General features: G+C 36.7%; 2 protein-coding genes across 2 annotated transcripts in view; one reads left to right on the top strand and one right to left on the bottom strand.

Moving 5' to 3' along the window:
- nfu1 (NFU1 iron-sulfur cluster scaffold homolog (S. cerevisiae)) overlaps nt 1–1,217 on the top strand; it is a 5,070-nt gene extending 3,853 nt beyond the window's left edge. The window contains exons 7-8 of the mRNA XM_042762832.1: nt 78–252; nt 431–1,217. Coding sequence (XP_042618766.1) covers nt 78–252; nt 431–472 — 217 coding nt within the window. The 3' untranslated portion in view covers nt 473–1,217. The remainder of the gene's footprint in view (nt 1–77; nt 253–430) is intronic.
- A 21,040-nt stretch (nt 1,218–22,257) lies between these two features.
- On the bottom strand, nt 22,258–71,545 carry LOC109078382 (opsin-5-like). Its single transcript, XM_042762828.1, has 7 exons — nt 71,213–71,545; nt 33,503–33,590; nt 32,203–32,365; nt 31,431–31,558; nt 28,078–28,216; nt 25,860–26,055; nt 22,258–25,470 (listed from the first exon to the last, which is right to left on the bottom strand). Exons 2-7 carry the CDS (start codon nt 33,588–33,590, stop codon nt 24,973–24,975), a joined length of 1,212 nt encoding a protein of 403 aa, XP_042618762.1. The 5' UTR covers nt 71,213–71,545; the 3' UTR covers nt 22,258–24,972.
- Between the last annotated feature and the right edge of the window lie 544 nt (nt 71,546–72,089).

Genomic DNA, 72,089 nt, shown 5'->3' with positions numbered 1-72,089 from the left:
GAGCGAAGGTCTTACGGGTTTGGAACGACATGAGGGTGAGGAATTAATGACAGACTGTATCTACATGTGTACTTCAGGCCCACAGTGCAGGAGGATGGCGGGGACGTGTTGTATCGGGGGTTCGAGGATGGCATTGTAAAGCTGAAGCTGCAGGGTTCCTGCACCAGCTGTCCCAGCTCCATCATCACGCTGAAGAGCGGCATCCAAAACATGCTGCAGTTCTATGTTCCCGAGGTGGAAGGAGTCGAGCAGGTGAGGAGTTGAGAGCGGATAGTCCACTCAAAAATGAGAGAGAGCGAATGATGCCAGAATTCTCATTTATGGGTAAACTAATTTTCTTACAACAATGTCCCCGTATGGTTTTGTGAGAAGATTCACTCAGCTGTACGTTATGTTTCTGAGTTAATATCATGTGCCTTTACTCTTGTAGGTGAAGGAAGAGGACGTGGATGTTGAAAAGGAAGTCCAGTGATATGAGTTGACTTCATTCTTTCTTTCTAATAAATTACCTAGCACCCTTCTTTCCCATCGATGTCCAATCATGTAGTTTAGCAGAGACTACTCAGTTACACAGCAGTAAGGAAAATGGACAAATCCGTGTCCTCACACTCCTTTAAACACGTACTGTATGTATTAGCTACAGACATTGATATTAAATCAAGTGTGCAGCAAATGTTTTTTAGATATAGTTTTTTGGATAGACAGCGTTTGGTTGGTGCTGAAACAGGTTTGGGGTTGGTCGCCGATAATATTTTATAGATTATCACTCGTTGCACTGGTTAAAACAAAAGGCAGAATTTCATGTATTTGTGAATAAGTTATATGCAATATGCATTTTCCCAGACACATGTAAATATTATCTTAAGAAATCGATTGTTTTCATGCTTAATGGGATTTCAGGAATCCTGATTGCATCATGGGTCATTCTACATTTATTTAAAAAAAAAAATTAATTATTATTATCCAAAGAAGAGAGAATGTTCTTTTTTCAGACTCACGAAGCTGAGTTCCTCCTCATTCATTTCAGTTGTACACAATATTGAAAGCATCCTCACCTTCTCAATCAGAAAACAGCAATAAAAACGACGTGACATACAGTAACAAGGCTCAAGTGAGAGAAGCTGACATGATATTATTAGTTGTGTTTTTGTATCACCAGCAGAGGGCGCTACAGAACTAAATAAACAGCTGCAATAAAATCACTGGTCATTCAGAAACTGGTTCATTTTCTCTCTTCAGAACCAGCATGTCTTATGATGCTGACTAATCACCGTCTTCATTACTGTCATTTACATCCATGTACTGCACCTATAAAGAAAACACTGGCTGCTCACAGAGTGAAAGGTCTGTTTCATAAATATTCATAATTAGCCTATTGCTGTTAAACATTTGTTAAAAATCATGTAAAAGGCTATCCATTGGCAGCTTCATGCTGACTTGATCTGGTACAAGATGATATGTACCCAATATATAATTCAAAATTTAACAAATAAATGATTCAAAAATTTTATATAAAATGTATACATGGTTTAAATGTATTTTGGCCCAAAAACTAAATTCAGTCGTATATTGCTGTGCGGATAACATCTGCTTCAATATGTGAGATCAATCACAGATAACATATAATATCACCATTACATTATACATCCATAATACAATAACAATATGAAAACACACACTGCTTGTGAATTACATTTTAAATTTCAATAAACCATAAATGTTCACATATTTGTATTATGTAGGGTGAAAGAACTGTTAACAGTCATATTTTTGTTTTAAACTAGAGTTTTATAGTTTGAGAAATGAAATCTGCATGTTTCTGTCATTTCTCAAGAAGGTATCATAGGATGTAATTGCAATTGAACATTTTTAACCCAGATCATGTGGTTATATTTTGATGATGGATTTTATTTAACATACAGTTTAATAAAATTGTTTAAAAATAAAAAAGAATTTATAAGAAAAGGTTGACATTGTGTTTGATACAACTTTTCAAAGCTTCAGAATACTTAAAATATGACACTTTTATTTTGATCAGTGAGGGCCAAAACTAGTTTTTAAGTCCGTGGGGTCCAAAGCAACAGAACACTGTACCCAAATGACTTTCACCGTAAGGACCAAAAATAATAATAATAAATAAAGTTTATTTTTCAATCATTCATTCATTTTTCATCTTCTCGTGTTCCGCAAAAGAAAGAAAGTTATACAGAGTAAGAACGACATGCTGTAATTTTTTTCAACACTTATTTATTTATTTATTGATTTTATTGTCTTGGAGTTTTGTCAACAAATTGATTTTGTAAATTGTGGGCTGAAGTGCCAATGCCATACAACAAGACGCAGAACACATCTGTTGTAAATCTTGGTATAAGGTTGCAATTAATGCTGTTCTATAACAGAGATGGTCATCACAAAAATACTGCAAAAGTTAATACAATCCAGTCAAACTGCATGGGAACAGGATCAGAAAAGGACAACAAACACTCCAAATGCTGGAGTGTTGCCCAGTGGTTCCGAATTATGTTTTTAATCGATTGAAAAGTCTTAATTTAAATGAAATATCAACAACGAAAAATGAAATATCAACTTAATTTAAATGAAATATACCTCTATTTTCTCTTCTTGTCACTTTCTTCCTTCCTACCATGATAAAGGCATAAATGCAAAAAAAAAAAAAGTATATATACATTGTATAAAACTATAGAAAATCTTATATTTATTTTTAACAAACATGAAAAAGGTCTGCACTTTAAATAAATGCCATTTTAAAATGGTTGTTTAATTCATATAGGGGAAGTTATATATCACAGATATTTAATCTCAAATCTTTCTTCAAAGTGCAGTTTTTTTTTTTTTTGGTTTTGTTATAGATAATTGTCTGCATTCGCTGGGAAAGTGAAAAAAAATCAAATAAACAAAAATAAAATACTGTATATAAATATATAAAAAGTGGAGAACAGAACCAAATGAAGATAAAATAACTTAATCATGTACTGCATATAAATTGTGGAGAACAGAACCAAATGAAGATAAATTATGACATTTCTTTAAAAGTTTATAATTTATTTCCATATATGAACAAAAGCTCATAACTAACTTTATGTACAGGCAGATGTGTTTGGTCATTGTCTTATGTTTTGGTGTGTTTAAGCATCTCACATCAGAAAAAAAAGAAAAAATACACCTTGTTTCTATGCTGCGTCAAGTAAACATCAAGTGGCCATCTAGAGAGGACATGTTATTTGCGATCATTAAATTATATATTAGAGATGCACCGCTTGCTATTTTCTTGGCTGATTCCGATTTCGTTTTTTTGTAAGTGTGACCTGCCGATACAGATTTTCACCGATTCCTATTTTCTTCCAAGAACTCTAATAGACAGCACATACAAACAAAAATATACTTTTTTCTTCCTTCACAGAAACAACCACTTCATACACACCCTCAACAAACACATTCAGAACGTGCAAGTCTGGTCTCCCCCTCCAGCATAGTCAAAAGCATCTGTTTCACTTGGTCTTTAACTTCTGCTGAAATGTAGCGATTCTTGTACCTTTTGCATAAACAGAGACAAGAAGGATTGGGCAACTGTAGAAACTCTAGTAAAACATAAAGCATATCTATTAACCTATAGCTACATGGCTATGTTCATACAGTTTGTTTTATACTGTAAGCTACACTCACATTTTTAACGTGATGATAAGGATTAATTATTATTCCCAAGTTTCTTTTATTAACTTTTTGTAGATTGTAATTTTTTTTATTAATAACTACTTATCAATAATAACTCCTTTTCAATGTAGCTAAACCTCTGAACTGCCTCTAGCAGTGTAGTTTTTGCAGTGCCCACTCCACGATCTGTGTCTGCCCTTCTCTCCACAAGCCGTTTAAGTGCAGTGATGACTGAAATGACGTCTGCGGCTGTTTCTGTTGAGGAGCTTGTTTCCTTTGTGAGTTCCTCAAAAGGAGCGAGCAGCATCAGGACGTTCTCAGTAAGCCCCCCTGATGTGTGCTGACTGTGACATATGCCCCCAAAGCACATCTGTGCTCCACCAGCGACTGCAGCATGTAGTATGTGCTGTTCCATCTAGTCAGAACATCTTGCTGCTACCTTTTACTGGGTTGACCTAATTGTGTCTGAATGTCATGAAGTTGCTAATCAGAGAGGGTTGAGTGTTTAAAATGTCCAGTAATCTTTCTGCCAATTGCCACCACATCAGTGATGCTTCGCTGGGACAGCAGACCCTCATGCCATGCAGGGCAAACTTGCCACGTTGTTTTCATCAAGTGCTTTGCTTACATGTTTTGGGTTGTCCTGAAGCACAACATTAGCCCCTTTCTTGTCCAACTCTAAACTCTCAGATCAGATATCAAATATCATATAAAATGTATTATGTTTTGTCTTTCCAACGCTCTCTCCACCCTTTGAACTTATACTGTTTTCGTGGTGGTCCCCCCATGGTTTACTTTGGCCTTGCAAATACTGCAAACTTAGTGTTGCTTTCGCACACTGGGAAAAACTTCCATATATATACCTGTATATATATATATATGGAAAGCAGCTGATTCCGGTCCCTGGATGGTCGATTGGTGCATCTTAATTATATACACACACACACACACACACACACACATACATACATACATATATACATATATACATTATATATATATATATATATATATATATATATATATAAATAATCATAGATATACCAATCGACCATAATCAGGGACCGGAATCCAGGGACCGATCATTCGCATGATCGGCCGGACCGGTGACCAGCCGGTCTGTTCTGTTAGCAGTGGCGCAGACAATGACGTCAACAGCCACATGCCAGAGGGCATCTGATGGGCTAGTTGGTGTGTTATATGTATATATATATATAATAACACACCAACTAGCCCATCAGATGCCCTCTGACGTTGGCCAACAGTCAACCATCTGCTTGGTGAGTCCCAGCTTTGAGGAACAGTGGACCTGAGCAGAGCCGTGGATTTGGAAGACTAAAGTGGAGTCCTGTTCCTGAAGATCTACCTGCAGAGTTCAGTTCCAACCCTGTCTGTAATCGTCAAGTACTACTGAAGATCGCAATTAGTTGGTTCAGATGTGTTTGATTAGGGATTGGGCTGAACTCTGCAGGAAGGTCAAGGTCAAGCTTTATTAAGACCCCTTGCGGGCAATTTGGATGCAGCGAAACAGACACATAAAATACATTCTTTAAAACCTTGAATACAAAAAATATATAAATAAATATATTTTTTTTGGAATATTTATATCAGTTACTTTTCATCTTTGGTAGTCTATTCAGGTTTCATGTGATGTCACACAGTGGTGTGGCCGCCATTTGTAGGACCGAATCGAATGAGTGAGTGAAGTGACATACAGCTAAGTTTGGTGACCCATACTCAGAATTGGTGCTCTGCATTTAACCCATCCAAAGTGCACACACACAGCAGTGAACACATACACACCATGAACACACAGTGGGCAGTGGGCAACCATTTGTGCTGCAGCGCCCGGGGAGCAAGGGCACCTCAGTCGTGGTATTGCCAGCCTGAGACTCGAACCCACAACGTTAGGGTTAGGAGTCAAACTCTAACCACTAGGTCACTACTTCCCCGAATTGCAGCTCCATCAATCTGCTGTGCTGTGCTCTGGGCTGTGATAAAAGCAAATTACAATGGATTATTTACCAAAAGATATGGATGTATGGGATTCTTTTGATTAAATATTTCTCTTAAGCATAGATGCATTTTTACATTTTAGTATTTTAGTTAGAAAATTCATAATGAAACTTATAAAAGGTTAAATTTGCGTGCGAGACTGCTGATTTGCCAGAAACCTTTCGTTATGCTCCACCTAAAGCTAATAACTCAACGAGATGTTTATGATCGTTGATCTAAGTACAGTTATGTGAGTCTAGAATGTTTACACTGCACTAAACTTTGACGAACAACACTCCAATCCGCAAACAAACAGATGAAGAAGATGAGGATAATGACGGTCCAGCACATACAAGGAGAAAGGTTTGTAGTTTTAGTTCCCACATTATTATTTTTATGAATGTAACTGAATGTAAGTACTTCAAGGATGTTAGAGTGAAGAGGATTTGTTTGTACTGTTCGTATTATAAGTCTATAGAACAGGGATAGGCAACGTCGGTCCTGGAGTGCCGATGTCCTGCAGAGTTTAGCTCTAACCCTAATCAAACACACCTGAACAAGCTAATTAAGGTCTTCAGGATTACTAAGGCTACAGGCAGGTATGTATTTTTTCAGGGTTGGAGCTAAACTCTGCAGGACATCGGCACTCCAGGACCAACGTTGCCTACCCCTGCTATAGAAGAACATTCTTTTCAAATAATATGTTAACTAAATATATAAGCTAGTTGCAGTGATTTTTACGATGACAATGTACTGCAATCAAATTTATATGCATCGATAAGTCTGAGATCATTTGCAGTAGCTGTGTAAGCAGACTTATATGTACAGGTGCTCACCACTACCAAAACACATTTAACTGACTACAACAAAACACAGAATCACAGCTTTGTTGTTACTTTAGTTGCTTCTTCACTTGGCATGTAGAGATATACAGGAATAACTGAATATTTCTCTTAAATGTGCCAAATGTATTTTAAGTTCATTTAACTATGTTTTGTAGTAACCAAGAGAAGTGTCATCGCAGAAGAAATGGCAGAAGTTCCTCAGACACCTGTGAACACATGGCAGTGCTTGGAGTCAGACAGTAGACTTCATATTTATTATGAATTTCAGTCACATTGGACACAGCAGCCACTTAATGTGCTAGAATTAAATGGGTAAATAATAAGTTAATAATGCATATATATTTATTTCATTCAGTTTGGTGCATTCTGTTAGACCTTTAGTAATAGATACTTGTGCATTATGTGCTCTTTTTCAGGTGCAGAAATGAAAGCTCCCAAGCAAAGAACTCACTGGACTTAGATGTGGAAATACATGCTGCACAATGAGCAACAACCAAAAACAGTATTCACTGATTACCTTTAAAATTATTCATAGTAACAGTTAAGTAATAATTATTTAAATTATCTTACCAAGTACAAAATGTTTAATTCCAAAATTTGCTATTTACCAATGTGTTTTTCAAAAAACCTTTTATTTATTTATTTATTTATTTATTTATTTTTTGTTTGTTTAAACCTTTATTTATTAAATGTTACAGTCCAAGTGTACAAATAATTGCCTCATTCATTCTAGTAAATGCATGGGTAATTTTGCAAAACTTGTTAAATATTTTATCTACACTTATTATTAACTGCTGTTTTTTTTTTGTTTTTGTTTTTTGCTGTAATTGCATAGTTCATAGTTTTTGTTTTGTGAATCAAATTTCTTGGTCAAGCTAGTTATTTAATGGACCTTAATATTGCTTTCATTATAACGAAATGTTTATAGATTTGTTAAGTCATGTTATTTATGTATTATAATCTATATAATCCAAATGAAAGTAAACATTTTGTCTGGGTAACATTATCAAGTTTAAATGAAATGTTAATGAACAGTACAGTAGAAATAGAAATAAAACTGGGCTAAATCTGGTGAGTCCGGATTGGATGAGGCAGTGTCGGTAAGTTACGGCTGTCCCATCTGGTCCAGTTGATTCGGCTCAGAATCAGAAAGTGAGTACACAGGCATCCAGGCCGGGTGTGGAAGATGGATGCGGGCCAATGGACAAGTGTCTAGCAGGTGAAAATTTAACTGAAAATGTACCGAGTGGACGGAGAGGGATTGTGTATGAGGTAGATGTAAATAGCCTATCAGCAAACGTCAAATTGGTAAGTATTCACTAGACTTTAGTGGAGTCAGCAGTTCGCTTGACAGAAGGAACTAATCTTAAAGTATCTATTTTTTTTTTAAATACCATTGCTTTGAAATGATGTGCTATTTTGGTAGAGGCTACACAAGGTCCTAAAGATGGCGGCCGCAACAAAAAGGTCACATGACTGAAACCCATGAATAGCGAGAACCTGAAGGCAGCATAAAAAAACTCATAGGATAGGATACAAGAAATGGTTGTTGTCCAAGAGGACAAATCGAGCACGACTCAAAACATTTCTGTTGAACAAAAATGACAAACTTATTTGTTCTTTACCTTTGATTTTCCCACTAACTGTAACTATTCTATTTCATGCATTGTTATGTTTCACACTGAGATTTCCAAACCAGAAGCTAATAAAAAAGGACAGCACCGGCTTAAAGTAGGACTAAAGCCCTATTCGCACGGGATTAGTATTACCTGGTGACCTCCAGTTATTTGTAATAATTGCGGAGGTTGTCTGTAATCTTAATCCCGTGAGAATCGGCCATGTCTGTAATTTGTAAAGTAAAAATTCCCCCGCAAATGACCTGCCATATTTCGCAGAACACCTGGCAGGAACATTTGGCAGGTCGTATATAATTTTTCAAGGTTTTTGTTTCCTGTGCGCCTTTTTATACATCTTTCACGAAGTTGGAGTTTGGAGTGTTTGATAGTATTTTGGGTTCTGTTATATCGCTACCCCATACAATTTGCAGAAAGAGAAAGCTGAAATTGTTTTGAGGTTAATGTGTTACAAATAAATCAAGCGTAAAGCTTGATATATATTATTTTAACCTGGTGAAATGTTAATGACACAGGGCACAAAACTATTTTAGTTTCTTTTTTTTAAATCCATCTAACCGGACCGTAGAACAGGACTCTCAAAGCCTTGACATCTGGGTATCCGGGAGATAAGTCAGTAAATTTGAGTAAAATCACAGGCTTCGCTTATCCCGTGCGGATGCACCACATGAAATTCAGATGTAGGGTAATTTCAAAATCACACAAGGTCCCCAGATAATACTAATCCTGTGCGAATAGGGCTTAATAGAACAATTCCATCAACGTACTATCTATATTAATGATCTTAATTTTCTTAAACATGTAGATGTTAGGCACCCCTGGTGTAGACCAAGGCAGACTCGGAGTTACAGAGAACAAAGGTGATGCCACAGGATTATAGGACCAAGATGAAGCCATAGTATAGGAGGACTAAAGTGGGGCCAGTGGGATTGGGCACACTGGTGGAGCCAAGGGATTGGAGGACTAAGCTGGAGTCAGTGGGACCGAGGACACTGGTGTAGCTAAGGGATCGGAGGACTAAGGTGGAGCTGGTAGGACTGAGGACACTGGTGGAGCCAAGGGATTGGAGGAATAAAGTGGAGCTGGTGCGACTGAGGACACTGGCGGAGCCAAGGGATCAGAGGACTAAGCTGGAGTCAGTGGGACTGAGGACACTGGTGGAGCTAAGGGATCAGAGGACTGAGGTGGAGTTGGTGGGACTGAGGACACTGGCGGAGCCAAGGGATCAGAGGACTAAGCTGGAGTCAGTGGGACTGAGGACACTGGTGTAGCTAAGGGATCGGAGGACTAAGGTGGAGCTGGTAGGACTGAGGACACTGGTGGATCCAAGAGGCTTGAGCACAGCCAAAGATCAGAAGGTGCAGCCAGGGGATTGACAGATGATGGCGAGGCTGAAAGGATGAGGGACCACAGTGAAGCCAAAAGGATGGAGGTGCAAGGGCTAGTGACCTGGGGGGAACCAGGGAGCCATTAATGCTGGATTGAACCAGCGGAGATGGAAGGGCTAGGGGACAGGATGCAAACAGAGAGTCAATTATGCTGGCTGGAGCAAGGAAATCCCTTAAACCAGATGAAACCAGCGGAGGATGAGGAGGAACAGCTTCCAGGTCCAGGAAGATGAGTGCTTTGTCTACCTCAGGCAGGGTTTAAGTGATGGCAGAAGGCAGCGACACTCAACTAGTGGGTCACATGTTTATTCTGAGCAGAGAAAAAAACAGTGCTAAATTCAAACAATAAAAAATGCAAAAGATGATGATTAAAGGAACAGAGACCAAATAAAAATGTGATCTATATCTTTTAGCATATATATATATTACAATCAGCATATATCTGCTACAGATGTATATGTTCAGTTAGTCTCTATTTCATTGACTTTTGGTTTGTTTTCATCAGTTGAATGTATTCCTGTATTCTCTTGTTTGGTTTTCCTGTTTGTCATTGGTTGTCATAGTTACTGATATGATTAGTTTTTTAGTTCAACTGTGCCTTGTCAATTTACCTTGTTTGTGTCATTACTTAAGTTCTTCTCCTGTGTTCTTGGTCCAGTTTTGTTTACGTTAGTTTTGGTTTATGCCTCCTGGATTCAAGACTTTGTGTTAAGGTCTAAATCTGTTCTCTGCCTGTCTGTCTACAACACCGTGACAGAAGACCAGACCTAGAAATGGATTACACTAAATTTGCTGCCGTGGCTCAAATGAGCAACAATTTATTGGATTTCATTGTGAATTTCAGCTATTTCACCATCACCTCACCTTACAATGACGATTCTTTGATGATGAATTCTTTGTTCTGGATCAGGGCGAACTTCCATCATCCAGTAGACCTCCCAGACACCACAGGGCTTGACTGGAGTCATCATGTGCCTGGAGAGCATCTACCCCTGGTCCAGAACCCAACCAGACACAGTGCCCAGCCAGCCATCTTGTCTTGTCTTGTCTCGGGTCTTTTAGTCTCCAGCTCTGCCTTGGCATGAGTATCCCCTGTCTCCACTTCCAGCCTCTGAGTCCCGGACTCCACCTTGGTCCTTCGACCTACTGCCTCTGCCTTGGCTCCTTCCTCCCTTGTTTCCACAGTGGCCCATCATCCCACTGGCTCTACCGGGCTCCCTCGTCCCTCCTGTGCCTTGTTCCTTCTCCTGTGTTCTGGGTCTGGTCTCATTTACGTTAATTTTGGTTTATGCCTCCTGTCCTGTTTGCCATTGCATTTTGGATTAAAGACTTTGTGTTAAAGGCGTAGTTCACTTCCAGATTGAAAATTCTGTCATCATTTATTCACCCTCCACTTGTTCCAAACTTGTATGCATTTCTTTCTTCTATTGAACACAAAAAAAATATATTTTTTCAACCGAACAAATACCATGGAACTGTTCAGATACCAACAATAATAGGAAAAAAAAATTACCATGGAACTGTTCAGATACCAACATTTTTCAAAAAAAAAAAACTATTTTGTGTTAAACAAAAAAATAAATAAAAAAATGCATACAAGTTTGGAACAAGTGCAGGGTGAGTAAATTATGACAGAATTTTCATTCTAGAAGTGAACTACTACTATAAGGACTAAATATGTTCTCTGCCTGTCTGTCTACAACACACTGTGACAATATATTTTATATATTTATCTGTTAGAATAAATATTTCACCTTCATGTGAAATTTTGAATGCTGAAAGTACTTTTAGTGCAGTTCTATTCTAAACTTATCTGTGCATTGATTTACGTAAATTGATGTGCTTAATTAATTATTGCCAAAAAGTGCTGGAGCACTTCTAGGTGAATATGAGAACGAATATTCACTTAAAAGTAAAGAATACAATTGCCAGTCTATTGCACAATGCATACATTACATCACTGGTTGATTGCATCAGAATTCTTCAATCTAATATAATTTTGGCACAGTGGTCTCAGCAAAAGGAGGGAAGTCATGTTGGAACACAATTCTGCCATTTACTTACCTATATTTAGGTTCAAGACAAAGGAAGGCCATAAAAAAATAAGAAATGAATGGTCCAGCTAATCATATCCTCCTGAGGCTCAGAAGGTGAGGAATTGAGAACATTTTCCTTGTTAATTTCTCTGACACCATATATGACACAGTTTTAAGTTGCAATGTAACAAGGACAATGCAGAAACTGTACAATGTTGGTAACATAAATTTTATCCAGTTTACAGTGTGTAAATATATATTTAAAAATATGTTTGATGAAACAAATATAGAAAAATTTCTTCTTGTTTAGTTGAAATTTAGTTTTGAGGCTTTTCACCTCAGTTAAAAGTTAAAATGTATGTATCAACATGCTGAAAAACATTTATTATGATACATAAATACATGAAATACAAGTAATATTAATTTATATTTATACTACAATTCAACATATAAACATCTTATGAACATCTAAGAACACTTATAATATTACTGTTACAAAGGACATTACAAAAATAACCCAACACATAAAAATTATATATGAATGCAAAAAAGTATTTTTTGTTTATCTAATAATAATATTATTAATAATAATAGCTATTATTATTATCTTGTAATTATTATTATATATCATTATTGTTTTTTGTCATAATAGTTTAAGTATTTCACATTACAATTGGCAAATATTAAATAATAATGTTTAATAATATTTAAATTAATAATAAATGTTTTTTATAAATAAATATAAATAAAACTTTTTATTGTTTTATTTCTGGGTATCAGATGAATATAAATAAACGAAAATCAAAATATTAGATTACAAGAGAGTAAAACAGACTGAAAGACATGAGAAAGTGAAAAGAAGTATGACTTTGACAATGCAGGAGAGGATTGTGGAGGTAGAGAAAGGGAATGAGAGGCTAAGAAGGAGCGATAAGCAGACCGGTGGGTGATGTGGATTCAGGGTGCTGATGGTCACAGCTGACTCACTTCACTACAGACTGAAAATCTCCTGAGTCCAATATCTCTCTACAGCCCACTAATAGAGACTTGTCACTCGAAGCACTGACAAGCAGCTCACACACACATAATCATACTCTCTCACATACACACACACACCAAGATCCTGGCCATAAATCAATGTCTCGCAAGTGAACGTGAGAGGAATATGAAGCTGGACTGACTCATTCACCCCAGTTTTAGACACCTCAGGAAGATGAAAAGATGACAGCAGTCTGACCTATTGCCAACGAAACACTAACGGCTCTAAGTCAACATAATGCTACAAATTCAATCTAAAATCCCTGTTTCATGTTCTGCCTGCTGCATAACTCTGTAATTCAACAGACGTTAAACAGGGAATATTTTTAGCATCAAGATGTTGAGCTCATGTCATACATCATCCAATTCAACATATATTGTCTTCACATGATTCTTAATGCACTTTGAGTGGATGGAATGTGGAATGTAGATCAGAGTAAGTAGCTACTTAATCACCTTAACTGCTGCTTTAGGAAGTGTGAAGGCATTCTGCAAGCTGACGGTTATCACAGGAAATGATTAAAGGGGTCATAGGATGTTGCTAAAAAGAACATTATGTTGTGTATTTGGTGTAATGCAATGTGTTTATGCTCCTCTAAGCAAAAAAAAAAACACATTATTTTCCACATAATGTACATTATTGTTGCTCCTCTATGCCCCGCCTTCTGAAACACGTCGATTTTTACAATGCTCATCATTCTGAAAAGCAAGGTGTATGCTGATTGGCCAGCTATCCAGTGCGTTGTGATTGGCCAAATATCTCAAGCTTGTGACGGAAATGTTACACCCCTTAACATACTGTGGTGCCGTCTCCCAGCACGACCAGACAAAACCAATAAAACCCATTACAAACGAGGCATTCATTGCATCCAGTGGGGACATAATTACAGATTATAATAACTTATATGTGTTTTACCTGTGTATAACTTACCTGTGTTTTTACACGTTGCGTATCGTGCCACGTAAACATAAAATCATGTCTGCATTTGTGATCAGAGAAATGACAAACAACAAGCTCTACTCTACACTGCTTAAAACTCACATTTGAATCATCAGTGGCAAATTCTTTAAATATAAAAAATGTACTTACAGACTGTGACTCAGATATGCCAGACTGTCCTTGCAAAGTTGTAACTGCCGCACTTTAAAGAACAGCCTTTGAGCACAGACCCATTTAGTCTGCAGGTTCAGGAAACAGTCCTCCATACAATGCACTGCGGGCTTGAGTGAAGAACGGCCGGCGGTCTTGCGGCAGCCACATGTGACGACCCCGGGCTGGACTCTGCTTCATCCACGGTGAAAGCACGATCCGGGGATCAACAGCGCAAAGTTGATGTATTTCCTCAGCAACCAGCACAGATCAGCTCCAGAGCGGATATATATCTTCATTTGGTAGGCAAAGTTTTCGCTTTCACAACGAAACGAAACACAACAGGTGCCAGCAGGCAACAGAGAGAAGTAACCACAACATGGGCGCCAAATCTTTCCACAGTGACGTTGCATGTGGGGGTGCAGACAGAGAGAATAAAAGTCATTTGCTTTCAAACTTTACAGATTTCCATGAACATTGAAATTGCATCATATGACCCCTTTAAAGCTTGAACCCTGAAATAATGTGTTGTAAGGAAGTGTACTGTGGCTGATTAGTGATGCTTGTTAACGCGACCATCTGTTTTACTGTTGCTCAGGGGCTTTGAACAAACCCCTAACCCTAAGTATTCAACTTTGTTGCATAAGTCACCCCACGTGGTTTGAGCTGCAGACATGAATGATAGCTCAAAGTGTGATCAGGGTTAAGATGTTTGATCTTGCAATGATAAAATGGGTGAAACATCACATTGATGGAAATTTAAGGTGGGACCTGAGCCATGTCTACAGAGCAGAATATTATACGTTGATTGGGGCCACTTTGCCAGAAATCTGAGTTGTTCATGCCTATTTTTTAAATGAACATGGACAGTGAAATTATTTACTATTTTTGCAGCATTTGTCACTTGCCTGGTACTCCTGTCAAAACAAACCAAGAACATGATGAGACATTTAAAAAAACAGTTGTTCCCTTCTGAAAAATAAGTAAAAAGTGAAAAAAGGTGTAAATTATTATTATTTTTTAAATATTGTACTTGCAGATAATATAATATTAATGAAATAAAATGTTATGCGTACTTAAAGAGAGACACTTTCATGACTGTTTAAGTACACTTTTAAAAGCAAACTTTTATAATAATGTCAAATTAAAAGTTTTACTTTGAAGTACACTTAAAATCATTGTTTTAATCATCTTTTGTCATGACTTATTACACTTATTTTGATGTGTTGACTGACATACTAAAGCAAATGTAAGCTACTTGATTATAATTTTAACTGTAATGTATTATTCAATATTACATTTAAAGTTAATTTATTTTAAATGTACTTAACTGCAACTTCATCAGTACAAATGTTTAATTACAAATATATTTAAATACATGACATGCAAGTTTTAATAACAGTGACATTAAAGTATATTTTATTTAACCAAAAAAAAAAGCAAGTAAATACATCAATAAACACAAACCAAACACAACACACAGAAAAAATAAGAAATTACAAAATTACATACTTAAGTACTAACTGTAACTAACTGTATTTACTATGTACTTTAATTATAATATGTTTTCATTTAATTGTAAATAACATAACCCTAACCCTAATCCTAACCCTAACAGCCAGGCATGATTGATGGTAACCTTTTAAAATAAAGTTCTATATGTTAACATTACTCAATGCAATAGCTGAGATAAATAATAATAAACTTAATAAATTAATGTTGTTCATAATATAATTTAACATTTAAGGTACAAAAGCTGTCACTGGGGCATACCCTTTGTACCTTTTGAAAAGTTTTTTTTTTTTTTTTTTTTTGAGGGTGTATAAATTAACATTAATCAGTGCATTGCATGTACAATAGCACATTTATAAATTAACATTGAAGTTGGAAAATTTACCTTACTTTCTGAATGCATGTATTGTGAATGATTAATCCATGCATGTTTATTTATGTATTATTATAATTTTTTTATATTTATTTCTTTAAGTATTTAATCAAAATCAAAAATGTAAAAATATCTGATTATAACTGGATTTTCCAGTGAAATGCCAGGCTTCTCCTCAATAATCATTATTCAGCTGATCTGCCTTCATTCAATCGACAACCGAAGCAAAGAACCTCAGCCCCACATTCATTTTACTCAGATGCACTTTGCATCACAACAGGGAAGAAATGATCTGTCACTACTTCCGTTTAACTATGACTTTAACCTGTTTGTAAAGTTTTACAGGTTAATTTAGAATAAACCATTTTCCTTGCTAGCAAACTGTCCAGTAGGAAGACTGCAGAGAGTTAGTGAAGAAGAAAGCATTCAGCTGGTCACGTGATCTAAAATGGGCAGCTCCCAAAAATAAAAGCAGCTTTTGTAGACTACTGATATTACTGTCTTCATCTCATGTGAAGCTACATGAAAAACATGTTTTTCAAAACTACTAATCATTTTTATTGTGTAAAACATTTTAATAAAAAAGTAGTGAGTGCAACTTACAGTACTTCTGTGAAGGTTATTACATTAACACACATACATGTTTTTGTGATTATACAGAAAACATTTGCAATTAGTGCAATTATTTGACAATATGATGAAAAATTGGATTTTACAGTGTATAACCCGAGGTTAAACCAAGGTTACAGCTTGTAAGTAATTTGTTGGCAGTTGGCAAAATGAGCCCATGCATCCTCATGAGGCTCGCTTCATCATGCGAAACAACTGTCCTTTTACATTTATGATGTAACCAGATGATGATGAGGACAAACGATCTGTTCTCCTCTCTTTCTCTCCCCACCCCTCGTGCAGAGAGAAAATCTAGCATTTTCACACAAATTAAGGACATACACACAAATTACCACAAACACAAACACACGAACCGTGTGAGTATGTGTTTATCAAACGTGTGAAGAGAAGTCAACAGGAAAACACACAGTGTGTGTGTGTGTGCTGAAGCGATGACAGCTGAGTTGAGAGATACAGACGCCAACATAGATTTGTAATTTGTACAAACGTGTCGCTGGGAGTCACTGGGAAGCTCCACAACAGCTGGTGTGACAAATCTTAGCAGACGCCCCAAACTCAACCACTACAGCTGCCCTCAGGGCCACAACAACAATGAGAACAACAACTAGCCCATGTTATAGTTTCAGATCATAATGTTCAAAATCATAAATCTAAAAAAAGTGTTATTTCAACAAATTAATCTTTATATATAGGGGCTGGAATATCATAGATACTCTGTGGTGTAATCCAATTGTGAAAAAGAAGTACACTTAGCATACCTTTAAAAAGAGTAACTATAATTGAAATAATGTATTTAAACTGTCTGCACTTTAACTGCAATTAAATTAAAATTCATTACAGTTTAAAACAGAACTTTGAAGTGATTTTTTTGACCCACTTAATAAAGACTTAAGTATTTATTCATATTTCATAATTATGTTTATTTGAAATATGGTTAAAGTGTACAGTACTGCTGAATGTACTGACAAGCATTTATGGTGAACTAATATATACTTTAATATAATTTCTATTGAAACTTGAATGTCATGTATTTAAGTGTGTTTGTAACATTTCACATCTGTAATGATGACGTTGCAATTTAGTACACAAAAAAGAAAATTTAAAAGATATTATCTTTAAATAATATTGGTTAACACACAAATTCAATTACTTTACATGTGCTTTAGTATGTTAGTAAATACTATAAGCGCACTATTTTAAAGCATCACAAAAGATTAAAACATAATTTAAAATGTACTTTAAAATAAAACATTTAATTTGCTATTAGAAATTGCACTAGTGTTAAGAAGTGTACTTAAGTGTTAAGAAACAGTCATGGAAGTGGGCTAACTTTAGTGTTTAATATTATATCATCAGCAAGTACAGTTTTTAAAACATATTTCTAAGATTTAAAGTACACTAAGTGCACATTCAATACAATTAAGCACACTTCTTTTTTTTCCCAAGTCTTTTGATTTAGGTTAGTGTTATTTTAATAGCATTGTATAGTTTTTTATTACTTTTTATTTCAGTTTTAGTTTTAGAAATTTTAGTACATCAATTCAAACTATATATGAAAATGAAATATTGTTATAGCTGAAAAAATTAAGTGTAAAAATTTGTGTTTTTATATAATAATAAAAAAAATAACATTTAAGTTACTTATTTATTTTTAAGTTTAGTTTTATTTAACTAAAATAACAATAATTTGGGCCAGTAAGAAACTAGCTAGAGCACCCTAGAAATGCCCTAGCAACCAGAATAGCATCAAAATACCCACACAGCAACACACTAAAACACTGTAGCGACCACAAATCAACCATTCACAACACTTTGTTTGCAGTTCTGAAAAGCACAGCAAATATTTTAGTGCTGTCAAATGATTAATCATGATTAATCGCATCCAAAATAAAAGTGTGTACTACTGTGTATATTTATTGTGTATATATAAATACACACGTATGTATATATTTAAGAAATAATATGTTTTCTTTATATATAAAATATTTACATTTATATATAATATAAAATATATGAATATATATATAAATTACATATGAATAATATATATATATATATAAAAAATATATACGTGTATATATATGTATTTATATATACATAATAAATTACTTTTACTTTGGATGCAATTAATCGCGATTAATCGTTTGACAGCACTAATTACTTATGAAGTCATCCCTGTGTAATTAGAGAGATTAATAGCTCATTTTTAGGTGATTATCAGAAGTAAGGTGTTCTTTATGTTGGCAGGGTCAGCTGACGCCGGAGCAGCACAGCATGCAAAATTGCTACATCTGTTTGGTCATGTAACCTAATTTAGATGACTATGCACAAAGTGCTGGCCGCTTATTTCGCTAGCCTGTCAAGCCACATAAAGTCATTGTGTGTGTGTTGTGTGGCCCTTAAGACACTTTCAGCGTTACTGAAAGCTGCAAAAGGCATCGACTCAAATAAGGCCCTCAAAGGCCGGCTTTTCTTTTCTGTTGTTCTCTTGCTCTGTTCTGTATCTGGTCCCTGCTCTATTCATGTGCACTATGTTAGCAGATCTGTAGAATGCATTAAACTCTCAGCACGGAATTATCTTAAAACTGTGTTTCAGTTCAAAACAGTAAAGCACTGTGCTCAAATGGCAATTAAATGAACACACAGATGGCAGGTTGTCACACTATATCGAGTAATTTATGAAACAACAAACATGTATATAAAAAAATAAAATAAAAAAATCAAACAAATAATATTTGGCCAAGACTGTAAGACAATTTGTAAGACTGATTTGCTGCTCAAGGAACATTTCTCATAACAAAAAATTAATAAATAAATAAAAAATCTAACTGATCCCAAAATGCACTATACATATACCAGGAAGAGACATTGTTTTTGGTTGTAATATATAAGCACAAACATTAATGCACTATAAAAAAGTATTATTAGATTTAGAATTATCCACAATTAAGTATTATTATGAGATTTGATGAATTATGTGATGCTTTGTGGCAGTGGTTCCCAATCCTGGTCCTGGAGAACCCCCAACACTGCACATTTTTGGTGTCTCTCTTATCTGACTCACACATTTGAGGTCTTGGAGTCTTCACTAATGAGCTGATGAGTTGAATCAGGTGTGTTTGAATAGGGAGACATCTAAAATGTGCAATGTTGGGGATCTCCAGGACCAGGATTGGGAACCACTGCTTTGTGGTATTAGCTGGATTGTGTTGCTTTAAAACAGGGATCTCCAGCCCTGCTCCTGGAGAGCTACTGACCTGCAGAGTTCAGATCCAACCCTAATCAAACACACCTGAACCCAATCATGGGCTTCAGAGTTACTAAAATTACAGACAGTAATTCCCAGTCCTTCTGGGAAGTTTGTATTTATGAGTTGGAAAGTTGTAATTATGCCATGAGATTAATTTAAGTCAGTTTGGTTGGAGAAAGAAGGCTTTTTTTCTCTGAGGTTCACCTGAAGGCAGAAATATACTTCAGAGTATCTGACACATTTGACACTGGCAACATAAGTTACATATTTTACCAAGACTTCATCAGTTACTTTTCATATTTTTTAAAATGGCTTTGTTGTTTGTTACACTTCAAATGGTGCTTTTGTTTTTATGGACTTTTAGATAAGATGTATTTCTCACAAGGAACATGAAGTTATGGATTAATAAATAAATAGCCCATTGATAAAATGTAGCAAAAGACCTCTTTATGAAATCTTTACAGAAAATCTTTTCAGCTCCAAATGTTTGCTTACGGCTGTGGAACATTGGTTCATTTTATGAACAACAACGCTGCTAAAGTCCAAGCATGTGTGTTTCTAAGAAAAGACAATCATTTGTTATTCTTAGATTGCGTATAGTTATTAAAGTCTTGCGTTTGACATTTGCAATATTTTTGCACAAAGGAATTTAAGTGGGTTAAGTTTGAAATTTGTCATTAAACATTTTAGTTAATTCATAAACAACATAAAATAAATAATAACAAAAAGATAAACATGAAAAAAAAACACGTTAATTTTTTAGATGTTTTTGGAACTGCGAGATGAAACTATATTTTAGTATAATAAACTTTTATTTCCAAAATGACTATTGCATGATATGTAAACAGTTCTTTGCACAGTGCATTCCAAAACTTAATCAAGATAATAGCCAGAAATATGATCTCTGTTGCAATTTTATTTACAGAATATACACACAATTTTACAGAATGGTCAGAGTGACCAGAAATGAAAGGAAAACTTGACCCTGAAATTAACATTCTGCAAACATTTACTCATCCTCACGTCGTTCCAAAAGTATGACTTTCTGTCAGTTTTTCTTGTGTTTAATCATCAGCATCAAAATTGGCACAATATGTCTTGTTGAAGTGCAACAGGACATTTTAATTAAATAATATGTGTAACTTTTGTGTGTGTGTGTGTGTGTGTGTGTGTGTGTGTGTGTGTGTGGTTTGGAATGACATGAGGCTGAGTCAATGATGACAGAACTCTCATATTTGGGTGACAGTCCTTCAACAGAAAGACCTAACAGGACACAGGAAAGCTAAACATGACACTTTTTTGTTTGAATATGATATCAGCACATGTTGTGGCGATACGAAAAAAAGAAAATCCATACTAGCTTTTGCACTTTGTCAGCAATTATGACAAAATGGGGAAAACAGTATATAAGAGTGAAACCACACACACACACACAAGTGGAAAACACACACACACACACACACACACACACACACACACACACACACACACACACACACACACACACACACACCAATGTAAAACTTTTCACACTATGCACAAATACACGCACTCACCTAGCGTATATATGCAGGTGGGATTAAATTCCCTTCTTTTGTGAGTGTGTGTTGTTTGTGAACTTTTGTGAACTTTGACTATTTTCAAAATCTGAAGGCATTAATATGTGATTTATAAGTACTAATAAACAACCAATTTAATTTAACGGTCATGCAGAATAAGGCATTAATATGTGATTTATAAGTACTAATAAACAACCAATTTAATTTAACCAACAGTTTAATTCAGGTATTTACCTTAATTAACTCTAAATCTAATTTTGGGGGCTGTCACCGTAATAATGTACAGGTGAGGAAAACACTACACTTGTCCCAGCAACTGTTGATCAACACTGTGAGAGGTAAATGTCATTCTGGGGTGATTTTGGGAGAAGATTATCAATCCAGATGAAGTGAGTGATGGGTTAAGGCTGGGTTTAGGGATAGGCTTAGCCTTTTGTCAATCTGCCCTGTGAGTAAAGATGACTCCACATAGTGCCCGTGTGACATTAGTCAGAAATGAAAGCTCACAGCCTGAAAAAATAAGGTTTTAAATCAAGGGGTGAAATTCAGTGCAACTGCTAAAGAAGGATTTTCACAGTTCCCGCAGGCCGTAGCTATTTTAAACCGGAAGCCAGGCTAAGGATTAGTCTATACTCAAACAAGGAGTCATTTCAGATTCTCGGCAAGGTCACTTTCATTTTCCCAGATACCCTCCAAGCAAATCGGTCAAGAACATTTCCAAAATAGTACCTGATATTGCATCTGATGCACTAAACGATTCAATGACAATCACCATACAAAAAGTAATGACAAGTTGGGGGAAGAATGTTAGGTTAAATTAGCTTAATTTACACAGTTTTGGGGGGAAATGTGATATGAACAGCTTATTGTGAAAAATCTATTTTCCATACTTTTTACTTTTATCATATGATTGCCACCTTATTGTTTTACACACAGTATCCTTCCACACGATTGCTGTAGGATATATGTGTTTTCACTCAACACTGTCATATATATCGGTCACATTATATATATATATATATATATATAATGTGGTAAATATTTATTACAAATTTGAAATATGAATTTCAAATCAAGCATTCAACTTTGATTATGAATATATTGAAAATCCATTTATTTTTTAAAATAAACCTCCTCAGTTTGACAGATGTAAAAATTATTCTTTTACTGATATGTATTTTATCTTATTTTATCTTAACTATAATATATATTAATCTTAATGAAGATTAAGTTATCTATATTGGGTTATATGCTCTGGACACTCTAAGGGTTTTATGGAAAATTAGTAATAATCTAAAATCATATTTTTTGATCAGATAAAAATCAAATGAAATTAAAATATTTACGATAAGAAAATTTTATTGATCATCTGATTAATTTAACTTGTTCTACTTTTAAAACTAATGGCAGATTGAAATCAGTGAGTCTTGTTGTAGTCTATCATAGCTCACTAATGAAAATAGCAATAAATGCAGCGTTGTTACAGAATGTCATATGATATCATATTCCCAAATTCAGAAATGTCTTTTAGTTCATGTAATGATCAAATTATTTTACATTTTTTTCATTTATTTATTTATTTTTCTTAAATTGCAGCTGCTTTTAAAAAACTAATATTACATACAAGTTTTAAATGATTTCTTTGGATAACTGTTAGTGGTGTTTCACAATAGTATAGATAGAGTATATATAAAAGACATACTTTTGTAGAACACAAAGACCATTTTATGAGGATGTTAATGTCAGGGCGGTCTGCTGACATAGATGTCGGTTTTTGTGCTCTTGAGCAAGACATAAAACTCATGTCCTCCCCAAGGCTTACTCCTTTAGCTGACCCTTGTCTTTCTTTTATTCTTTCTTTCTTTCTCCATAGAGAAGTTGGTGTTCTGGGAAACTTAAGTAATGGCAAGCAAGAATCTCCTCTTCTCCTTTGTCACTACTTCATTGAAAGATTAATTACCTTCCTCTAATATCACAAGATCTGATCAGCCAAAAGCTGTGCTATTAGCTAAACAAAGTCAGCCACTGTTTCTTGGTATGCTGGTGATCCTGGCAAAGTCATGGTTCACCGCAATGAGCTAAAGAGAGATTTTCACACAAACATTTTTATGACCTATGTGGGTTTTTAGTGGACAGTAAAATGTAGTTGATATTGCTTGCAAAAATAAATTTTGGTCAGACTACATGTTTTGCCAGTGATACATACTGTTATAGTGGTTCTCACATGTGGCACCAAATTAATGTAATGGTCAGATGTCATATAAGTGTGAGCATGTCAGATGACTCCTTCTTTCTTTTATTTTGGGGCACCAGATAAGGAATTTCACCTAAACAGTAAAAAAAAAAAAAATTAACAAAGTAAAAAAAAAAACAATGTCGGCTGACCAGTCTGATTTGTGAGGTATAAGATAAAATGTATTAACTATATATATATATATATATATATGGGGGGCAGATGATGTAGCTGTTGCACAATCTATCAGTGGACACATGTTAACCGACCAGCCCTACACTGACAGCTTTTGGGTAATTTTAAATACTGATAAATTATAATGTCAAGTTTGATCACTCATTCCACCATGCTTATTATTGTCACTTATGACTTAATCACAGCTTGACTTGATTTGAGTATTATTATTTTCATATATTATATGGGAATTATTTAATATTTTCCTTTAAGTTATTATGCACGCAATTCTAAAGTGTAAATTAAGGTTGTGAATTGCTTGTTTGCTTATGTAAAGCTATAAATGTTGAACAATTTGAACCTCACATAGCTGCATTACTGAGTATGCCTTTTAAAATAAAATTGTGGCTAGAGGAATACCCATAATCCCTTGCCCTTCGATAATTTAAATGTGCATGTTTGATCAAAACATGGGGACTTACAAAGATGTGCACATTCATTTTTATTTATATTTAAATGTTGACGATATATGTAGTGTTTTCAATGTTTTACATTTTAGGTCACCATTATTGTGATTAATGTTCATTTTGGTTAGGTTTTGTCCAATTCTTTGAATATATCCATATTAACAAATGCTATGCAATTATATGTTTATTAACTTTCAGGGCTAGACAGTTGTGAAAACGGTTTTCCTAAAGTCACAATATTATGGATTTAATCTTTTTTGTGTATTGTGATGCACATTTGAGTATTCTATCCCTCTGTTGTTGTTTAGATTGATGCAGATATAAATGTAAGCATTCGATTGTAGCAAAGGGTCAGGGTTTAAGTGAGCAAAATGATTGGTAAAGTCTAGCATAGTCTGTTGTTTCACCAGAAGATTGAGGCATTTTCATTAACTGAGACCTTTTAATTAAAAAAGTATGAGGTTCATATGCATGGATAAATTCTTCACAGTAACATCAATAACATGCATTTAGAAAGTGCATGTTATAGACTGATAGTTTATTCAACAAAATATTTAGCGTTCAAAAAATTCTTAATGTTGTGTCAGATGTATTTGCTGAGGAAGGTTGACTTAACATAAGTAGTAAAGAGCAACCATTAAACCTTTCAAAATGTGTTCTATTTAGGTACAACTAACTAGTTCTAGTTTTAATTAGGTACAACTAACTACTGAAGTTGGGAAAACTCCAAAATGCTTTGCAGGTGCTTACCTTATTTAACTCATCTTTTGTTATTTTTCACAGTGAATGAAACACAAAGTTCTGTGAACATACTTTCGGTAAAATGAAACTAGTCTGATAAAACTGTGGACAGCAACAGTTGCTACGGTAGGATTGGTCAGTAATCTTTTTAAGGTTGGACTTAGTGCAGGGTCAATTGATTTGCAGCTCCTTATACATGACATCAGTATCAGAAGTGACCACAGTTTGTCTCTGACACATCAAGCTTATCTCTAGTGGCCAGAAGTTTCATTTTGAGGCTGCCTATTCATCTATTCCTCACACTTGTCCTGGCATGAGGAGAGCCTACATGGCCTTCACAGAAGGTCAGCCTGCATCTTCTCCGACAGCTGACTCACAGTCACCTCGCTGTAGGATGTACCGATCAGCACACGGGCAGTCCTTTGAGGTGGGGTCTGTTGACAATGAGGGTCCGCCTCTGTGCAATGAAGACAAGCCCCATGGCCGTCCACTAGGCCATTGGAAAGTCGAGTGGAGTTGCTAGCATCCTTGTTGCAGCGTAAAGATGTTTGCCGTTGAAGATCCTTCTCACCAGGCACAGGGCTTCCTTTACATGGGCTAGAACATATTCGTTTGCGAATCTGAGCGGTGTCCTTGCTCAGAGATTTACGAAAGTTAGGCTTGAATACCAGGTACACCACAGGGTTGTAGGTGGTGGAGGATTTGGCAAAGATAGCTGCTAATGCAAAGGCTATAGGGGGAACTTTACTGGGTTCCACAAATGCAGCCCACATTGCCACAACAGCATAAGGGCTCCAGGCGGTCAGAAAACCAATGCACACCGCCACTGAGAGCTATGAGAGAAACAGAAATAACTAATGAGAACATTTCCACACTTTCTGTTCCATCCCACTTTTTTTGAGACTATAATTACTATTATTTATATATATATATATATATATAATATATAACCAGGAACCAATTCCAAAGAAGAAGAGGAAGAAACAATATATATATATATATATATATATATATATATGTGTGTGTGTGTGTGTGTGTGTGTGTGTGTGTGTAATTTTTATACACACATATTTATTTCTTTTATTTTTTTCTAATTTTTTCATGGCCCCCTAGCACCTACTTGCATCCTTCTTGGGTTTCCTGGAGTTTGAAAACATCTATTTTAAATGACGCTGCATGTCATTGCACCCAGTCCTTAAGCACTGAGGTTTTGCACTCTCACCTTCACAATGAGGATATGTGCATTTGTTGTCTTGGTCTGTGGTGACACATGTTGCTGTACTGCCTGCCGTGACCCTCTTACAGTGATGAGGATCAGAATGTAGGAGAGGAGGATGATTGCGAGAGGCAGGGCATAGCAGAAGAGAAAGAGGCAGATAATATAGGACATGGACAGAGCATCCTGGCTTGGTGCATACCTGAAAGATGAAAAGAGGACAGGACATATCAGTGGTGATGGTAATCAGGAGCACTGCTGGAGTTTCTGGAACTTCTGTACAGTTTATTTCCCTGGGCTAAAATCACTTTTTTTTCATTATAGTGACCCTGATATGCCCTTGTTCATATGCCCAAATTCAAATTGGTGGTATCACCTGTCCACTTGAGTTTGTGAGTTCAAGGTCCCTCCGGGGTGGATTTAAAGCGATAGTTCACCCAAAAGTGAAAATTTGATGTTTATCTGCTTACCCCCAGGGCATCCAAGATGTAGGTGACTTTGTTTCTTCAGTAGAATACAAATTATGATTTTTAAATTCAACCCTTTCAATCCCCCAATCCAAAAATCCTTTCAAATGTCAAAAAAACCAATAAAAAAAAAAAAAAACATGCACAGACAAATCCAAATTAAACCCTGTGGCTTGTGACGATACATTGATGTGTAAAGACACAAATCGATCGGTCTGTGTAAGAAACTGAACAGTATTTTTTTTTTTACCTCTGATTCACGCAATGTCCGCACTTATAAGTCTGTGGTCCTCCATAAAGCCACAAGAAGAAGATGATGCAGGCTGCTGTGAAGCGCGTTCACAAGAGTTCTAACAGTTCGGACATTGGATGAATCAGAGGTAAAAAAAAACAATATAAATACTGTTCTGTTTCTTGCACAGACCGATCGTTTTGTGTCTTTACACATTAATGTATTGTCACGTGCCGCAGGGTTTAATTTGGATTTGTCTGTGCATGTTTTTTTTCTCTCAGATTCTGTGACCATTTATAAGCATTGTAGACTGAGAGACTGCAACGGCTGAAGCTAAAAAATTATAATTTGTGTTCTACTGAAGAAACAAAGTCACCTACATCTTGGATGCCTTGGGGGTAAGCAGATAAACATCAAATTTTCATTTTTGGGTGAACTATCCCTTTAAGCAAAATGGTTAAAGAGCATAATCCAAAGGTTGATGAATCAAAACTATCCTCTACTAGGACTTCTTTACATATATTCCTTATAATACTTAGTTTTTACTCAAAGCAAAGCTGCCACAGTCCTATGCCAAATTGGCCATCATTTAGCCAAACCTTATAAATAAAAAGCAGCACTTAATACAGGCCAAAAGTCAAGTTGTTTTGAAAATACCTGGGTATGGGTATTCCTGTGGCTATCTATTCCACAGTCCAGACATAAAACACATAACCTCTTAGTTCTTACGTGTAGACTATAGAAATGTTACATGAAGGTTCTGAGGAGCTGTTGAAGTACACTTTGATCTAGATTACTATGTTTGCTTCAAATACCATTCAAATGTCACTGAACCACCTGTCCAAGACTGAGAATTATTGGGGGCACATAAACCCCAGCCCCAGTGGCCTAATGGATAAGGCACTGAGACAAGCCAGTGATTGTCAGTTCAAAGGCAGCAACATCTAAAAATGAAACCATAAAAAGAGTGGAGTAATATTGTTAGAGTGCACTGCATGTGATCTCAATAGAACATGCAGTGCGTTCGATTACTTTAAGAAGTATGTAATCTTTGATGATAAAATACTTTCTCCTATCCCAGTTCATTTTGCAACTATAAATAAGCCATTTGTAGGTTGACTTTCCAAAGAGGGAAAAGTACAATGTAGCTCTGTGGCACTACAATTTTTCCTTGGCAGATGATAAAACAAAATCCAATATACTTGTACTTATGGAGGGAACCAAGCCATATCTAAAGACCAGAATATCAGCCTCTAGGCAGGAATAGGGTGCTTTTGACTTGGGTCAGTAAGCAACTACCGAGAACACACACACACACAAACAAACAAACAATCAAACACTTAAAACACCTGAACAACTGCAATGCTCAGACAATCACACAGAAAACCCTAATATTGTGGCAGCTGCTGTTCCACTAATGGCATATAAATTACACACCTCACCTTTAGGCTGACATTTTGGCTTTCTTTGTCTGTTTTTCTGAGAATCTTTCAGTGCTTCCATTAACATCCTCCCAGGCACTTACCAGTCTATGCAGCATGCTGTCCCATAGGGTTCAGGGCCATAGTGACCCCAATTTGCCAAGGGACCCACAGCAAACACCATCGCATAGCACCACACTCCCACTATCATCAGACAGGCATGAGAGTAGGAGAATTTGTTACCTGTTAAAGGAAAGCAAATCATAGAAGTATTTATTTAGCACAAAGTTCTGATCACTCTTAAATGTTTTATACTGTGCTGAAGAATATTACATACAAGCTACTGATTAGAAACATAAAATAAAAGCTGAAAAACACATTTTGAAACCAAAACTTTTTCCTTTTAGAAGCACACCACTTCATGTTGCCCCAATCCATTCATCTCCCATGTGCTTACAAGGGAAAGATTCTGTACCAAGAAAGCTATGCTGTGTGGATGAGTTATTGATCAAATATCAATCATCCTTATTCCCTTATTCTTGCAATTTGTCAGAAGTACATGAACAATTTTTTATTTGTATTTTTTGAAAGTAGTCCATAGAACATTGAAGTCACGAACAATAGGATGCTGTGGAGTGACATATTTTTTTAGGCCAAAACTCATAAGTGAGTTCACTTTCGAACATTCTTTCTTAATGTGTATGGGGAAACACCTGTTTACAGTGATACTGATGCCTGATTTGTTCATGTTTGTGTAACTGCACAAACCAATGGGACTCTAGCCCGCCAGAATGGGCGGAGCTGACCTCTGTACAGGTCTATACAAGTCTGCTCAGAGCGTCATTTCATCAGAATATTCTCCTTCAGCGATGAGGATCTAGGCGGATTGGAGTAGAATGCTGTCAACAATGATTCTATATTGCTGACAGCTTATTTGTGAATGCGCCGCTGAGGCTGTGCTCACTGCGACAGGCTGCTCTCACTGCAAAAGCATGAGTCTTTCCCCGTTTCGCTCGCGGATCGCTTTCTTCAATGAAGACGACCCCGCCCCTCCCGTTTCACCCCTCTCAGCTGCCTCAGAGGAAGAAACGGGAGCTAATCGAGTCAGATCAGAATGGGAGCTAATCACACACAGATCGCTGCTGATCAGCCATCTGGAGCACCCTGGGTTGAAAATCAACTGCACAAGAGACAATTATCTGCCAGACAGCAAGCAGACTTTCTGGGGACTGTTATAGGCTTGGCCCGGATGCGGGCATGGCTTATGCCAGAACGGTCCCTGACTATTTAGTGACTGGCAGCATCTTTCAAGCCAGGGACTTCGGGTCCCCTCAGGAGTTTCCAGAGGATGCTCAGCCTAATGGCAGCCACCTCCTCTGTGATTCATCTAGGCCTGCTTCACATGCGCCCTCACCAATTTTGGCTCAAAGCCCATGTCCTGTCCCACGCCAGGCACCTGGGTTGGTTTTATATCAGGGTAACCTATCTCTGTGGCTCTGACCAAAAGGGATGCAGGCATGTGCGGTTCAGCTTGATTGACTTGTTTCCAGTTCCTGTCTGCTGTGCCGCTGAGTGGTTTGTGATTGTAGCTCTGAAGCTTTGTCTTTCTGTTGGAATCTCTATCTTACTATCACTTTCTGTTGTTTAAACTGCTAAAATATAACATAATTCTCACCATATTTCTGATATAATCTATCAAACTAATATGATATTGTTTGCTTTTTAATCTAAACCTTGAGTGCAGCATGTTAGAATTCCATTAGCCTGTTAGCTTGTCAGCTTGTCATTTACCATTTCTTTTCTCTCTCTCGCTCCATTTTTTACGAGTTCATAAAACAACTGTGGTAAGTCAGAATCATTCAAGAATCTTGGTGAGTATTGACTTGTTATTGTCACTTGTACTGCTTGCCACATATATAGTGTAGCCTTCTCTTTCAGCGGCGAGGGATTCACATGTAATAAATGCAGGTAAATAGTTAGGCTGACGTAGAAGATTTCGCATTAGATACGGCTTTGGATGTGACTTGCCTCCCTGCTTACTGTGTTGACATGCTTGCTTAGATATGGCATTACAAACCAGAGGCGGCATTTTACAGGGACCCATTTAATTGAATGGACCCTTCTGTTTATGACAACAGCCACGAAGCCAGAATGTACAAATATAAAGAATGTAAAAATACTGTTGTCGCTCAATGGCTGGATGAGATCCGCGGTTTTAAGCAATAGATGGTAGTATGCAGGAAAAGAGATGGTGTTCTTATCTCCAGAGTTGGTGCACTCGTCTGAGCAATTACCATTGAGATGAACTGAGGATGTCAGGAAGCAGACTACAAACACTGTCCCACCTTGGTTAACCTCATTCTCAGGGCCGGTCACAAGATGTCACACTATAGAACTGTGCCTGTTTCCTGCTTTGAAAAAATGCCAAACGACGATCAAACTGCCCTCTCCGGAGCTGGACTCAAAATCCCTGCATTTGGGTTACGTCTGACTTTAACACCACATTTTTCAGAACGCTGAGTCATGTGTGAGATGATGCAAAAGACACGAGATTTAATGGCGAAAATGGAGGACGCTATTTTGAAAATGAGGAGCAAATATTTCTGTCTAGTGCAGAAGTTTTTGAAAACTGGACAAGAAGCATGGTATTTAAAAAAAAAAAAAAAAAATCAACAAGTAAAAAACAAAAGAAACAAAACAAATTCAAAAAAACAAAAAAGTTCTATAACAATAGCCCCAAACACTGCTAATAAAACATAAACATCATGTAATGTAATGACCCCCAATACATTTGAATCTATAATATATGGCAATAGTTTTGTTTAATAGAAATATATAAATTTGACAACACTAGAAAAAGATAGTCTTTTGTTAACATACAAAATAAAATACATCATTAATAGCTAAAATAAGGCCCCTAACCACATCCCAAGTTTGTCTAAAATATGTTTTTGCTACTCTTCCACCTACAGAATCTCATCTACTCACTGTTTTCACCTGCTGTCCTCTCTTGCCAACTTCTCTAACTAAATCTCTAGTCTGTTTACAGCCTATGTGTAGCTTACAACTTCTTCCTAAAAACAATCAAAAAAAAATTGAAACCCACAAAAACAATCAACTCTAAAAAAGCCAATCCCACACACACCTTCTTCTTTTTAACAGTCAGTCAAAAGTTGAAACTGACAAAACTAATGAACTCTAATGAGGCCAACTGCTCCTGTCCATATGTGGGAGTATTGACCAAAAGCCAAATGAACACGAAACATCTAGAGCCTGAAAAAAGCTAGAATATCCAATAATCACGCTGAAAGACATAAGGTATGAATTTTCCTGTGGGGTGCATCACTGCAGGACAGAAGGGATTCCTGGAGCTACAACCGATTCCTAATTAAGATATCGATGAGGACCAGGGAGGAAGATAAATGTATTTGGTGTGAAAGGTGTTGAGGAAGAATACCATAGCTTGGGAAGCAGACTTTGAGGCAGCAGACGGAAGACAGAGCGGTGAGATTTGTAAGGCTGGATAAACCGAAGAGGACGCCACATACAGCATAGCATAAACATGTCAGCTCTCCGAACAACCACCTGAGAGAATGAGAGAGACGCAAGTATAGAAAGCAATGAACAATGATTTTTGGGTTTCAGACAGTATAATCATTATTACATTACAAATGTGACTGGCACAGAAGCCAGACCTGAAATGGCTTAAAAACGTTCCCACAGAGTTCTGAATGTGACATTTAAACAGGAATAACATGGAAAACATTGAATCACATTCACATTGTTATGGAAGCCTGTTAAAACAGGTTATAACCAAATCAAGTGAATAATTAATATTGAATAATTTTAAACTTTATCTCAATTATTACTTTTATTTTCTTTACTCTTGAGACTGAAAAAGGCTTCCATACATTGCTGATTCTAGTACTAGAACAAAAAACAGGACTAATTCTGATTTTCATGAAAACAGCAAAGTCTAACACTGTGTCTCAACCATCTGCAGCATGATAAAATGTCAATCTGCTGTATTTGTGATTACTAGTAGGTGTTTCTACTCATCTGCAATATCCAGCTGTATACAATTTGTCACATTGTGGCACAGTGTTAGGCAGTACTACTTCAGCTTTGGTCCTGTGTCAATGAAATGGCGCAGCAGAGCTGCTTTAGACATGGTCTCTGATATGGGGGTGGGAATATTTTAGCACAGACTTCTTGTGGCATCTGCCTACTTGTGAGCAAAGGCTGATGGAATCGCCAAGGGAAAGAGAGTAACTGTCATCCCAAGGTCACTAATAGATAAATTTATGATGAAGAATTCTGCCGGCTTGAGAGATGATCTCTTACGATACGCAACAAGGAGCAGGATGCCATTTCCCAAGAGTGACAGAATACCTAAAAAGAGAAGAAAAAAATATTTGGTGAATAGTCACTAACAAAAGCACTTTGTGTGTGTGTGTGTTTTTCTTGTTTTAACATCCTGCAACCCCTGTTTTACTATTTTGTTATTGCTCTGACAGCTTGGCAAGACCTGAAACGGCTATGATTTATTCGGGCACTCTTTAGGCGAAGTCACTATTTAAACTGCTGAATGTCCTCTTGCTCTGTTTACCAGTGACCTCTGAAGTTTTGTTCTAACATCCTTCAACACTTTAACATTTACAAAACAGTATTGCTGTAGCTCAATAATCAAAATTGGGATAAAAACATGCCAAATGCATAAATACAAGTAAGTTTATGATTGGCACACAATCATGTAAAAGCTTAAAACTTAAATTTAAGATTTAGCCATTTAGTTGTGACGTCAATTTGTATTCTAGCATGAAGCAGATTTTGGTATCTGGGTCAATGGTGTTTTTTGTTCTATCATTAATTTATCCAAACATACATTGAAAATGCAATTCATACTGTAAATACAATGACTTGAATACATCTCTGCTATGAATTAAAATTCATTTTGATAAAGTCAAGAAAGGCATAAAGTCCAAAATGTAAGGGAAACACATCTGGCCTGATCAAATAAGAAAAAGAAGAAGAAGAAAAAAGAAGTTCTTGAGAAGAAAAAGAAGAAGAAAAAAGAAAACCAAAAAAAAAAAAAAATTAAAAATATTGATATCATCTTTACTAATTCATGGGGTAAAAGTATATATATAAAAATAATAAAAGTAAATATATAAAAACAAAAAAATTCAATTTTTCCAAACAAAAAAAGTCATTTTGTGCAACCAACATGGAGATAGAAAATCTATAGTCCCTCATGATAATGTATCAAGGTTAAGTCTCCTAAAATATTAGGTAATATGAGATTTTTATGACATAGGCAAGGTTAGTTCAGGCTCTAAATTGTCACTAATAATTCATGATTTTTGTAAAAACCATATGATAAACTATATGATATCAACATGTATAGATCCTCATCCCATTTCTCCTCTCTCTCCACAACTTTACTGTCTCTCTCGACTGTTCTATAAATAAAGGCTAAAAAGTCCATAAATAATGTAGAAGCGATCGGTTGTAAGTGAATGGACTCACAGAAGGTTGTGTATATAGAACCCATAAAGACATCGTGTTCCATTGGGATTTTGGAAACAAAATGGGAAGTTTCCGTGGTATTTCCCATCTGCAGAGAAGATAAAAGACAAGAAGTTTAGATGAACAGTGGGAAAAGGATGAGGCTGAAGCCGTGGTAAAACAAGAACAAGTATTAGGCATTCATGAGTGAGCTGAGGGTTTTCAGGGCTGAATCAGGGGACTTTGTGGTTCAGTGAGCTTTTTGGTGAGTCCATTACAATTGAGATTAGCAGCTCATCTCTCTGAAAAGAGCCATACACAAAAAAACACCTAATCCCAACACAAAAATAACCACCACACTTGTTCCATTTAACACTTAAAGTATTTAAATATAATGAATTTTCTTTTCTTTCTTTCTGTCTTTCTTTCTTTTTTTTTCTTTTTTTTTGAGGATATGGTCAGAAATCCTATGGACAGAAAACAAACTCTAATAGTTCAACTTTTGTCAGTTGTTTCTGAAATTTCATTTTAATCATTTAGTTTTAACCAATACATGTAATATGGAAAAGGCATAAAAAACAGCTAAAAATGGCTATGTAGGAAACTGTTTGCCTGGGGAAATAGTTAATAAAGTTTAATGGTCATTAAACCAAATATCTGACCACGGAATGCCACAGTGTCCAGAGAACTGCCTTTTCCCTCTCAAAAGATAATGTTTTTTCCCCCACTAGAAGCTCACAAACACTTTCTTTGTTTTCTGTCCTTAAATCCTCCTGAAAACATACACTCATACTGGCCATGTGTGTATGTGTGTGTGAATAGTTTATTTAGAACAGAGACATAAAGATGTAGGGACACAGCTCGCATCTCTGTCAGTATACCTAATGAGTCACCTTTATACAGATGCAAACAGATCCAAATAACAAGCACATGCATATCATTTTATTACATAACTCTCTTTGATACTGGATTCTTGATTTGATTAGTGACCTAGAAATAGTAAAATTTTTTTCACTGTACTATTCTTTGTTCGTATTTTTTTGTTAAAATATTCTGTTAATTACCATATTTAAATGAATTTAAAAAAAAACTACATTTTCAATGTGTTGTCACATACACATAACGGTGGTTTATGTGAATGTGTGTTGCATACATAGTGCTAAACAAAGAAGGACATCACTTATGCACTGACAGCCAAATCCAGCAAAAACACACTCTGTGTAACACTGTTTCATTTCATGTTGGCACTGCCTGTCCTCCATTCGTTCTGAAATCACTGCATGCAGCCAAACATCGTTTTTCCGTTTGTTTGTTTTTCTATCTTTTATTTAATTTAATGGTTGGCTGCACAAGGGTACACGTAATCTGACTCAAAAGTACATTTTTTATGTGAATTGAGGACAAATTGCTCCTTTTAGAATATTCTGAGATTTCATGGAATTTGCTGGCAATGTACCTATTAGGAGATACTGAGAGCCATAATTCAATTCCAGGTATCAAATATATAAGAAAGACAGGCATCTTAAGTAAGTTTAAAAAAAAAATGTTCATGTACATGTTAAAGAGGAAAGATTAGGAAAATCTTTATATAGATTTATAAATCTTTATAAGTATAGAAAAAAATTTAACAATGCATAACGTTCTAGAATAATTGCCTTAATAATCATTCTTTGTAACACTACATTTTAGTCAACTTGAATTTTTTAATGCACAGAATTTCTTCAGCCACACTGTAAAATGTGATTAGTTGACTTTACTAATAAAAATGGGTGGAAACCCATTAGCTTAGCAAAATAAATTCACTCCAAATTAAAGTTATTTATGCATATCTGAAATATCTAACTAAACGTCTAACTAAATGTTTAACTACAATTAATTCACTCCAGTTGAAAATCATTTATGCATGTCTGAAATATCTCAATGAATGTCTAAATAAATATGTTAAACAGGTTTCAGTTTACTGAATAAAGTGTAGCATGCTTACTAATGCAAGATGTTTCCTAATTTTTCCTCAAGTCATTTATTCACAAATAAAGTGGCTGAACAAGTCATTTTGCATTAAATGAATAATCATTCAAAAGAAGTAATCAAATGCACTAAATTTAATAACATTCAACAGTGTATACAGTTGCAGTGTATCTTCCTGTTTCTCTCTGCTTATAGTAAATTAATTCTGGAATAAATGAAACCCATAGTCTATGCAGACACTCAGCATTGTAGCATAATATATTTTTCTTCATTTACATTTCATCTGATTTATGTGTTGTTTTATTTGTTGTTACTTTTAGTACCTAGTTCTTTTTATTTAAAAAGTGAAAATGTTGATTTTCACTGTTGCTGACCTAAACTACAACAGTATTGCATCTCACTATAGTCCTTCTAAACCATAATGAAATCATTTCTGCTGCATTATAACCTGACTTTGATTCATATGTTCTCATCAACAGAATATATAATACATTTTCAATTTAGGATGAGTTATGATAAATTCTACTCTAATCACCACAATGTAAAATCAACATCAATGCTCTGGCATACAATTGCATGTCAAATTTGGCCTCTTCCTATGAACTCAAATAACAAGTTTAGTAAGCTTATTTTAAAACAATTGGGTAAACTGGCAGTGGCGGGTTTCACAAACCAAAACAACGACAGACATTCCGGCCCGGAACGCACATTTTCAAAGGACAATAACTGACTGTAGCACCGTTTTTCAGATAAACAAATATGTTAACTTTGCATGTTTCTTAAATATCTGCAAACATATTATGGTATTTTTATGCTTAAATAGAGTCAAAAACTTACATAAAGCACCTTTAAGGTTAAACCTGACCGACAGTGGTAACAAAAGCAAATGGGGGCTAAAAATACATTTGGTGAAGCAGCTATGCTTGCTTGTACGCGGCTTTGAGCTTTTCTGCTGATTGTTGTGACTCGTATTCCACAGGACTCGTACCTGTGAAAGTGCAATGCTGTACCAGATGAGCCACCAAGCAAGTTTACTATGTTAAAAAAAAAAAAAAAAAACACATCCATATGTCCAGCACTGGGTATTAAATGATTACTTGTAATTGTAGTGAACAGCACATTCCAGGGCCCAGTTTATGGCGGGGGCCCCTCTCTGACCATGACAGTGGACAAAGGTTTCCTACATTTTGATTGGATCTTGGTGAACTAACATAAGCAAACTGATCAGATGAAGATGCTATGACATTCGGGCAAAAAAGATGATCTCTGGTACCAAGCCCAGGAAGGATTGGACTTCTCATAGGTCAAAATGCAGTTTCCCGCCCTTCACTTCATAAAAATTCCTTAGGACATCCAGGATGCCATCCAAATACACTCATAACTATGCTTTCAAACCTTAAAACTGATGCAAACTAAAACATACCCATCTTATACTTATTCAGAGAAATAAGTATTCTCATGTGTAGTGCAACATCTTCCACAAACTTAGCTTTTAATGGACGTGAATGTATGCATGACAGTTCAATCTTTTTCCATCATGTTTGGATTTCATGCATTCGTAACATTGCCAAAAGTATTCTGGTTGTGGTTTGGTAAGTAAGAAATGCCCTAGCAAAACTTTAATGACACTTTTCTAACTTTGTGTTTGGACTATGTAAATAAGTTCCACAGGAAGAAAGAAGGGTGGGTCAGACTTGAGTCCTCCTACTCTGATGGAAACAGCCAATCACGGCACAGAAATGGAGAAGTGACAAACTGCTATCTCCTCCTCATTCGAAAGGCATAAAGGTACCCTTCCAAAAGATCCTCCTCGCTCTGAGTCTCCGGCTTGTTACAGGGAAGAGACTTGATACACCCTTCTGAGTCTCCGGTAAGCCCAGAGAGACACTAACAAACCACCAATGTTCTGAGCCTCTGTCTCATGAAGTAAGAGGAAATAACAGATAACAAGTCCTGAGTCTCCAGCTTTTGAGGCAGCAACAGATATGACTACGTTCTGAGCTTTCAGCCTGTGAGGAAAGAGATCATGGGTTGAGCGTTTGTAAGGCTGGGGAAGGCTTAGCCTTCCCATGGCCACGGGGTCTTGGGACAAAAATTAAATTGGACAAAGATGCCCCTGCACAAACAAATTAAACCTAAGTCTGTTGCAAACAAATTGTAAATGAATAGAAAGTTTTGACTGTGGCATTAAATTAAGATTTGCTCATGTTGCACCGTATTTCATTTTAGGAGTTTTTGCAGTGTTGCGCATTATAACCAATCACACACGATTCTGCTTAGGAATGCAATGGCCAATCAGAGGCGTTCAGATTAGTCATCGCTGAAACTCATCAGCTTTGTTGAATGCACACACATTCAATGACTGAATTCCGTGAATTCTCTCATCATAAACAACAAAGAACAGATGTACGAACAATGTAAGTAAGGGATTCATTTCACAGTGTAGACAGCTTCAGTGATTATAACGATACTTTTTTAAATTAATTTTTTTAGAGTGCGATAGATCAAAGTTAGTGATAAAGTAATTTCTGTACATAATTTATTCGCCGTTTGAATAACATTGAGAAGGAAACGTTATCAATTTCTAATGATTTAATTAAATTGTAATCACATTAAAAACAAATTCAGTCCTATTTAACATATTTTATTAGCCTACATGACACCATGTCTGGTTCTTGCCTAAAAAGACAGGTTTATGATATTTGTAGTTAATAGATAATAGATATATTCTACATTCAGAGTCGTCGTCCAGCGAGACAACAACAGATGCAACACGTCCTGAGTCTCCATCCTAGAGAGACGGACTGACAAAGTTCTGAGTCTCTAGCCCAGAGAGGCAGAAGACATACAGACATTTGCAACAAGGTTAAGCTCTGGCAATCAAACCTTCAATTCAAGGTACTGCGTGTTCCAGGCTAAGGACCTTCTGTACCCACTTGAGGGCCACATCTGCATTCCAGAATTTATAACCCTTTGGTGCTCCAGGAGATCAGCATCCCACAGTGCTTCAAGGCTGTTGAAACAGATTTCTGCTCTTTTCCCCACTGCATTGTCACCAGCACAACCAGTGGAAGAAGTCACTGCCACCAGACTGCTCACTCAACCACAGAGAACGTAACTATCACTTATCCAAACCTCTTCCAGAGACCATGGCACTGTTTTTATATTAACAGTATATAATTTTCTAGTTTACATTCATTCAGTCAGGACCATTTAAGTCAAATGTTAATAATAATAATGTAAGTAAATGCTAAAGACAAATTTTAAACTTTTAATAAGCCAGCTTTTAATTGGCATGTTTCGTTGAATTTACATTTGGCGGTATGGCGTTGTCCTAAATTCCAGTCCTTTTCATGAGCTCCATGAAAAGCTATGACAGGGAAATAGCAGTGGCTTGTAGGGGTAGCAATCCCAATTTAAGACGGGGAGAGCTGCACAGAAACCCCTCGAGAACAGAGCATGCAACAATGACTACAGATGACATTGTTTGATGGCGCTTTTTTCACTGCATGGTACGGCACGGCACGGCATGGCTCGCTTTGGGGGGGGGGGGGGGGGGGTCCACTATGTAAACCCTGCTGATCACTGATTGGCCAGAGAGAATCGTCACTACCTGTGTCATTGAACTTTCGACACAAGACACTAGACCCACTAGATTAACAGCATAGCCAGTGAGGATTGAACACAACTTTTTTTGGATGAACGCAACAGTTTTAAATGAGCGCACATTTTTTAAAACAACAAAATGATGGCTGTTTTGAGTCTGTTGAGGGAGTACAGATGTTCCTCTTGTTGAGTGCCGAGGAGCAGATCCAGCGAGAGCTTGATGGGACGATGTGGAATGAAAAAGCTTTTCAGGATGTCTCGGCAGTAAAAGTAGCACAGCTACCGTATAATGACATGTCTATAATCCCGCCCACTCTAAAGCGTTAGTAAACTGGAGTGGAAATGCAAGCCAAGCCAAGCCGAGCCATACCGTGCCAAGCCATGTAGTGGAAAAGTTCCATAAGTTAGACAAGTTAAAGGAGAGGCTGGGGAGGAGGTGGGTTGTAAAGCAGTGTGCATTGGATGCAGCAAAGCAGGCTGACTAATATGGAGTTTACAGGGGTCATATGATGTAATTGCAATTTTTCCTTTCCCTTAGGTTGGGGAAAGCAAGTTCACTACATGATCTTGATTATGCAATTAGATTCCAAAAATAAAGTACTTGTAATTAGAGTATATTACATTTTTAAATTGATCAGATTACAAAGACATTTTAGTGGATAACATGATTACATATTAATCACACAATGGCAGTAAATTATTCATAATTTATTGATGATCCTTAATTCTTCTTTTTTTCCTAGTTTTCTCTGACACCTTGTTTAATTTAGCTGTAACTATATTCACATAAGTCATGTAAATACATTTGCAAACCATGCTTCTGAAATTGGGGGAAAACACCTCTCAAGCAATTAGACCATGTACAGTATGAAACAAATAATTATGAAAGTTACTAAACACTGGTGATGTATAGCTGTGAAACACTATGGCATAGGCTTACATTAAGCTCAATTTGGGAAAACTTGGTGTAATGTTTTATGCATTTTATGATGTTGATGTAAAAAATGGAATATAAAATGAAAATTGAATTTCTTTGTTTTTATTATCATTATGATACATATAATGGTAAGTTTAAAACAAGTTTGATAAAAGTAATCTAAAGATAATCTAAAAATGTAGTGCGAATACATTACCTAAAATGAGTAACCTATATTACGTTACTATCTAAAGTTTTCAGCATGTAAACTAAAACACCCAACACAATACAATTTGTAAGTAATCCACCCAGCACTAGATATGGAGCAGATTATGTGGTGCAAATTACAAATTTTATTTGTTTACAAATCATGCATTAAGTGTATTGCAGTCATGACATAGTTGTACATAAATCTTTATTTATCAATAATTTGTCCACAAGCTGGAAACTGCAGTAAATTGTATGTACAGGCATTTACATGTTTTTACAGTTTTGCAGAAATGTAGGCAGAGTCACATATTTCCAATGAGCCTAAGTGTAAAAGCCCTGTATGCTGGATAAATTTTGTTATTTTTTTACAGTGAGGCTTCATCCATACATGGTCTGACAAGGAACACTAACCATCACACTGTTGTTTGCTTTATGTAATGAAATGACAAAATAAGTAGAGCTCCTGCATGCTCATCTCATATGATTCCCGCTCTGTGGCAGTAAGAAGACTCATTACCAGCTCACACCGAGCATGTCTCTCCACCTGTATTCAAATCCTGAATGAGTAATTCCATCAAAAAGCTGTCATAATGCCAAAAACAGTTTCTTGCTCAAGACCTGAATAGAATGTAATGAGCTTGCTATTTTACATTGACATAACAAAGAAAAATGCAAACATATGAAACAAACATCTGTTGGTGTTTAGCATTTGAATGATTATGTAATTAACATTGCACAACATTAACTACATCAACATCTAATACACACCATTGAACATTTCAACATCTGTTGTCCAGTTGTACTTGCATCAACATTAAACTGTTAAAGTGATCATTCTCCCAAAAATTAACATTATTATTTAGTCACGCTTATGTAATTAGAATTTCTTTCATGGATATTTTCCTGAATGTCTGGGCTGAGTCAGTCTATCTCAAGTGGAACGAAAAAAAAGGTTGCTTGACCTAGTTTTTTTTTACCCTCACTTTTTTTTTTAAAGGGGTCATATGATGCGATTTAAATTTTTCCTCTCTCTTTGGAGTGTTACAAGCTCTTGGTGCAAAAAGAAGGTCTGTAAAGTTGCAAAGACTAAAGTCTCAAATCCAAAGAGATATTCTTTATAAAAGTTAACAGTCAACCACACCCCACTAAAACAGCTCATTCAAACACGCCCCCACATCTCTACGTCACTGTGTGGGAAGCTTTGCATAACGCCGCCTAAATGTTCACGCAAAGAAAGAAGGCGTAGCTTTTATTCTCACTGTACTATTGTTGTTGCCGTGCCACCATGTCGTATAGATGCTGTGTGTTTCGTTGTTAAAGCGAAACTACTTTGTTTGGCCTTCCAAAAGAGGACGATATCTGCTTTGTCATGCCTAGAGCTGATTCGCACTGGTCACTGAGGAAATACATCAACTTAAGTTTGCACTGTGGATTGCAGGATTGACTTTCACCGTGGACGAAGCGGAGTCCAGCCAGGGGTCATCACATGTGGATGCCACTAGTCTGCCGGCCACTCCTTTGTTAAATCCACTGGCCACGCTGTTCACTCAAGCCAGCCTCTCACTCTAGCCCGTGGCCTCCGTTCACTCTAGGACTCTATTTACAACACTGTTTAACCCAAATATTCAGATGTGTCCAGCGCATTTTATGGAGGACTGTTTCCTGATCCTGGGAGAGTAGGCTACAATGAATAAATAAATAACAGACTGTAAGTACGTTTTTTTATATTTAAAAAATTTGCCACTGACGATTCAAACGCTTTGAGCAGTGTAGGGTAGCACTTGCTCAATTGCAAGTAACAAATCACAGTAGTCCCCCCCCGAACCTAAATAAAACCATCCTGACAGACCTGCCAAAAATTCACTAATTAAACATAAGTACATTAAGTAAAAACAACACATCCCCAAATATCATATGGAGACATGAGGGCATTAAGGAGGAATGCCCAGTCCCTGTCCTTGATGCCTGTGAGGTTCACCCACAGGTGCCTCTTCTTTCTGAAAATGCCTCCTCATGAATGCACCTACGCATGCTCAAATCTTTTAGCAGGTCAGCCTGGTACACCTGCAGAACTGCCATGGTATGCAGGGCAGTACCAGCCTCTGGGGCATCATCATGTAGCCCTGTGCCTCGCATCCATGATGGTCAAATAAATCAGCATCGAGGACACAAAGACATGAGACGAATACTACATGGGACAAATACGGAATGGAGATCGCCAAAGAAGGGGAGGAGCACTCTGAGGTGGTGCTCTTGATCTGCATCTCTGCAAAAGCGAGAGATGAGGTGTCCTCTTCCTGATCCAAAGAAGTGCCGGAGCACGCTTTAGAAGTGAGAGCGAGGAACTTCTGAAAATCACTCTGGATCCCTCACATCCAAGTTACCCATCTATGAACTTTTGCCATCTGGCCGGCGCTTCAGAGCCGCAAATACCAGGACAGTCAGGCACAAAACAGTTTCTTCCCCCAGGCAATCTACCTCATGAACAGTTAAATGTTCCCCACTTATGCAATAAAAATGTGCAATATCCTTATATTTATTTGTAATCCCTCCATCCTAATACATCCCTGCATCTTACTCAATCATTTATAGCACAATTGTTTATACACTTATTTGCAATGGTTTTTATTTTATTTTATTTTTTTTGATTGTGTGTTGTTGTCTCTGTGTACTGGAAGCTTATGTCACTAAAACAAATTCCTTGCATGTGCAAGCATATTTGGCAATAAAGCTCTTTCTGATTCTGATTCTGACTCTGATTCCTATCTGGTGAGAGCACGAGAGAAATGGAAGGACCTGCCTCTCATGCCTCTGCCAGATCCATGTGCGACCCCCACGATTTTACTGAGGGAGTGGTGGTTTGCTTCTCTTTGAAGAAAGTGCAAAAAGAGCACAAAGCACTTTGATGGGTAAAGCCTTATTTATACTTTTGCCGGGCTCCACATCGCTCCTCTGACTACACACGCATCTCCGCAAATGGATGAGGTGTCTATACTTGTCCCACTCGCCGTTGTACTATTCTTTAAAATGACAGGGGGCAACTCCGAGTTGTCCTCTAAAACCATCAGGATTTTTTTTAAACATATGAAAACTGTGAAGTAGCACAGAGTGCAAAGCCTGCACACACACACACAATATGGTCTCTGAAGAAAAAGAAACCTAAAGGTGTGTCCGTTTCATGTCTATTTATAAACTCTCAGGTGCACGCATTCCATTGACGTCACTGACCGAGGTTATTTAAGTCAAACTGTTCGTGTGTTTGCCACACATGCTTCACAACCAGTCGAACAAAGAATGTTCTCATCAGCGTTTATAAAATGCAGCATTGAGTGTAGCTTTTAATAGGGAACATCAGTGTCTTTGAACTGTCCCTTGATTGTCCATATCATTTGCCATATCTTTGGATTTTTTGGTCCATTTCCATGTTGAAGTGATTAATATAGCCATTTAGGCCATTCACATGAGGTGTTAGAAAAGTTATTAGCTCTATTGAAATGCTAGACCTGGCCCAAAATGTTAAGGGCATATTTCATTCTGCTGTGTCTGACCGTGTTATCATGGGCAGAGACATGAAAACAAATGCTATGGCAATTATCACTATTATTATTTCTCATAGGTTTAAGGATTTAAACAAACCCCTAACCCTGAGTATTAATCTTCAGCATATAACTCATCACAGACTGTTTTTGCTGCTGGCATGAATGATGTCTCAAATCATGCAGCTTGTTGAGTAGAAGTGTGCTATAATATTTTTAAGTGACCAGATTTATGACTAGCAATAAAATGGACGTAAGAATCCTGTAGATTTAAAAGGAGAGACCTGAATTATACCTAGAGACTAAAAACTTATAGAGACATGTGAAATCCATGCGGGCCAGATGTGGGCCGGATCTGGGCCGACACTGCTTGCTGTCTGGGGTCGGTGGACACTTTTGACCTGGGGCAGTAAGTAACCACCTAATAACCACTCACACAACACCCTAGCAACTGCAGAGCAATGTGCTAAAAAAACACTCACACCGTGTCTACACCGGATGTTAGCAGCGCGGTGCAACAAAACACTATAGATTTCATTATAATCAGTGATGCTGTTTACACTGGATGTGGCGCGGCACAACACAACAAATTCCCAACAGAAAACTGCTGCTGCATTCTATTTATGACGTATTGACACAAATTTCTAATGATTTTCAACGGTCGATTTGTCGCGTCCAGTGTAGACAGACTTTCACATCCAGTGTAAACACAGTGTCAGCCCTGCCAGCCATCCACAACACTTTAGCATTGTGTCATTGACATTTGCATGAGACAGCAGCACAAATCTTCTTTAGAAAATGTAAAAATGTAGTTTATTACATATACAAAGACCAAAAGTTTGATCATACCAACTCATTATGACTATTTAGCTTTTTTTTTCACAAGCACTGTTAATGATACACAAAAGAAGTAATGTGATTTTCATATTCAGCACATCAAACTTCATAAATAAATATTAAAAATAAAAGTGAATCAAACTTTTATAATAATTTGTTTCATGGTGTTAATAACAAAATTGTATAGGTTAATTCATGTAGAAATAGCTCTGTAAAGAAACACAAAATATATTCCAATTGGACAATTCATATGTTTATAATTTATAGATTAATGATTTATTTTAAATCAAGAATGTACACTGTCCAAAAGGCCCATTTCTTTAATCAATGCTATATTTATTATATAACGGAACTCTTAAAATCCAAATAATGTTGTTAATTTTAAATACAAATGCAGAGTATAGCCTTGTAGCATCTTGAACATCATCAGATCAATGGTGGTCATAAAAAAGGTTAGACAAGAAGACAGAACAGACTATCTAAAAACTCAACTTGACATTAATTTCTCATCCAATTAGTGCTCTTTTTTGTGTATCCGTAGTATGTTTAAGTGGGCAGCTATAGCATCACACAGTCTGCCTTGATTTTTGACCAAGGGTGGCCGTTTCGCCTGTCCTTCACTAATCTGCTGGCTAAGGCATCAGAAGGACAAAATGTTAATGGTTGTTATAACATCAGGAAGGCTATACTCAACCGCCTTATTACCGGCTGCTAAAGTGTTTGTTCTGAGCTTGGGAATGTGAAGTGTCATGTAATACTGTTCCCACTCACCTCCTTCAAGCGATTTCTTCTTCAGTAATACCTTCACTTACTCACATTATCAACACCTCTCTTCACTCTGGTACAGTTCCCTCAGCATTTAAGCAGGCTCGGGTAAGCCCACAGCTTAAGAAACCATCTCTAAATCCAGCACAACCTTACTAAGACAGAACTGCTGGTGGTTCCAGCTAACCCATCGTTACATCACAACTACTCCATACAGCTGGGTTCGTCAACCATAACTCTTTCCAGGACAGCCAGAAACCTAGGAGTTGTGATGGATCATCAGTTAAGCTTCACAGACCATATTGCTACAATGACCCGGTCCTGCAGATTTGCCTTATACAACATTAGGAAGATTAGACCCTTCCTGTCAGAGCAAGCCACCCAACTTCTTGTCCAACCTCTTGTTCTCTTCAGACTGGACTATTGTAATGCTCTCCTGGCGGGCCTTCCTGCATGTACTATCAAGTCTCTACAACTGATCCAGAATGCAGCAACGAGGGTTGTCTTCAATGAGCCCAAAAAAAGCTCACGTTACTCCTCTCCTCATCAGGTTACACTGGCTACCAGTAGCCACTCGCATCAAATTCAAGGTACTGATGCTTGCTTACAAGACGACCACTGGCACGGCACCAATATACCTAAACTCAATATTTCAAACTTATGCGCCCTCCAGAAGCTTGCGTTCTGCAAGTGAACGGTGCCTTGTGGTGCCATCCCAAAGAGGTTCAAAATCACACAGACCTTTTCCTGAACTGTGCCCGGCTGGTGGAATGACCTCCCAATCTCAATTCGAACATCCGAGTCTTTACTCATTTTCAAAAAACATCTAAAGGCTCATCTTTTTCGCCAGCACTTGACCAACTAATACTAGCACTTACCTTTCCTTGTCTATCCTATTCTTGAAAAAAAAAAAAGACTTGCTACGGGTTCTGTGCTAGACTAACTGAGACTTGTCATGGCACTTGTATACTGTTGTTCTCTTGTTGGTCTGATTGCTTCTAGTGTTCTCATTTGTAAGTCGCTTTGGATAAAAGTGTCTGCTAAATAATTAAACGTAAATGATTAAACGTAAATCTATCATTGCAATCAGCGGGTGTTTCTGTTAAACAGTCCACAAGACGTCAAATAAAATCCGCGCATCCATAATAAAACGTACCTGACAAGGCTCCGAGGGGTGAATAAAGGCCTCCTGTAGCGAATCAATGTGTTTTCATAAGAATAAATATCCATATTTCAAATGTGATAAACACTTTTCTCTCACTTCCGGTATCTGTCATACACTAATCATGCAACGCCGACATACGGGACACGTCCTGGCCAGGATTTTAATATTGCCTAAAACATCCAAAGCAGTTTGACCAATAGCATGCAGGTATTGTACATAATCGATCAATCGTGGGGCTGCACGTGAAAAGGTGAGATCTACAGGGAACGATCAAAGCGATGCAAATATGTGCATGTGTTTGTTCGTTTGACCTGAAGAGACACCAAGCAAGACACCAAAGTAGGTGCGAGAGCGATTCGAAATCATAAGGAGCCGTCTGCTCTGCTCTCTATAGCTCTCATGAATGTCACACAACGACTGACCCGCACAGTTCAAACAGCCAAAACCTGGATATTTTAGGCAATATTAAAATCCTGGCCAGGATGTGTCCTGTATGGACGGCGCATATGGCCACCCTATGTCATGATAAAAAAAGTGTTTTTTTGTTTTTGTTTTTTTGTTCACAAGTTCACACTTACATATCATAAATTGAGCAAAGATTATGCATATTTGGTGTGCTGTCCGGGGAGAGGGCTCCGAGCTCGGCTTTTAGCCCAGACCCAGAGCACTCCCCCCGAGTGCTCCTCCCCATGGTGGGGTAGGAACGGGCTAAAATTGAGGAGTCGGGGTGGCGGAGGGATGCTGAAAGACTAGAGATAGTGAAGGTACTGTAAGACTGCTTTATTTTATTATAGGGGTTCTCTCTTGTGAGATAGATGATGTAATTACTGATGATGGGTTGGCCATGTTAATGATCTGGACATGCTCCTCCTGAAATTGTTAATAAAACAACACTTTGTGAAAAGTTTTTATTTTTTTGGCCAATGAAGCTTTTAACAATTATTTAAAATGCATCTGATCACTCTACACAATAATCTAGAAACAATGTGAATGAACACCACAACAGCTTAAGCAGCAAACTTTGCAAAACACAAAAGTTATGTCACTGCCAAAACTTTTGGCCACGACTATAACTCGAGGGCAGCACTTGCAGGTTAATCACCTGGTCTTGGAAGGGAGTGGTGGGAACCTTGGGCACATATCCAGGCCAGGGTCTCAGGACAATGTGAGAGTAGGCCGGTCCGAACACAAGGCACTCTTCGCTTACTGAAAATGCTTGGAGGTCCCCAACCCTCTTGATGGGAGTGAGCACGATTAGGAGCTGTCTTAGCAGACAGTAACTTAAGCTCAACTGATTCCAGAGGCTCAAAGGGACCCCTCTGAAGTCCAGCGAGGACAACAGAGAGAGCGTCAACATCTTGAATGGGAGCTTGTGAAGGGCTTGCAGATCCAGGATTGGCTGAAGGCCACCACTTTTCTTGGGCGTGATGAAGTAAGGGCTGTAAAACCACTTCCTGATCTCGGCTGGAGGAACAGGCTGCCACCGAAGTCTCGAGATTCCTGCTGAACCTGCTGGGTCGCCTGGTGAACTGAATGGCACAGCCAAGTCGATCCATCTGAATGAGCCAGTGGGACGGGTTGGCCAGCCAATTAAACCACACTTCCAAAGCTCCATACGAGTGGCACCAAATGGTCAATCAACTTACCCACAGCTCTGCAGCCAAGGGGAGTCCTGCTGGTTGGCCCAGAAGGCATTGCATTCTGAGTCATCATGGCAGAACTCCCCATATCCACAGAGGAAGAGCATAGAGACATGCGGGGAGGTATGACGGCCCCAGCCCACAGTCTCTTAGCCGTCGGCGACAGGGGGCATGGTGGGTGAGACTGAGGAGGCAGCAAGTCGCTCACTGTCAGCCCACGAGCCTTGCAAACCAGAGGAAAAGGAAACTGCTCTTTCTTCTTTCTGCTCTCTCCACCTGACAAATGTCTATGCACCCCCTAGCCGTCCCGCCATCGAGGGTAGTGAGGACGAAGGAAGGAGATGAGCAGCTTCTAGCTGTAAAAGGGGCCATCCATGACTTTGTCACTTCCTCATGCCACTCTGGGAAGAAAGGAACCAGAGCAGAACGTGGTTGTGAGCCATGCTCCGCACCTAGAAACCAATTGTCCAGCCACGAGCGCTCAGTGCTGTGCGGTGTATTCACCTCCAGCCCTCTGGCGGCATTCTGAATGAAATGCTGGGACCCCCGTGAGACGGCCTAGTAGAATCACTCAGAAGCCACACAGAACAAGCGTTGTGGGAGAAGTCAGAGCTCCGTGGGGCATGGCCCTGCAGAGAAACTCTCACTGTCACCCTCAGACCTCCCAGAGCACTAGCTGGATCCATGACGCGATCGCAGTGATGCCACGGTCATGCACTCACAGTAAGAGATATGAACTATCCACGAACGCAGCTTTAACGCGATCGCAGTGATGCCACGGTCATGCACTCACAGTAAGAGATATGAACTATCCACGAACGCAGCTTTAGTACCTACAGTACCTTTATCAAGTTTATGGAATTGTTAAACACCTTCCATGCAAAAATCATAATTTAATTTAACCCTAAGCATAAGCAATAAAATATTACTTACATAAGAAAACACTAATTAAACCCAGCTGAGGACAGTAAATCTCAGAAGTTGTAAAAAAAACAAAAAAGAAATTGAGGAAGACTCATACAGCAAATCAATATATATATATAGTTTAAAATGAGGGACAGTAGATATGGAAATGAGTCTAGTCAGTAATGCAGTGCTGTGTTTGAGAGGCTGTGAAGAAGACAGCAGCAGTGCAGATGTCTAAACAGGTGCTGCTGGCTGTAAACCTGTAATTAGGGAACTTTGTCAGTCTGTAAACACACTGGGTAGGTGATTCTGACCGTTTACTGCCAGCACAGATCACCTAAAGGATTTGTCTTTCATTTGTACTGATACCAGAGTAAAAAAATGTTTTTTTTTTCAGATTTTACTGCTGATTTGAAATTTTTTATTCAAATGTGACAGTGAAAAAAACCTTGATGGTATTTAAAATGTGCTTTATTTATCTCTATATTTCATTATTCTGTACGTTATTCTAATCAGGATTGATCTAATCATGAATTCCTTTTCATTCAACCGCATTAGCTTTATTGATGAACTGATGGAAACTTCAGCATTCTAGAGCTAATCTCACATTTATTAATCAGTCATGGATCTCTAGTTTATTGATCAGAATGAAAAAAAAATCAAAGGACAAATAAACTCAGGATATATTTCAAAATAAACATTTAGTTAAGGCATGGACATGAGCTTGTGACAGTGCTGTTGGATTTGGGTTAATTTAATATAGTTTATCATTAAATTAAATAATTAAATGTTATCAATTAAAAAGAATGGACTTGGTTAAAATATGGCCACCTGTTGAGCCAACAAGTTTCAATTAGTTAAAATGTCTGAGATTGAAACAAATGTACTCACTTACTTATGTCACCTCGTTCCCTGAGATATGGGAATAAGTACTTTGTCGCTAGACGCTATAGGGAAAAACTCCTTTTTCTCAGAGGACTGAAGCCTTTACAATCACACAGTATAACTGCACAGCCTTTGGTTGTGCAGTAAATAAAAAACAAACCAATGGCTTGGCAGAGGAACTGCACAAGCCTATGGCGATGAAGCCCACCAGAGTCCGCCAGAATGGGCGGGGCCATCTGGCTATATAAGCGGGCATTTCGCCATAGGATCTCAGGTAAATTCGCCTGAAGCGACGACACCTAGTCGTGCTGCGTCTTGGCACGACAAGGAATGTAGTACTCATTCCCATATCTCAGGGAACCAAGGTTACGTAAGTAACCGAGTACGTTTCCTTTTGATACTTCACTCGTACTGCGTCACTAGATGCTATGGGGAACCAATACAATCCCACCGCGTCATGAAAGAGGAACGACTATCATGAACTGGCCTTGAGCATTAAAGGGGTCATACGATGTTGCTAAAAAGAACATTATTTTGTGTATTTGGTGTAATGCAATGTGTTTATGTGATTTAAGGTTAAAAAAAATATTATTTTCCACATACTGTACATTATTGTTTCTCCTTTATGCCCCGCCTTTTTGAAACGTGTCGATTTTTACAAAGTACGCTGATTGGCCAGTTATCTAGTCACTGTAAAAAAAATGAAACTTCTCATTTTTCCAGTTTACGAAAACTTCTGAGTCTCAAATACTAAAAAATGCTATTTTCTTGAAACTACACAAAAAATCCTTGTCAGACCAACAAAATTACCCCAAATGTTGCCCCATTGTCTGAACAAAGAATTTCATATTGTTGAAATGTTAAGGCTTTGTGAGTTCCCAGCATGCATTGCAGCATGAATAAATTATGCAGTTACTGTTATAGCATTATTGTTTTGCTGTCTGCTGACTTAATTTCAACTTTTTTATTATTGTTTTATCATTATTGTTAGTTATTTGTTGTACTGTGATGTAAAGAGCTCATCGTTTTAACATGTGTTGGTTGTCACCGTTCTTGAGGTCTGGTATTGAGGCCTAGAGTATGTTCAACTGGTTACGTCTATTTTCTGGATTTAATTGGCTTGTAAGTTGTCTTACAAACAAAGACAATGTTGTCTGCTTATTGGATTATCATAGCATTTCACCTTTGTCATTTGTAAACAAACATACATTTTTATGATGTGGTGACTTTTTAAACATTCTTTTTTTTGTTCCAGAAAACAGAAAAAAATGAATTACCTCAACGACAGTAATTGTTGTTTCAGCTGCTGTGACAATAATTTTTCTATTAGTAAAATAAGAAAATCAGCATTGCATGAACAAACAAATTTACATTGGCTCAACAAAGTATCTTCATTGAGCAGAACTAAAAATCTATTGTTGAGAAAACTCAAAAAGTCTTACTGCATCAAGTTGCCTTACTCTTTTAAGTATTCTCAGCAGTTTATTTTTTACAGTGTACGCTGATTGGCCAGTTATCTAGTGCATTGTGATTGGCCGAATGCCTCAAGTGTGTGACAGAAATGTTACGCCCCTTAACACTGTGATGCTGCTGTGTGTCTCGGCATGATGAGACAAAACCAATAAAACCCATTACAAGCAAGGCATTTGCTGCATCCAGTGGGGACATAATTACTGATTATAATAATTTATACTGTCTTTTTACGCATTGCATATTGTGCTGCATAAACATAAAACTATGTCTGCATTTGCAAATGAAGAAACAACAAACAACAAGCTTTAACAGTTACTCTACAATGCTCAAAGCTCACGTTTGAATCATCAGGGGCAAATCATATGAAAACGTACATATGAAAATGTACTTACAGACTGTGTGTCAGAAGTGACAGACTGTCCTTGCAAAGTTGGAATTGCCCCACTTTATAGAAACAGACATTGTAGGCTACTCTCACAGGAAACAATCCTTGTCCGTCTGAATATTTGTATATTTATATATACATCTGAATATTTGGGTTGAACTGTTCTGGAACAGTGTTGTAAATACAGCTTAACCACTGATTTCTAGTTGTGTCCTCTTTTGGAAGGACAAACAAAGTAGCTTCGCTTTCACAATGAAACACAGCATCTCCACAACATGGCGCCGGCAGCAACAGCGAGAATAAAAGTTATGCCTTCTTTCTTTGCATGAACATTTGCCGTTTGAATGTGGGGGCGTGTTAGAACGAGCCGTTTTAGGTAGGAGTGGTTGACTCTTAACTTTTATAAAGATTATCTCTTTGGATTTGAGACTTTAGTCTTTGCAACTTTACAGATCTCCTTTATGCACCAAGAGCTTGTAACACTCCAAAGAGAAAGGAAAAATTGAAATTGCATCATATGACCCCTTTAAAGGCTCAGAGGGACCAATTATACACAAGGTGAGCCCTGCAGGAGGCAAGAGGGCTGAACTCAGGTCAGCCCACCCTTGGATAATCATTCCAACGGTTTTGTATAGCCTCAGCACTACTGAAAGGACCAAGAGTGTACCTGAAAAAACAGGCAATGCCTGAAGAATCAGACAGCCTTAAGGCGTGTTAACACTTGGCATCTTTTTTGACAAGAAAAAGTTGACAAGAGCATTTTTTGTTGACAAGGCGTCCACCAAAGCATACAAAAAGTTGTTCTGACCACCTGAACAGGGCGGAACACTCAATATAAATTCTCAGTGCCCTCACCGGGCAGAGAAAATGAAACTCCTGGTCCTCCTTAGAAGGAGGAAGTGCTGAGAGAGCAATAACCCCAGCTCTAAATGGGGTGTAGAGCATCTTAGGAACCTACCCATGTCTTGGTTTTAGGATGACTTTGAAGTCATTAAGGCTGATTTATACTTCTCCGTCGGACCTACGCCGTAGCCTTTATGCCGTAGGCTATGCGTCAGTTTTCATTTATATTTCTGCGTCATTGTCAGCATCAAGGCTGCAGTGTCCACAGGCATGTTGCTTGTGTAACCCACAGTACCAAGGCAAAAGCCGAAGAAGAAGTGGCTCATCAGAGAAGCATCATCAAATATTATAATATCAAATCATTAAAACATTATTTAAAACTACAAAAAGGAGACAACAACGGACTAGGAGAAGATGGCATTCTTTTAATCTCCACAAGGACTTGTACCATGGCAGATCAGCATTGTTTGTCACGGATGTATAATGCTATGTAGTATAATAAAGATAAGACACTTGTTTTTTGCTTTGTTCCATTTTAAATAAGAAGGTGTAACATTAAAATATATTAAAGAGCACATAAACACATACAAAACTCAAGTACATATGAGGGGTTCTATCAGACCAATCACAGCGCGTGCGGTCCGTGTAGGGATCGACCGATATGCGTTTTTCAGGGCCGATGCCGATACCGACAAATAAAAATAAACAAAGCCTACGGCGTACAGTAGCTACGGTGTAGGTTTGACACAGAAGTATAAATTGGGCTTTAGGCCCAAACTCAAGACAGGCAGGACTAATTGAGAGAGCCTACAAATAACCTACTCGTTTAACTGATGCAAAAGCCAGTAGCAGTGCAGTTACACTGCGTGATTGTAAAGGCTTCAGTCCTTGGAGAAAAGGAGTTTTTCCCCATAGGGTCTAGCAACGCATACAAGTGAGTTATCACTGATGTTTTACTGATGATAAATATATGAACCTGGTTATTGTGTATTAAAAAACACATACAGTTTTATATTACAGAAATCTCATTCTTGTTTCACTTATATAACTTTCATCACATTATATGTATTATATGCAATTACAATACATAAATCTTAAATTTAGGTCTGGATATTTTTTTGAATGTTAGCAGTTTCACATTTTCCTTTTCCACCATGCAGATTTTTTCCTTCATGTCATTTTTTCCTTGTACTTCTCCATTTAATATGCTCATTATGTAATTCCAATACTAATTTTCAAGCAGCTTGATTAATTTTTCTTGACCTCACCACCTCGTTCCAGTTTCAATGCTGAAAGAAACCACAATGGAACATAGTAAACTGCCTTCATACATCTAATGCTTAAACATTAAAGACCCATTTTTATTTTTTCTCTCCTTCCTTTGCACTTTAATCTAAATTTTCCACCGTAATCGCCTTTGGAGCCATTAGTATTTAAACTTAACGGTCAACAGCTTTGCTGTTGCAAAACGCATGAATTGGATGCTTTGATGTGCTCTTATCTGCAGAGGGAGCAAAGGCAAATTATTCTTAAATTTAAAAAAAAAAGTGTTTGGTGTACTCTTGAGCTGCTTTGCAAGCATGGCGAATATGTACTGTAATGAATGCCGCTATGTAAACCTCTCAAATGGACTGATATGATCCATTGCCTCAAATGCATGAGTCACCATTTAAATGGTCTCTTAACACCACTCTAAAAATGAACTGAGGGTTTCATCACTTTATTTTTTATTTTTTTTAAAAGAGTTTTATACTGTTTGCATTTACCCAGTGCACAAACTCTGATGCAAATGTCTTTTTCATATTGTTACTTCACTCAGCGTCTCTCAGGTGTATTACAAACTGAGACTGTGGCTTTAAAATTCACCAGTAAAATCTTAAGTAAAATTTACATTCTATTGCATAACACTGATTAGGGAACCTCTTCTATATGTTTTTATGATTTCTTTAGGTTTCTTTGATTATAAAGTAGGCCACAAAATATTCTTAGTCTGTATTTTTCTCTTGCACTATAATAAATAAAAATAAATAAATAAAATCTTGAAATCTAATTTTCATGAGAAGATATATATATATATATATATATATATATATATATATATATATATACATACACATAAAGAACAGTGTAAACATTTTAATATATTCTAATGTGTGTACTGTATATGTTCTTCTTTTGTGAAAATAGAAGAGACAGTAGCACTGATTTGTCAGCATGACTTTTCCAACTCCACAGAACACTGCTATGTATTTTTTTCCGAAACTTATTGTGCATTTGCTATACTTCACAATCACTCACCATGGTTACTTTACCAGATATTTTTGAATGACTAAATTAAAGCAATCATTCATCCCCACGCGGCTGGTGTCGGATGATTGTGCAACAAAGTCCACCCCGGCAAACCCTGTTACACACATTGACGTGTCTTCCAATTATTATCAGAGTGGCTGAGTTCAGTAGGTCAAGATTCTCTCTGTAGAAAATAACACTCTCTGTAATGCTAGAGGTAACAGTGCGGAAAAATAAGCAGCGGCATGTTTATGATTTGTATGTAGATTTCTGCACTTAGAGGAGGCAATTGTTTGAACGTCAGTAGATTTCATCACTAACTGGCTCCCTGTGCAACATCTGAATTACATCCGCAGCCAACAGCCTGTGGATATGGACTCCTACAGCAACATATACTGCAGATGAAAGCTTGATCCAATTTCTTCTACCATCATTTTGGTACACTGCTCCCAAAAGTATATGGACACTTAACACATTTATTATACAGAAAGATAGCACAAGCACGATTGTAGGTCCATGCAATGCAAACCAGTGGTAAAAACAATAATGGCAGCATAAACATAATCAATACAACACTGGTTTAATCCATGTCTTCTAAATTTTGGGTGAGAACAGACCAAAATGTAACTCCTCTTTCATTATATATCTTGACATCAGCAGTGATTTCAAGCTTGATTGCATCCACCCAGCCGTCTAGCACTCTACAAGTACATTGAGTACTGTATCCCATAATGCTATGCACAACCTTCCATTTTCAGTGTGATAGATGAACCCGAAAACACCAAACATATGTTGCCATTTACAGAATTTCAAAAACATTACCAAATATTTCAAAATGCTTTGTCATTTTTGCAGAGAAAACAAGATACAACATATTGAATTGGTTATCCAATTGTTTATCATAAGTAACTTATTATTTCAGTTTTTAAAAAAACTTGTTTTGCCTCAGTCCTGAGGCCTGCTGCATTAAGCTGTTTCAGTGGCTTCCCTGGTAAAAAAAATCGCTCAGCTTTTGCTGCTAATTATTTTTTAGTATTTATTTTATATGAAGTATGTATTTTTTATATTATTTCCTTAATGCATTAAACATAAAAAATATTTTGACAATTAATATTAAACTATTAGTTTAAATTAATATAAATATACATATAAATAAAAGTAACTTTTAAACATGATTCCTTTAAAGATCTTTGTGAACCTATATAAATGATTAATTAAATAAATTACTGTATTGTGACACATGGTTAGTCATGTGATGCATACTTGGATTTATTGATTTTGTCAATTCTAAATCTACTCTGAAACTCAGTTCGTTTAAATAGCGTCATGCAACAAGCCACTGTAGTGATAAACACAGACTACAACTCAATTCTCTAGTGTGGCATAAGCCTGTTAAAACATGGTTATTTCTTAAGGTAACCTACTTTACTGAATATATTCAGTATTCAGAATGCCCTTCTCAGCTGTATCCAACAATTATAATCATGCAACAGTGTGAAAATTTCGACAATCTGATGAATCAATATGCCATGCATCGTAGTACAAAAATATTTGTAATGAAATTGTGACTACTAAATGATGTCATTAAAACATGTCAGGAAGTGTAGAATGTCGTTCAATTTTCACAGTTTTATAAATATAGTGTTTACTGCATTAATCAAGCTCAAACATTCAATTGTTTATATAACATAATGAATAAAAAATATGCAGTGATGGAAACTTTACGTTTCAGTCCATCACAGTGATGGATAATGATTGTTTGTAGTGTGACATCTGACCAGAAGTAACATCATCTGTCTCATTTTTGACTCACTGAACTGGATTTAAAATATAACAAGATGCTAACTGGACAGCATAGTCTCTGTTGAACGGTTTGAGACTGTTTGTGTTTCTTGTGGATTTATCAGCCAATCAGCAGTGTCATAACAACATTTTCCAACTTGATTACCCACATGGCATTTACAGCTCACTGATTGGCTCAGTTTTGTCCAGAAGTGACTGCTTGTGAACATAGATGTCAGAATTCAAATGGGGTTTTTCCAGTGGGACCTGCATGCGTCAGCCGAGCAGCTGCCATTGAGATGAATGGGAATGTTAATGACAAGCTCTCTCCTGGCATTATGTAGACCTCCTTGCCTCAAAGAAACAGAGCGATGTTCTGATAGAGCCACAGTGTTTACACTCTTAGGGGAAATCAACCTACGAATAACTGTCTCTGAATATTAAACTGAAAGAGGAGGTAAAAATACATATTTAAAAGCATTTAAAGGCTGATTATTTTAGTGACTGCCTGTTTATGTCTGTTCATGCACAGCAGAGGACTGACTTTTGAGTAATTAGCGTTTGCATTTGGATTTGAAAATTATCAATATGGTCTCATAAGAGCTAATCCATAAACACTCAGAAGTGTAATTATTATAAGCATCTCTGCATCTTTGTCTCGGATCCTGTTTGGGAGTCTTGTTGCAATCATTGCCTCACAGGGAATGATCATTTGCTTTGGAGCTGTTAACAGTGGCACTGTAATTTCCAGTAACTGCCTTCGGTGCATCTTGCTAAGGGCAGATGTATAAATGCTACTGTGCAAAGCTCTACGGTGTTTCAGAGCGCATTCACATCAGCTCTAATGCACACTGGGGTAGACTTGAGTTCCAGCCTTATAAAGAAAGGCTTTATTGCTCCTTTCACAGCTCAAGTGACTTAATAAAGATTTCTACTTTGTTAAATGAATATTAACTTTGTGTCAGAGGTAAGATAAAAACAACTGAGCCATTTGTTGTCATATACAGTATAACCGTGCCTACTAAATGACCTCATTTTGATCATTATCAAAACATAATGGGAAATATATTATCTCATTTAATTTTCTTAATTTTTCAAGCTCAAGCATTCAACTGTTTTTATATTAACAATTAATATTTATATTTACAGTTTAATATTTGGATCCTTTAGATTACTAACTAGCTTCCCTCAATATAAGCTAAATCTGCAACCTTGTAACTTGCAAAAAATGCCAAACGCATAGACTAGAGGGAGTAAAATGCATACAACATTTATTATTTTTCACACTAATTATGATTGCACAATACTATGTTATGACCTCAAAACACTGTGCATGATTAGTGGTGTCAAACGATTAATCACATCCAACATAAAAGTTTCTGTTTACAAAATATTTGTGTGTACTGTGTATATTTATTGTGTATATATAAATAAACACACATGCATGTATATATTTAAGAAAAATGTTTTGTTTATATATAAATTCTGAATATTTATATTTTAATATAAATATATGTAAATATTTTTTAAATATATACATGCATGTTTGTGTATTTGTATATGCATAATAAATACACATATTTTGTAAGCAAAAACTTTTAAATCAATCAAACAATTAATTGCAATTAATCATTTGACAGCACTAAAACTAATACATTTTGATGTTTGCACATACACAGCTCCTTATGTATTGCTTTTTTGACATAGTAAACTTGCTTGGTAGCACTGCATTGCATTTGTGATGCGGAGCATTCAAGTCCCGTGAAACACAACACTTCACAAAAGAGTTCAGCCTCATGTTTGCTTTTGTTTGAAAAGTATTGAAAAATATTTTACGACATGACACCCATATCTGGTACTTTCCAAAAAAGACTGGTTTATGATGTGCGAAGTTAATTAAGCTAAAAAAAAATTATACTGACATAAGGCTTCTTTCTGCCTTGCCCTGAAAATTAATAAAAAAAAAATCACACACAACAAACCCACAAAATCACACAAAATCACATATATGGGCATAAAATGTATCTCCTACACGTGTCCCAAAAAATCAATGTCCCACAAAATCACATCTATGTCCTGGAACAAAGCAATTTATTTGTCAGCAGCTTCCAAAAAACTGTCGGCCAGTGAATATCAGGGCTAAAATCGTGCAGTGTGTGCCCAGCATAACTGTTCACAAAAATTACATGATTTAATGGAAGATAAGATCACTCATATAAGATCACTCATGTATTAATACGAGCCTTCCCTGAGGTGGAAATTCAACATTTGCTTACAGTTAAGCAAGTTCTGTCCCCTGTTGTCATTAATCACTTACCCTCATGAAAATAGACTTTTAAAGTCGGATTTTGTATCCTTCCCACAAAGTGCCTTAAAGGGATACTCCATCCCAAAATGAAAATGTTGTCATTAATCACTTACCCCCATGTCGTTCCAAACCCAAAAAAGCTCAGTTCGTTTTTGGAACACAATTTAAGATATTTAGCATTAAAACCGGGAGGCCTGTGACTGTCTCATAGACTAACAAGTAAATAACAGTGTCAAGGTCCAGAAAAGTATGAAAGTCATCGTCAGAATATACCATCTGCCAACAGACATGCAATCTGGGTTATATGAAGCGACGGGAACACTTTTTGTAAGCGAAGAAAACAAAAATAACGACTTTATTAAACAATTCCTTTGTCCTTTGTCCTGTGTCTCTCCATACCACCGTATGATCTTCTGTGTCATCTGCGCCACAAGGATGCGCTGTTTCTACGTGTATTTAGCTTTGATTTGAAAGAAAACATCCTTGTGGTGCAGATGATACAGAAGATCATACACAGCATACGGTGATATGGAGAGACACAGAGGAGACCGTTTGAATAAAGTCGTTATTTTTGTTTTCTTCATTTACAAAAAGTGTTCCTGTTGCTTCATTTAACCCAGATTGCACGTCTGATGGCAGATGGAGTATTCTGATGATTCATACCTTTTCTGGACCTTGACACTGTTATTTACTTGGCAGTCTATGGGACAGTCTCAATCCTCCAGGTTTTCATCCAAAATATCTTAAATTGTGTTCCGAAGACTAACGAAGCTTTTACGGGTTTGGAACGACATGGAGGTAAGTGATTAATGACAAAATTTTGGGGTGGAATATCCCTTTAATCTCATTGCTATCTAGGGGAAACATTTGACACATTAAAGTCACACCAGGGTTTGTAAGACGCACACAAGTGCACACCTGTATCCCTGATTTTTAAGTAATTCATCAACCCCTGAATGTACAAAATATAAATAAATGAAAACTCATGCTCCATCCTGATTCCTTTTTCTTCCCCTCTTTGTGTTTTTTTCCCACTACCCATTTGAATATCCCTTCATCTGTATTTAATAATCATTCATGTCGTTGTCTGTCTGTATGTCATTTAATCTTTTTAAAAGTCATTGTTGTTTTATATGAAGGTCATTTGTATTAAATTATGAGCTACATTCAAATGGACACATGATTTGTTTCCTCAAGAGTTCCAGAGATAATATCCTCCGACCTTTCTCTCTAATCCTGCCTAACTCAGTTAATCTCTCTAGAATCTCTTCAATATTCCCAGATAAACTCTCAGGGAACATTTTATAGCGCTTATAAACAGCAGTGCCATGCACTGACTTCCTGAAATTCTCCTCAGCCTCATGTGGTCAGGGAGAAGAGAGTCGATGTGGGAAGACGTTAAAGAAGGGAAGTAGTTAATTATGAAATCATGAAACTTTATCAAGGTTGGCCTGTAATTGCTTAAGCGTCCATATCAGCATTGCTAATTGCTGTTAGGATTTGACCATTATTAGAACAAGTATGATAACGTTCAATTCCACTGTTCCAAGCAATCAAAATGAATCTGAATGCATTCAGAATGGAGTTAATTTATGGGTGGTCTCATAAAGTTTGATATGGCTTGGTGTACAGCAACTCTTCACCATTATCTATATTTCTATCTAAGGATTTCTGTACATACATGAAATTTCACAAATGCTTTCAGAGTGACATGCTCATTTAAAACAACTTTAAACAGCAGGTTTATCTATTTGTCACTCTATATCTGCCAATTATATCATTTTTTATTTCAGATTTCAGACACTAGGCTAACTAACAGATTTCGAGCACTAGGCTAACTAACAGACGTCCAGTGGCATAGCGCAAATCCGCGTCCCCCAACCGCAAACTCATTAGAATGCTATCAATGGCTCAAGCCTCCATTACCAGCTTTAAAATAAAATTTTGGAACTAGCAAAAGAGGCGCTGGATGAGATGCGGAAGAAATAATCCTACTCACAATAGATAATCAATTAAAAAAACTAGGCGAATCAACATAAATAAAAAACATAATAAATGACACTTGCCGCATCAACATTATTATAATAATAATAATTGACTCCCGCTATAAAATAATTAATTCTTATAATATAATCCCTTAAAATATTCCTTACATATTTTCTCAGAGACGACAAGAGACAAATCTACTTCACATGCTGATAATGGTATATACAGTAGCTAAATGTTTTAATTTACTCCCTTAATATTTTTCCTGTGGCCCGAACATAGTGGAAAAAATAAATAAATATATAAAGAGAGAACAAACTTACTTTGTGTTAAACAGTATTTTTTTTCTTTTTTTAAAAAAAAGTAGTCCTTCCCATAGAAAAAGAAAAATCTAAAGTGAGATCTCTTTAACATCTGAAATATTTCTCCTAGAGAGAAATTAGGTTACTTTAAGACTGAATGGAGATTTTAGCTTGAGTCTCCTGCTTCTCAAAGTTGTCTCCTGAGACAAAAACTCTAACAATCTCACAGTGGTCTCCTTTAAAGCTATAAAAGATATCTCAACAACATAGCTAGAGACTCTGATGGTCTCACATTGTCTTCTCCAAAGTTTCAAACAAGATCTCAATAGCATGGCACTCTGTGCTCGGGTATTTCTTCTTAGCTAGAGACTCTGGATCTCTCACATTTGTCTTCTCAAAAGTTTATATTAGAGATCTCAACAACATCACACACTGTGCTCAGATTTTACTCTTTAGCTGAATAATCTGAGGGTCTCATGTTTGTCTCCTGGCCGCTATAGAAGAGATCTAAACAACTTTACAAAGTTTGCATCAAGTCAAGGCACTAAATAAAAGGGGGAAATCAAGCATTAATTCAGAGTATGTAATTTGTGTAATACACAAATATAATAAAAAATAATGTTAATTAAACTACTCAAAAAACAATGTTTATGTACTTAGGCACATAATTTGTTGTTGGAAATAGTAATGTACCGGATGCCTTAATCAAAACTGATCTACAGAAAATGTAACTCTGGAGCTTTCTTTGCTGAAAGGCACATAAATGTCTTGATTATTAATCGACTAATTTGTTTATTAATACATGGAAGATATGTTTGAGCTAATATTGAGGCATTTGACTCTGTGCACATTGTAAAATTATTGAGATCACTTCTGAAATTTAGAGGAGACAAATGTGAGAGCTCTCGAGTCTAGTGTGAGAAATATCTGAGCACAGTGAGTAATGTTGTTGAGATGTCTTCTAAAGCTTTAATGGAGACAAATGTGAGAGATCCAGAGTCTCTAGCTAAGGAGAAAAATCTAAGCACAGTGTTTAAAGGTCTTGAGATCTTTTCTAATGCTCATTTTTCTGTTTTATTTTTTCTTTTATTTATTTATTTTTTAGGCAGACCTATATTCTCTGTAATGTGCGATCTGTTTTGGTTCTTGTTCAAAGTAGTTTGTTGTTCCTTTTTCTGTGCTACTTTTAATTTATACAACAGATATTAATATCTTTATTTATATCATTTGAATTTTAAAAGGATTGGGTGGTTTGGCATATAGAGTTACTTTAAGGAGATCTCAACATCTGTTTCCTCTGTGTGTGGGGGAATTGTTGATCGCATTACAATGCCTTTCTCTGTCAAATCTGTTTGGAATCAGGAATTATCTGACCTTAATTTATCTGTCGACTTGGGAGAAAATGTGGTCTAACCTCAGTTTAATCTCTACAAACTTGGCTCATCGTCTTATATATATCAAAGTTATTCATAGAGCATGTATAATAACTCCTTGCAAAAGATTCAAAATGAAACTACAACTAAATTACAACGGCCACTTCTGTAATACTGCGTCAGCGGGTACTTTTCTTCATATGTTTGGGGAGTGTCCTATTCTGTTAATAATCTATGGACACATGTAAACTTTGTTTTATCCTCATTATTACAAACTGATTATACAGTATGGTTAAGCCAAGTTTATGTCTCATTAATGTACAGCTGCACGGATTGATGGGGCAGAGCCAGACGTTGTTGATGTTTGGCAGTGTTCTTTTTCTAAAGTACTGGATTATATAGATGATGTGTGTTGTTGTTGTTGTTTTTGTGTTGTCGTTTGTTGTATGTATAAAAATAAATAAAAATTTGATCACATTTGATCTCTGTTTGAACTATAGCTCTTGAGCTCATAATTTCTTATTAGCAAGGGATATGGGTTTAAATAAATATGGTCTTGGGCACCCTCTCCAAGATAACTAACACCAGTACAATCTATTGATTCCATGATATCTTTATAATGCATTTTAATCTATGTATTTTTGCGCGTCCTCTAAAAGTGCCATTTTTGAAAAGTGCATGTAAATTCCTAAAGTATGACGTAAGAGGTAACCCGCGATGAATCAAACATCAAATAAAGCAAAATGACAGGGAACAAAAAATTGAAAATTAGTTATCAGATGCCATGTGTATAGCAGCATCTTAGAGATGACTAATCGGTTAAATAGCAGAAGTTGTGACGTAATTAACAATGAAAATGTGAAATGTGACGTCATTAACAATGGCCCTATGTTGTTGAACTAATTTGGTTCAAAAGATGGAGATGCGACCGTGTTCGGGAAACAGTCGTAACTAGCTAGTTCGTTTCAACAACAATGCATCATACTATGGTGGTTAATCAGCGAGTTACATCGTTGTACGGGAAACACACCCCTGACAGTATGATATTTCCCGGCTTCACAGAATGAACCGGTTCCAGTTCGCGCGTGGAACTGAAAGTCTTGCGGACCGATGGACAGGCTCTCTCCCTCGTCAGTGCGAGTTTTTTTTTTTTTTTTTTTTTTTTTTTTACAGAATTATGCATTGCTGCTGTTTTTCTGACATTTTCTAACACACAGTTGCAAATTACAGTCCAACTGAATGGGTGAAGATGCACAAATTCACATGCGCGAAATAGCCTGGATAACATTTGGCTAACACTGCTGTCAGTCAAACTCATCAAGAATTATGCCAAAACACATTTTATTCATTTTAGTTATTTGAGCTTTTATGTGATAATGTTCTCTGTGTGTTAAAATGTGATTATTTGACAAATATTATATTTGTAATGTGGGTGCACAACACAGACGCTATACTGCCTACGCCCCTGCTGCTGTGCGTTGGGGATCAAATGCTTATGGGATGATTGCCAATTACAGAAGATAAAACTCACAATTATGTTATTGTGGCATGTGCACTACACAGACACTATAGAAAAGAAAGCATTTGAGAATGATAGAAGCTTAAATCTCAACATCCCCAGACACCCTCTCCAGATAACAGTCTCTCTGTTTGATTTCTGAGCCTTTGAATCTTTATATGGAGTTTCTCTTTTGCTCTCTAAGCACCATGCTTTAGGCTTCTCAATGAGATGCTTCGAGTTACATAACCACGCAATTATTAGCACCAGCGCAGCATGAAACATCAGAATCATGTCAGCCTCTACAAATCTTATTCCAACACTTCTGAAAATTAAGTTTACTAAAGCCGATCAAGCACAGAAACTTGATGACTCATGAAAAAATTCTGAATCCTGACACTCTGAGACTGTCATGGTCAAGATTAAGAGGGACTAACAGATTTAATTTTCTTCCAAAATGGGCTCTGTTTAATCCCAAACAAACCCTGAGTGAAACTATAGAAATGTATTGGCATTTTTTATCTCTTTTTGCTCTTTTCTTGGTGTCATATTTATGTCTGACAGTGTAAATGCTAAAAAGAAGGAACTTTTAGCATTCAAGCAAACTTAGTGATTAAGTGTGTGTGTGTGTGTGTGTGTGTGTGTGTGTGTGTGTGTGTACTCAAATGACATAGGCTATCTGAAAATACAGAATTCGATTAAAAATTAATTAATTAATTAATTAATTTATAAAAATTAAAAAACTCCTGATGTAGACTGTGGAAAGAGAAAAAAACTGTTAACATTCATAAAAAAATACAAAAAAACAAATAAATAAAAACCACCCAATAAAAAAACTAAAACAAACATTACCCCCAGATAGGGTGTAGATTAAGCCAGGAGAGGGCTTATTATAGAATAAGCCAGGAGAGGGCTTATTATAGAATATAAAACTATATTTAATATTTTTTATATTTAAAAAAAAAAATAGCTTTCTGAAATACAGATTAAGTACAGATTACTAAATCCTGGACTATGGAGTCCTATAGCTTTCTGAAATACAGATTAAGTACAGATTACTAAATCCTGGACTATGGAGTCCTGAACTAAAATAAAATAGATTAATTTAAAACAAACTGTGCTAATCTGAATTAGCAAGACAGAGGTTGCCTATAAAACATGGAATGAACTTTGAACAAAAAAGAAATCGAAAGTAAAACACAAACAAAACCAATGAAAACAATAAAATCTTAAAAAAAGCTGTTGTCAGTTGTGCAACATTATTATTATTATTTATTATGTTTCACACAAAGTAGCAAATAAGAGATGAATGCCTAGAAATCTCTTTGTAATGAATTCTCTATAATTCTATTTAAAAAAAAAACTACCTTTCTAATCTTTTTGTATTCTATCTATTTTCTTTTCATTTATTATACAATTATAAAAAAAAGACCTCTAACACTAGCTTTGATCTATTCTTTTTCTATTCTATCTGCAAACATTTATTATATTATTTAAACAGCCCTTGCTACGTATACTGCATTTAGGCTAACTGAGACTTGTTATACACACTTATCTTTATAGAGAGCTCTAATGCACACTGGCCACGAAGTAGGTCTCTGAAGATCTACAACACCACCCAAAAACAAATTATTTATCAAGAGCTCTACACCACACTGGCCACGAAGTAGGTCTCTGAAGATCTACATTCCCATTCATATTTACATTTGTCAGCACACCAAGGTGACTAGGAACATGGAATTATCCATCCATGACTTCCTGTTTCACAGGAATATAAATATGAGGGAAAACAAGAGCCAAATTCCCTTTATCATCCATCACAATGAGGAAAAATAAAAGGATATATTTCTGATGTCCAGCAACAGATTGTTAAGCTGCTCAAAATGTGAAGTCAAGAAAATAGCACAAAATAGTAAGTCAAAAAATGTAAGAAAAGAGCTAAAGCGTTGAACATTGAACAATAATTAAGGAGTTCCAATCAACAGGAAATGTTACAAATCTGCCTACAGTATATTCTTGCCTGTCTTAATGCAACTTGAGGAAGATAGTTTCATTTTGAACAAAAAGCTGAGAGTTTCGTGTTTATGTCAAAGACTGCATCTGTTCTGGATTCGGAATGATGATCAAAACATAGATAAGGTCTATAACTATGAAAACCTGGACTGCCGGAAAATTCTGTCAGTGGCGGGGAAAGAGTTAATAAGGTAATTATAAAAACTGCTCTTACGGGGTAACTAAAATAACTTTCGATTTGGCCCTTGATGGAAAAGTTAGGCTACGTCCACACAAAGCCAGAGCTTTCTCTATCCAATCTTTTTTTTTCCTCATCTCAAGAAATACCTGTGTCCACACGAAACCACAAAACCAACACAAAACGATGTACTATACATGCCAGACCAGTATGTGGCACTGTAATTCTGCCACAGAGATACAATAAAAACGGAGAAGAAGACTTGGACTATGCGCGTAAACCTTATGCGCGGTATACAAACGAACATGGAACAAAACATTTATTAATCTGTGTTAATGTTAGTTAATAGAAAGACAATCGTTCAGTGTTTGTTCATGTTTTTGTTGCTGTTACGTGATGTAGCGGTGTCTGATGAGGGGTTGATGATGTCATCGTTTCAGAAAATAAACGGATTCGCTGTCCACACGAAAACACAAGGGTGGCGTTTTCAAATTTATCCACTCTGGAACCCGGTTTCAAAAAAATATTGGTTTCTCTCTCCCAAAATGCCGGATCCGTGTGGACGAAACGCCTATACGATACAAAATATATGAGTATACAGCGAAACGCATCTCCATGTGGACGGGTCCTCAATTCTGACCCTGGAAAAAGCGCATAAAAATAAAATGTAAAGTTTTACACTTAAAAAAAAATTCCCCTCTGTTGCGTCATTGGTTCTTGTTCTCCTCATAAAGAACTGAAGTGTACTGAAAAGATCAGCTTGAAGATTTTCTAAGCATCTAGTTTTGTGTCCCACGGAAGCAACAACGTTTGGACCAGGGTGAGGGTGGCTGTGTACTGATGTACTGTATTTTCTACTTTGTATTTTCAGTTGAGTTCAAAATAATGTCTCTTAGTTCTGTTGCTAAGTGACCTGTGCCCTGTTTAGATATCTACAGGTCTCTGAACCCTGCTATCTTCTGATCTTACCAAATCAAGCCTGGAGGTGTGGTACAAATGAATACACTCAAGCAGAACTCTTCAGCCCGGGGCCCTTTCTAGTGAATCTAGTCTTTGTTCACGGACCTTTTATCTTCATTGGAATTTCTGAAGGGAACATACAGTTGCAGTTGCAATGAATCACAATCATATGACATTAACAGTAGTTAAATCATGATACTGTATAATTGAAAGTGTTTGCTGACCTAATGGAGATTTATTACTAGAGTTCATAGGATGAAGCTTCATAACCGTTAAGATGCAGTCACAAAAGGGTCCACTGTCAGCAGTGTTGTAATATATGAAGCACAGCACACACAGAAGACTCTTTCAGCTTTCTGTTGGTCAGTGAGTTGAATTCACGTTCAATTTGGTCATGAGCAAAACTCATGCTATTTTGCTCTTTGCATTGTGTTTTTTATGCAATGCATGGAATAGAATAAAAACAGATTTACTAAAAAAAACAACAAAAAAAACAATCAATAACCAACAAAAATTTAACTAAGGCATTATTTATGTAATTCTATTTGGTGACATTAGTTTAGTGGCAAAACACAATTTAGATTTAATCTGAATCCTGAATAACATTTATTGATATTTTAAAAAAAAAATTAGGTTAGGTCCACTAGGCGGGAATCGAACTCAGGACTCCAGGAACACTGCCCACGAGGCTATCGGCGCTGACAACTGAAAGCCCATTTTGACAAATATTGCTCCCATACACTGCCTGTAAGAACAGATCATATTTCTTCCATAAATACCGAGTGGTAACGCCAGTATGTGTTTGTGTGTTTGTCAGTGGACAGTGAGCTCTCCTCGTCTCCACACTCCAGTGAACCGAAACTGTCAACTCGCTGCTTGGAGATCAGTTTTCAGCCTTTTTCTACTATTGTATGTCCTCTTTATTTTATTTTATTTATTTATTTTTAATAAGATTTCTAACTTATTCTATCATTTTTTATTATGATTTCAGATTCTAATTTAGCTGGATATTTTTGTTTCAGTGCATTTACAAATTTATGATAGAAAAAATACCTTTCTATATACAGTACACATGTCATTGGATTCCAGTCAGTGATTTCCAGTGAATAATTTCAGTCCATAGAGAGTGTTTATTGGTTTAGCTACTTCACATCACCTGACACCTAAAGAGCTTGTCCTTCAACAGCTCAACACAGACAAGAGGAAGTCTTCTGAGAGAGACCACAGAGACACTGACAATCACTCTTAAAAATAAAGGTCCTTTACTGAAATCAATGGTTCCATAAAGAACCTTTAAAATCCATGCATTCTTAAAAAAAACATTTATTTTTAGAGTTTAAAGAGTTCAGTATCAGAGAACAGCATAAAGAGGCACCAGTTTGTGTGAATGCAGTCAGAGCGGATTGCACAATGGACTATACTCAAAAAATAATCGTGTGAGAATACATCTGGTGTTTGCCAACAAGAATAATAGTCCCATTTAGGAAAAGATTTTATGGTTAGATAAGACAAAGTGGTTTCCATCCAAAATTTTATGCAATATGTGTGGTGAACACCCACAATATCCAGTGTTTATCAACCGTGGACAGTGGCTAAATGAACCCTGATCTCAGTACAACTGAGAATCTTTTCAGTTTGAACATTTTGATCACCCAGATACAACGTCTAAAGGGGTGTGTTGCAGTGGTTCACGCTCAAGGCTGAAGACTGGAGGGTTTCTGGATCGATGCCCCTAAGAAGTGAGCTATAAGTCAACAGCACTCTGCCCTTGAGCGGGGCACTCAACCCCGGGTTACTCTAGGGGGCTTGTCCTTGTAATAAAACTCATGGTGTCATTCTGTGAAGCCATATGACACTGCAGAAACAAAAGCAGCCCTAGTAACAATTCTGTTACAAATGCTTTTCATTCAGGATCATGCATATGTCCACTTGAAATGTATACTTTTTTTAACTGTAAGAAAACATATACAGGCATTCCTCTAGGTATTTATGGATGCACCACAACTGTTTTCAACATTGATATTAATCAGAAATGTTTCTGTTAGAAGGATTTCTGAAGGATCATGTGACGCTGAAGATTGGAGTAATGATGCTGAAAATTAAACATTGATCACAAAAATAAATTACATTTTTAAAAAATATTCCAATAGAAAACATTTTTTTTTTTTAAATTGTAATAATATTTCACAATATAACAGATTTTTTTTCTTTCACACCACAGAACTATTTCAGTGAATTTAACATCCAGATTTACTAACAGCTTGCTCACTTGCTGTGTGTCCACTTGGATGGATAAATGCAGAGCACAACTTGTCACTTTCTCTTTAATTTGTAGGAGTGTCCCTTTCAGATGCAAAATTTATGAGAGGAGAGTATATAAATGAATCGTTTGCCGTAGTTGTATTTGTGCCATTATTTATGGTTAATATGGAGATGATCTGGTTGTGTCTGTGTTCTTTAATGTGCACACTGTCAGTATATCAGCCGCAGAACTTCCCGCTCCCATTGGCGCTTTTATGGGATTGCGCTCTCAAGCTAATTTGCCCTGTTAAGTAAATCTGGCCCTAAGTGTACATTCATATACATTTTAACTAGGCATGTTGAAATTAATACATTAATTTTGAGATTATTTTTTTTACAGTTTAACACATTAAAAAATATTTAATGCAATTAATTCAGCACACATTTTTTTCCTGGCATCCCTTTGGCTAGCATTACAGTAGACTATATGAATGAAGGAGAAATGAGGTGAACTTAACCAATAAGTGAGAAAAAAAAAAAAAAAAAAAACACACACACACACTCCGGTCCCCCTCTCCCTCGCCGGGTCCTTGGAATTGTCCTAGCCATCCCCCTGTTACAGCACCCCGGCCAACATCAACATTTAAATTTAAAATGTATGATTAGTAATTCAGTAAAATTTGATTGCTTGAAATCCTATACTGCTTGCATATGAACACTCGCATAAGCAACATAAGCAGCGAGTGCATTTCAAAGTAAGACTCTGTAGCAATGTTGCCTAAAAAGTAGATTTAGTACTGAATGGATTCCAGAGCCAAATCCAGCCTATTACATTCAAGTTATTCTTCTGATGTTTGACAGGGGAGATTTGATTTTCCTATAAGAGCCATCTTCACTCACTCAATAACGTTTAGATCAGGATCTAAGAAAGGCTTTTGTGCTCTGAACAACTCTAAAGCTAAATATAAAGCTTTCAAAGTATAGTGTTATGAAGATGGTGACGCAAGTCAGCAGTCAGGAAGCAGTTTGCTATCATCGTGTCACAACGTCCAGGCTAGATGCCAGAATGTCCATTTGACTGAAGAAACATGTCATGTGCAGGTCATTGCATCCAAAAAAAAAAAAAAAAAAAAATTAACAAGCTACACTATTTGTCAAGGGAATTAAGCTCAACCTAAATACTTTGCAATGCCTCAGATTCCTATATAACAAAATGACGAGGCATACAGTAGTAATCACATACACACATTTGATTTAATTATATTTAGACTATCTGCACCATATAATAACACTTGAGTAATTATGTAAAAATTTACATTTTAAAATATATTCAAATAGAAAATCATTTAAATTGTAATAATATTTCACAATATTACTGTTTTTAATGTTTTTTTAATTTGTATTTTTACTGTATATATATTTTTTTTAGCAAATATTAAATGTTCAGTGCAAGAATGCAAGCTCTTACATTTTGTACTATAATTTGCTTTGCACATTAAACAAACGAAGCAGACAAATTAAATCAGGGAAACTCTAGAAGGTCGTGGAAGATTGCATCCTGAAATTTGTCCAAGAGGAACTTAGAGTGGAAAAGCCTCTGATTTCAGTAAAACAAGCATGAGATAAAAACATTCCCTGTTCCTGTGACACTCCAGGATGGTCTTACCTTCCAGGGAGAGGCTGGACTTCCTCAGACGCACTCATGGAGGCCAAAGGTGTTCCAGGGCAAAAGCAGCAGCGGCCAAACTCCAGCAGGAGAGGCGATAGGATGCGTCCGTCCTCAGACTGAGGCAGAAAGAGCACTAGAGCGAAGAGATTAGAGCTCGGAGAGAGCCGGCGCTGAGCAAGCCAGCGTCTGACACACATACAGACACACGCTGATGGAGAAATGTGCGTTCACACTCACACACGCATCCACACAGGATTAAAGATAGTTCTGAGGGACCGTTGCAGAGGTGTGGTGTGCTTGGGCTGGACTCACTTATTCAGGCTGCACACACACACACACACACACACACACACACTCAGTCCCTCTCAAATGTTTTTTCCCGTATGGTATGAAGAGTGGTTTAGTCCAGAACGCTGCCAGTCCAAGCATGCCAAGAGACACACTGAAGCTTGTTGTCTACCTAACAGCATGGTCTCTCTTGCTCTCTATTTTCCCTCCCTCTCTTTATGTTTCATACTGGCTATATCATACATGTCTCTTCACCCCTGATTTTCTGTCATTCTGCTTTTATATGTCTCTCTCTTTCCCTCTGTTTCTGTGATTTGCTCTCATTTTGTTGGCTGTTTCTGTGATTTGCTCTCATTTTGTTGGGCTGACAGATAATTTTCACGATTTACAACTAAAACATAAAATACTGAATACCATGTTACTCATAAGTATGAGATATAAAAATATATACATTTGGAATTAATCTAAACATATTAGTATAGGGACCATCTTACTAACTATTAATAAGCAGCAAATTAGGAGTTTATTTAGGCAAAAGTCGTAGTTAATGGTTTGTTAATAGCGAGAACTGGACCTTAAAATAAAG

This window comes from Cyprinus carpio, chromosome A8 (genome assembly GCF_018340385.1).
Source record: "Cyprinus carpio isolate SPL01 chromosome A8, ASM1834038v1, whole genome shotgun sequence".
NCBI lineage: Eukaryota > Metazoa > Chordata > Actinopteri > Cypriniformes > Cyprinidae > Cyprinus > Cyprinus carpio.
Note: the sequence above shows the minus strand (reverse complement) of the source record. Positions and strands in the feature narration are given on the sequence as shown.

Bases quoted from the DNA above. Each gene is read 5' to 3' on its own strand.
- LOC109078382 (XM_042762828.1), bottom strand. From the start codon at position 33,590: ATGGGAAATACCACGGAAACTTCCCATTTTGTTTCCAAAATCCCAATG. The intron at 31,559-32,202 runs GTAGGCAGATGC...TCATTCTCTCAG, and splicing joins CCATCAGCCTTTGCTCACAA to GTGGTTGTTCGGAGAGCTGA. The intron at 28,217-31,430 runs GTATTCTTCCTC...TTCCTTTAACAG, and splicing joins AGTCTGCTTCCCAAGCTATG to GTAACAAATTCTCCTACTCT.